Genomic DNA, 70,128 nt, shown 5'->3' with positions numbered 1-70,128 from the left:
AAATTGTTTTCCATGTTTTGATCTCCTCTACTCATGGAAACAAACTACTGACTCAAGTTAGAGCCAAGCTCGGGAATCACATGACATCTTCAGTTTGTTTTAAGTGTGATCTCATCTGATTTACAAACTGTACGTGCCTCTCAAATTTTCTCATCTTCTTTGGATCAATGAGAGTTTTCTGTACAAGTTCATCAAGTTCAGCTCTCGTTTGGTTTGTTAACCTCCTGTTTTTCCATCACAGACCATCTTTCCAGAGTTTATTCAATTCATATTTAGGCTCTCAGAATTACACCCATACATTCATTTGACATTGTTATCAATATTTATTGCATTTATCACACAAACATACAGGATTTCACTGGTCAGTTACAGAGACAATAAGACTGCAGACCAAGAACTCATAATATTTTGGTTCCAATTACTATTGATTTTACAATTGGTTTGCAGCAGGATGTTGTTTTATTACTAATATATTTAATGTGTAAATCAATAAGAACACTTGCTCGGCTCATTCATAGGAAGGCCGTAAAATCAAAGATGTGGACTTCAAACAGCTGCTTTCTGATCTTTCCAGTAAATGACACAGCAGATGCTTTAATGCAGTGGAATCATTTAACCATTACGTTACCACATTAGCAAACTAATATCTTTACAATATTCACACAGTGGGTAAAATATGTGCATTTGGCTTTGGGGTTGATATGTTGACACACGTTTAAGTGCATTGTGACTCTATTGGCTTGTAGCTGGGGCTAACAGAGCCAGCTGTGGGGTTTTATCTCAACAAAAGACCGTCAAATGTAAGTGCAATTACTGCCACAAGCAATAAAACAGCCACTGCATTCCATAGCAACGGTGAGAGGGAGCCGAGGAACCTGAGCGCTCCGCCGGCCTTCCCGTGTGGGCCTCACTTTGAGTGATGACGGCACGACATGATGGAGTAAGGCACAGAGAACCAGACCATGTGGAGTACATTTATAATCAGTAATTGATAATGTAATAAAGGCTGTGAATAGGCTCAGAGTGACTTCTCTCCGTTTGCAGTCACTGTCATGGCAGACTTGTGTTTTTCATGCCTGGATTGCGGTTGCTTGGCAGTGTGGGTTTGTTCTTCCAAAATTGCCAGCGTTTCTCGCTGCCTATCGCTCTGCTTTCTGTCAGCTGGCTCTTTATCACGGACCACCTCTACCTCTTTTTTCGCTCCGTGGACTGTGTGACATGGAATTGACATGTAGGTTCGCAGGCAACATGATGCTATTGAGCTGTGATGTAATGGTAGCTACGAGGCTTCCTAAATACATCCATGCTAGAGCGGGCATGGAGCAGGCAAGCAGGCCTCACCGCTGGGTTTAGCTCAGCTGTAGGCCTGTTAGATCAAATGAAGCGCTCCATGTTTCTACACCAGCAAGGTCAGGCTGGGGATCTGTAGTGGAGGAGGTCACGTGACCGTGTGGGATTTGAGGCTGCTGAGATGGAAGTCAACATTTATGAAAGCTGACAATGATTAACCACGCAGGGCCGTTGTCACATGAAAACTGAAAATATAGACTTTGAAAGGGTCCATTGGAGTGACACAATACATGGCACTGTTATGTAATTGCAGACATTTGGTTAAGATGCCTGGGACATATAAATGATCATTAAAAAGGAGCGGTGCACAGCTGTGTGAGTGAGCGGCACACATTGCCAATGGACTCTTCAGAGGCTGCTTGCTACTTGACAGTGTGTCTCGCTAAAGTGTCGAGGTTGGGGGGTGTTGGTTGTAGGGCTCTAAAGTGAGATGGAGGTGCACACTGGTCAAATCGAAGGGTAAAGTGGTAGCTTTGGCTGCACTCCTTCCTAATGCCCTACGGCACCTCCACCATTAGCATTCCCCACTGCGACTTGAGTTCATAAGACTAATGGAGTTGCTACCTGGGGACATTAATTGTGCGTGACACCACTCGGGGGCTTTTGTGCACTCACACTAATATCACTGCGCCTGCCTGACAAAGCGCCCGAAAAGATTACAAACAAACCCCAAATAACTGCCAGTGTTGTGTTGCTGTTTGACAGCAGAGTATGTGTGAGTTTGGAACGTGTTTGTGTCTGTGGGACTTTGGGGGTCGAGGAGGCTCAGGTTCACTTAAAGGATGTTGTACAACCTGAGGAGCCAATATGTTAAAAAATAAATAAATGGCCCGCTCACCTAAGTGTAAGGATGACGTCATCATCGCAGGACAACTACCTGTCAGTGTTACGGCTCACATCAAACTTCTGCTTTCGCTGTGACACATGTAGGACATCATCCAATAAAAATGCAGGCATGGCCGTAAGCAGAGGCTGCATGTAAAGCCCCCCAGAGTGTCTTCAAGCCACGGGGCACTGCAGGCCGGGGTGTACTGCAGGGGATGTGCAGAGGTTTGCTTCTGTGTCTGGTAAAGTTAATGCATAATAATGTATACTGAGCCATCAGTTTATTAGCACCACCTGTACACTCTAATGCAATCCATTCAATAGATCTTACTGTCTACCCTTTTATTCTTGTTATGCATTTATGCTCTTTGAATTTGACCGCCTTACACTAACATGTCCTATGGTTTGTTCCCTTATATTTACATTTGGATGTAGGCTATTAGTATTGCTTTAGATTGTACATATGCACCTAAACTGTTTATAAACTGTTTACAATTAAGTACTTGCTATTGTTAAATAGGATAAACAGATGAATACATAAAAAGATTTGATTTTCTTTGCATTCACAATCTGCCGCATAAACGTGTTTGTGCTTTGACAACATTGGTTTCAGTATTTGTGCAGTTAGGTGTAGTATAGTAAAATGATATATATATATATATATATATATATATATATATATATATATATATATATATATATATATATATACATATATATATATATATATATATATATATATATATATATATATATATATATATATATATATATATATATATGTTTAGCTATATTATCAGTCACCATGGCAGTTTATATTGTGCAATTTACATTTTTATAAGTACTAAGTACTATTATTTACCATAAATACCGCTCATGCATAATTAGGGAAATCTTATTTCAAACTTTTTTTACTTGATAGCATTCAAATGAAATATTAATAATATGTTATGCTAAAAGAAAGTATTATATACACAAGGAAGATACAAATTGAACATGGGGGTCTGCTTCCCTGCAGAGTATTTCATACTGCTGCACTATTTATCTAAAAATGCAGTTTAAACAGATTAAGTTCCAGTATTGTATTCAGAAGTTAAATATGACTGGGACAGTCCAGTGTTTGGACAACATTTAGTCTTCAAGAGCAAAGTGGTTATACTGTTTATTTAGAAATATAACCACCTTTCCTCTGATCTGTCGGAAGAGGATTGTTGAATCTATCCTAACTATACGAGCAATTTTGGATTATGGGGGTTTAATTTACAGACACACTGCTGCCTCCACACACATAGGCCCCTAGATTATGTTCACCGCTGAGCCCTGAGGTTTATTACCGGGGATAGCTGCAATACTCACCACTGCATCCTCTGTGATAAGGTCGGTTGAGCTTCTCTGACTGAGAGACGCAATATTCACGAGTATCTGTATATCTTAAAGCCCCTATTGGAAAAGCAGCAGCGTACCGCTTTTACTATTAGTGTGACGAACTCATGGAATCTCTTGCAACCCGACCGAAAGCAAAATAGTTCTTACTTGATGAGCGTCTGCTATCGCCCTACAACTACTTTAACTATATAGTTGTTTTGTATGATTGTATTTCTATTTTAACTGGTTTCCTGACAGATTGTTTGTTTGTGGTCTTTTTAATGCTCAAGTCTAAATGATTGGAAATATGGGACTCCCTCAATAGATTCCCTGAGTTGGGGAAAGGTTTAAAAGAATGTACAAATAAAAAAGTGTTTTTAAAAGACCCTTGCCAAAGAATGCCATCATGGTGTTTAACTATCTGTGCATCTTTCAACACAAACTTCAAGTAACAAAACACTTAAACAATTTTAAAAAATCACATGTCCTGTGAATTACTTGTGAAGAAAGAGCTAAAGGGCAGTGGCCTCTCTCCAGAGAGTCAAACCAATTTTCACTTCCATAATTACATTTGTATTTACATTAGGACGCTGAAAGTTGATTTGTCATTTCTGATCCTTTTTTTTTCATGTCCATTTTCTTCATGGCTGGCACGAAAATCATTATCCCCTTTTGTCACAGCATGTACTATCAAGCCACAATAAAGCAAGAGTCATGTAATGAATGTCAAAACTATTTCCATCAGATATTGTTAAATATGGGTTCAGAAGACCCATTCAAAGAGATAATATGATAATTTGATTTCTCAGATAGGCTGAACGGAAATGCCTTGTCTGGACATTTTGAAAAGCAGAATCCATTACTTATTCTTAATTCGCCCTGGCATAAATTAAAGGATTTCTGCAGGCCATTAACTCATCCATTAATACCCAGGGTCAAGATTATTGAAGCCCAGGGTAAGGCAATATGAAGGGCTATTTCTTCAAGATGTGTCATCTAATGATTGCAGTAGGGTTCTGAATCCTCTGCCATTAATTGTAAAATGATCCCCTCCTTTTTCTCCAGATAAACAGCAGGGGAAGATAATAGTCACACGGGTAGCTAATCCTGTTGCAAAAAAATAATTTCCATTTCATTTGTGTTATGTTTCAGGCAATTTCAGGGCTACGGTTGATTGTTTCAGAGGATATGAAGTGTAAGAACAGAGGAAACTACTGAAAGGAAGTGTAAAATTAGGTTTGTGTCAGCACAAAATTGAAACCTGCTGCGCTATTTTTAATTTGGAGGGTTGGAGTGGATGATGAAGGTGGCGCAAAATGCAGAGGGGTATGAAGAGATTAAAAAAAACAGGGTACACTGGCGCCACGTGTGCACAAATTGCTGTCCCGCTTGCCACCACATAATATATACTCATCCTAATTTGTTTCATGTGTCCCCGCAGGGAAACACAATTGTCACACAATGTGCTTCTCACTCCAGTTTACTGAGAGCTGTAGATGCCAGAATAAATCCACTCGGAGGATAAAGCTTCAGTAAAAGAAAAAAGAAAACTGTAGAATATACTCAGGTGCTCAGCAGCCCTCCACCGATTTGGGACCTGTGTAAAAGAAGATGAAATTAAGGCAAATAAAAATCATATTAAAGAATATTACAGCCTAACAGTCATTAGTCTCCAGCTTCCTGTCAGCTTTTGATGGATTCCTCACTTAGTTCAATGAATGGTCTAATGACATTGATAAAATCACATTCAACCAAACAGAAAGCCAGCGTAATCCACTGATGCACGCATGATACAGGGAGCAAATTCACTTAAAATGTTTACAATTATTCATGCTTTCCAAATTTTTTGATACAATATTTACATCTCGAGAGGAAATATAATGCATCCTCCACAGAAGCAGAAATCCTGTGCATTAAAGCAGCTTATATCTCACCCTCTAACTCCTAAGATCTGCAGCCACACTCTGACATACTAAGGGGAATTAATTTTACAAGCAGGGAGTTCCTCCTTATTGCTTCCTGGTAGTGCCGAGGTGTCTGGCTTCAGAAATGATCCTGACATACACATGCACAATAGATGAGCTGTACGGATGCTCACAGCCCATGAATACAAAGCCGGACCTGCAGCCAGTCGAGTTGAGAGGAGTGGAAATCCTTCAGTATTCACTGACCTCTTTGCTATTTCATCCTCTCGCAACTATTTTTCTAGTTTGGGGAAAACACTTTCTATCACTGTCAGGTTGGGCAAGGAAAAAAACTCTACGAGAGGATTAGATGTCTGCCTGCTCACGCTGCTGTACTGCAGCAATAAAACAAAGGCTCACACAACTCCCTTACCTTTAGTTTGAAAGCTGAATTGGGAATCGGATTTATTTTATTTTATAATTTTAAGCAGACAATGACTCCCAATGTGATGGAGTATCACATTGTGATCCAGCAGGTTAGACACCGAGAGGATTTTCAATAGTAGTTTGGAAATGATTGGCCAAAAGTAGGACTTTTCTTTGTGAGGAGAAGCTTTAAAGACAGCAGGCTTATAACCTTCCCTTCCATTTTATTACACACATTATCTGTGAATGTGTTCTCTTGGCTTGTTTGTCTTAAAAAAAAGTTGTACTAAAATGTGCAAATAAGACGGCATATTTCTTCTGCACCCTGCAACGTGACACTGCAAAAAGATATGAAACCGTTCAATCTATTTAATTAAGACAGCTTAGTAGTGGCACCCGGTTGCAGGGTGTTTAAGCTAATTACAGTATTAATTACAACATTAATTAAATGACATAATTGCCTTTCAAAACAATGACTCCTGTATCCCTGGTAAGGTAAAGGGTTAATTTACTGTGGAAGCAGGCATGCATTATTTACATGCTTGGATGAATAATACATTTAAGAAGTGGGCTTATAAATTTACTGGCACAAAGAAAAGCAAAGCTTAGTAGCTAAGAAAGGTTGATTTAAATATCATGTCTTAAATGAATATTTCTTTGAGTTATGGTCACACCACAGTGGGGTAAATCTGTTTGGTTGCTATCTCTGGGGGCTCAGGGGAATACACTTCACTGTGTGAAGAAATCAAATGTATTATTTCATTATTCCCAACGCATTCAGTGCTGTATGATAAATTAAAATATTATTTACAAAGATTAGAAATAACTTCTGTAATTCTGTAGAAATGCACAGTATTTGGCTAAAGTGTGGTGAGGCATTCACTTTGCCTTAGCTATATCTTATGTATTCATGTATAATTGCATAATTACATTCAAATTCCAGCCTGTTTGTGTTTCATGGACTTTTATATCTGGTGTATTTGAGATCTACAGTGTAATAATCAGCAAATATTTGTGTACAGGCTTCCCAGAGATGCAAGAGTTAAACACACACACACACACACACACACACACACACACACACACACACACACACGCACGCACGCACATATACAAGAGAAATGAGTAAAAGATGTGAGCTGAGAAGGTACCACGCTGAGCCAAAAACACTTTCAATTTCCATGGACGAGACATATGAAGAAAAAAAATTACATCTCAGTCTGACGAGTGACTAATCAAGGCGAGCGAAATGGTGCTGCAATAAATTACTCCACTGTGAAATAAACCACACAAACAGACTGATGATAATAAATGTAAATTATTTCTGGGGAGAAATTTCCCTGGTACATGAGTAATATGAACCATCAGGAAGGAGTCTTCCTTAACATTAATTACAGAAAATGACAAGTGAGCTGACAAGTAGGAAGGCTCATTATCTGAAAACATATTCACAACTTCGCAATTTGCGCAAGATGGACTCCAGCTAAATTAATCTCCTTTCTTTGCATGAGCCCCTTCTAATTTTCATGTTATTAACAGGTTTGCAGTATCACTCAGTGCTTGTCACCCTAATCAGGTTTTTCGGCGTGTTCGGGAAACCGTGGTGTCATTTGAAAAGGATCAGGCCTCATAATGTGCTCTCCATCACGCGTCTGAATCTACAAGGTTGCTTTTAATAAGGTTCCTTAATCATTTCTCCTTTTTGCTCAACTTTTGGCCCGGTTGGCTTCTATTATCACTCTTTTCATGGAGAAGCACCATTAAAAGAAGAGCTGGCTTATCTGTGAACAGGAAGCATGGAAAAGAAATTCATTGGGTCATTATGTGACAGAAGACCTCCCATAACCGACATGCAAATGTGATACCATATTGTTTTCTTATTTTAACTGCCACATATGTGTGTCAGTGACTGTCTCTTAATCCTTAGCCAGACTCCAGTGATTTCTTTAAGGCATTTCGTCATGAATTATTTGGGCTTTTACCTTAAAATGATCAGCCGCAAAAAGAAAAAAGAAAATTGTATTTGTGTCGCCATGTACGGTGTCCCATATAGCTCATGAGAGGTGGGGCTAACTGCTAAGTGTGCTCATTTGTAGTAGATATCTCTGCAACACAACACATAGACGTTTTGTGTAACCGCTTTACATTCTTTTGATAAGGTTTGATTTTGGACTTCACTGTAAAACTTTTGCTGGCAACAAATTTCAGAAGTATTTCTACTCTTGAAATACAATATCAGCTTGTTGGTTATACAACGACATAAAATATATTTAACGTTAGGAAAGGTTTGTGGCTTCTATTAAATAGTGGAGAAGTGACAATTGACTTGAAGCACAATACATTATATTTTTACTTGATTATCCTCCAGCTAAAATCACAAGCGCAGACCTAAACCAAAGTGTTGTTTCTTCTGCCTCACGACATGCAGGACTCAAGATGTGAAGTTCTGACTCTGGTGTCAAAGTCCAGAGTGTCTTCGCTCACCACCTCCAAAGAACTTGTGCACTTACATCAGGGAACAAAATCCATGCAGCAGTCACGTTTCCTGACAAAAAAGCAACTGGCAAAACACATAAGTAGTATATACATGAGTTAATGCTAATTAACAACAACGTGTACTCCTCATACGTCTACTGCGGACTGACATGTGACCTCATGACTTGTGTTCAGTGCTTGCAGGTCTTTCCCATCAAGTGTGGTATTTTATTGTCTTCTGTTTGCATTGGAGTGGATTTTAAAACTCCTTTTGGAGTTGAACAAGACATTCAATTTAACTCAGCTGTTACTAAGATGAAATCCATTTACAATGAGCTTTTTCCATTTAAGATGTCTGTCCACTTTGACACCATAACAAGCCGAAACATTCTATCGCTCTGCCGTTCCAACACAAATTAAAGCTTTAAATAAAAAAAAAATTGTTTTCAATAAATTTGCATTTCTTTCCATCGTTTCCATGTTCCCTTATGAAGTCGAGCAATGTATGTATCCATCATCCCAACTCTTCTTCCACTTCTATATCCATCTCAGATCGTACAAATAAACACGCAGAGAGCATACAACAGCAATAACAGTTGTAAGTAATGTTGTGAGTTTTGTCGGGCTTGAATTAATAAATCATAGCAAATATGAGATATCTGCATGTCCAAAATGTGATCTGGAAATTTGCTGCATTGCAAACCCAGTTTAATTCACAGGTAGCCTCATGATAGCTGAAGCAGAAATGCAATATGTCATGCAGAATTAGTTCAGAGAGAATAAGTTTCAGGGGGATGCAAAATGTTATGAGGGAGTCCATAATGGCAGAGGCAGCTTTATCTGCGCTGCTCTCTCACACACACTCTAATTACATTTCACAGATTGTACTACAATAGCTGCTGGTAACCTTTAGTGGATGGGCTTTTCAATAATGCAAAGTACACATTTTCATATCTATTTTTCCCACTGTGCTTCCCATTTATTAATTTGCTGAACACAATAAAACAAAGACTCAACATAATGTGCTCCTTTGCTCAAACGGCACCCAACATGATAAACACACAAAGCCATCTCTCTGTTGTGAAAAATGGCCTTGCATGCAAACCAGCAGCATAATGTCTGACGTTTCCAATCTGAAAGGCCATTTGGTTCGCAAACTGTAAAACGGATGCAACGTTCTATTGTTTTTGAAACTTTGAGGTTGTATTTGTCTCCCAGTTCAAAATAATGAATATTATCTGCCACAATTTAGCCTGCTACCCTGTAAAAAAACACTGCATCATATTACAGATAATTGTCCAGCATTCTACACATCATAGACATTTTAAAATACATATATTTTACTTAAAGTACAACTATAATGTGTTGCCTCTTTGGAGGAAAGCCAACTGTCCGGAGGCAACTAAACACATCTCACTATTAAGCTGGCGATGAGGTGGGGGAGGGGAGGTCGTGGTTATTCACAGTTTGTCCACTGATAGCCACCAATAGCTTACAACAGCATTCAACAGAATATACAATGACTGTACCTGTTACATTTAACTTAAGGAAATTCAACATTTAATAATTAACCTACTTCCTTAAAAAACTTTTTTAATAATCTTCCATTGAAATTCTGCGATTGTCTGTTCATTTTCAAAGCATGAACAACAGTTTTATAGTCATAGGCTAAAACATGTTCAGGGAGACAACACATAATCATGTTGGTTGTTAATGTGGTACCAACATAAATCACTGTGCTTCATCCTCCTCTTTATGTGTCCTTACATAAGGCTCAGCTTTTATAATGAGATGTTCAATGTTCCGTCTATTCAAGGATTCTTTGTCAACGTAAATTGTGAGCTGGCAAATGAGACAAATGTTGGTTGTAACCACCAACCACTAGTGAGGTTCAGCAGCGGCCTTCTGATCTTCTCTATATGATAAAGGAGACTGAATGACGGTCAAAGAACAAATAGATACAATGTACATATATCTTTACAAAAACACAGTTAAACATAATGTTGGCTCAACAATTGACAGACTGCTTCTCATATATTTTATAACTAAGAATCAAAGCAGATAATCAGTGTGAGCATGTTGTCAAGTGATGCAGTCTGCAGGTGAAATTCTCTCTGCAGAAAGACCAGATTGTGGCCCTCGGTTAAACAGTTTGCTTCATACCACAAATAACATGTTCCTTTGATCCAAATCAACTATGGCAGCTGCTACAAGGGATTTTTAATTGAATGATTATTGTATTAAATAGTTGCTTTTAATGGAGCGTGCACCTCTGCAATTATTTCCGCTTTAAGAACCTGAACCCTGGGCAGGTCTTTACAGCCACGGGCGTTTGGTTCGCTTCCAAATGAGTGGTCACTGTTGGTGTGAAGGCGGTCTTTTTATTTGTAACGGAAGACCAGATAGACCATATATATATATATATATATATATATATATATATATATATATATATATATATATATATATATATATATATACCAACACACACCCATTTATGCACACATATTTTACACAACATCTACAAAAACAGTTTGTCCACAAGAACTTGGCTGGGACTTCGGCCTGGCAGCAACAACACTGAACAGATTCACAGCCCAGAAGGTCCTTTCAAGTATATGCCTTGTCTTGTCTTATCCTTTTTACAAGTATAAAAAAAGAATTCAAATAACTACTAATAGAACGAATCTGAGAAACTTCCATAATCCTGTGATATTTTCCCAGATAGGATCAATATTTGCCAGAACTGTCTTCTTATCTACGCAGCCTGATGAATTATTGAATATATGAAAGAAATGATAGTGTTAGCAGTGGTCTTTTCTAAATCCAAGCACGATCCCAGGTTATGGGATCATTTATGAAAGATTCTGCTGTTGTGTGGGATGATATTTTCTATGACATCAGAAAGAAGAAAAGTTCACATAATCAAACATCAGAAAGAAAGCCTCCAACACGTTTGCAAAGACTCTAAATGAAGCTACGGTGCTGAATTTGTCTTCATGACAACCGCTACCTTTACATATACAAACTAAGACACATAAACGTGACATACAGATGGATGCTGCACTGCTGCAATTTGGCAGCATTAGCACAGCGTATTTTCCAAGTTTGCAATTAAAGTGTATCTTGTGAAAGTACCAAAATGAAATTGTATTGCTCGTTACAAACAATACTTGTTCAGTGACCATTAAACTTCAAACTGTTACGTCCAGGTGCCGATTCGGTATCAGTGATGGAAATTTCAAGGACACCATTTTGTTTTTCACTCGTTTCATAGTGTCGTTTCAACATAAACTCTGCCTTCACAGGAAGTTTACATATATAAAACCACTTAGTAAGGTTGAGGAAAATAACTTGGTTGATATTAACATGACTGAATGGCCAGGTTTCATTTAATTGTTGCATAAACAAACAGTTGTCTCCTGGACCAAAGTCCTGTGTTGTTTGACCCGTTCTTCATCTTCCACCCGGCCTGTGTGGATAATCCCTCGCTTGATACCATGTCAGGTACTCTGAGCGTCTAATAATGATACAGACAGGTTTAAGTTGGCATTTGTTGAAAGTGCTTCATCAGACACATTAAATAGCTGAGACTTAGTCGTCATTTAACGTGATAGCAGTTTCTAATTCTGTGTATATGCTTTAATACGTTTGTATATATTTGGCTTGTGCTTTGTAGTTTGTTGAGTTGTATTATGTTACTCCTGTACTGCTACAAACTAGGCTCATGTGTTGTAAACTAACTCCGCTTAAATCTGCAAATACAGTACGTTTCCACCACTGAAGTCTTATTCATTTGTATTTTATTATGAAATACTGTGTAATCTTTTCTAAGTGAAAGGTTAGCGCTAAATGGCTTTCCACCTTTGTCTCGTGCCCTACATGAAATAAAGCCCTCCTAAAAACTTCCTTTATAACCAATGCATGTGTCTACTAGGCTGAGCTAGATATTTGTGCCACTGACTTTGGTTGTACAGACTTGGACCATACTGCAACTGTTTATTTGGCCCACTTCTCCGCTGAAAAAAAATCACTGAATAGTTTTTCATAAACACACAATGGCCGTCTCATGGATTACAATGCATTTCACAGGTATTGCCAGGAGACAGCCTGTACAATCTGAATTGGCAAACTGTTATTTTTACACAGCCAAAGAGTTCATATTGCACTTTTTCCTACAATACATCAAAGTGTTCACACTCGACAATCACCAATTGTTCCCAGGCTCAAACAAAGAAGAAACACAAGACTATGAAGGGGAATGAATGGGCTTCACATTCCACTGATCTGCTCAGTGTTCTCTACAAAGAGTAATACTACCAATACTTTCATGACTGACTTCATGGATGCTGCAGAGCAAAAAGTATGCACAGCGTATATGTGTAGCACACTTCTTAAATAAAACGTCACTACTCTTGTACAACGGTAGAAGTACATTTTTCGAAACACATTTAATGCAATTGATATGCATGTATCCAAATTAATGATTTTCATTGCACAAGAAAGCAAAACATTTATAACATGCCTGTAAGACCTTACACCTCTGCAAGAATACACATGTATGTGCCACACTGCAAAAATTCAGCTTCCAAAAACAAGAAAAAAAAGTAATAAAATGAGGGAAATATTACTTGAAATAAGACAAATTATCTGCCAACAGAACAGGAAAATGTGACTTGCCAAGACTTCTCGAAACAAGTGAAATGCTCTAAAATAAAAACAGCCTGATAAGAAGAAATATCTTGTCAATCAAAAAGCAAGCGTATAATACCTTGATTTAAGATATTTCATCTTACTTAGATGTAAATATTTGCAGTGCATGACCACAGGGCATGGGCTTCTGAAGGGGCTGGGCAGAAGCTAGGATCCATGCTTAAGAGTCAACACAGCATCATATCACCACAAAGGCCAGTGCAAGATTACCACACGGTTTATAAATACAGATATAACATTCAAAATGTCGAGATAAATGTCTTTAAATAAATCTGATCTACGTCTTTGGGTCACAATGTTTGAATTTAGTGGCCAAGTGGCTAGGTTTGGTCGAGTGGCAGTTGGTAGACCAGGGGTAACATTACGCACAGACAATATTATTTCCCTCTTACATATCTTAGGGTCAGACAGGACCCATTTCTCATTTCACTGTCTTTGATTTAATAATGCACCCATACTCTGGAAAATGAGGAGCACGACTGATCGCTTTTTTACTTTTCTCTGAAGTTAGCTTGTCATCGCTCCCTGCCCTCTTTAACAGCCCTACCCAAACTTAAGTCCACCCTCTTCCCCCAGCCACTCTAAAATCCATCACCACACATCTCTGTCAGTGCCGGAGAGACTCTGAGTCGGGTGCACTGAGTTGTCCACGCTCACCCAAGCACCAGTGGACCTCCGATGGGGAAATGCATGGCTGCAGAGAAACCTGCACGAAATTAAATTCTCCACTTGGCTGAGTAGGGTGACTCGTCCTGGTCTGCCGGCCTGGTCCTTCATTATTCCTGGGCTGATAACTGACTGAACGGGATGTCTTGTCTGTTTAATGCCAGCTCAGCTGCTTCATGGGAGGAACGGGCTTGTCACTCTCCGCTATAACACACTGTATTACCATCTCCACTTCATTTATTTGGCTCAGATTTCCTGCGCCCGTCAAGCCACCCCGTTCCCCCCAAAGACACTTGCAATTCACCACTGCTCAACCTTCTGCATCTTTTAGGAAAGTATTCAAAATAACCTGTCTAAAATTTTCATTAAAATGTCATTTAGATGTCACACCGGCGATTCAGATTGGAAACAATAAAGGTGACCTTAATTGTAGTTTTTCATACCCCATCTAGTGTTCTGTGGATTGCATTGGTGAGGATGTTCTCCAATGTGTACATTTTATCGGCAGATGTAAAAAAAAAAAGAAAAAATCTATCTTCTTGCATTAAGCACGAATACGAAACAATGACAAATACGCACTGACCACAAAGAAATACTAGCACAGAGGTTGCCGGTGCTGGAGCAGACAGTAGGCTTTGCTTCCCTGCATTTATGAGCATTGAGTTAAAGGTTTCTGCATGAAGGCACTGCATGATTGAATGTTGTGATATGGAAACACAGGCAGGCAGCCACTGTCAAAGACACGGCTTGCACTTGACCCCGCAAGCACTCAGCCCCTGGCCCCCGCCCACTTTAGCAACCCGAGAAATGGCTTTCTCTTCTTAGCTTTCTTTGTGGAATTTGCGGAATTAGAGTGAATCTATATTTTTGTAATGCACTGGCATATAGTGTGCTTATCATACCTCATACCCTTAATGCAGGCTTTTAGGTGCACATGTGGTGTTGAGCCTTCGGTGCTCATTAAGGCTAATCAATGGCAAATGCTATTGTCTTATTGGCACACGGTCACTTAACATTGAACATCAAACATAATCGAATGCTTGCTTTAGAGCAAAACCTCTGTGAGAATAATAATAAGTGTTTGAAAAAAAAGAGAGAGGGGGAACAATATTTGGAAGTCATTAAACATCCAACGCCCACTCCTTCTTTGTAACCACAAAGCCAATAGCATTGTTGGACAAAATGCTTTCCAATGTGACAATTGATTGCTGTTTGAGGTAGTTGTTGGTTGATTTAATAATTGGTATAATTTTTCACAAGTACATGAGTGTCATGCCATGATGGGCTTTAGAATCCTAGTAATGCAGTGGCCCGTAGTTCAACCTTAAGATCAATAATGTATTAAAACCAAGAGCTTATTGAAATAATAGAAGGGATTTCTTTCGCCTGGGAAAAAAAGGCAAGGAAAAGAAAAATGCACCAACGAGAAGCGTTTGATTTTACGCCAGGCCTTCACTGTGAAGTGCATTGTTTTCATGCCAGTGCTTTTACTCCAAGAAATAAAAGGACAGAGAAAGTCTTGGTGATGTGAAAACTCTGGACTCTGTGTTATTGTCATATAGTACATTGTGCATCATAAAGCAACACTTGATAAGTCCAAATGAACTGTGACCACAAACTGTAATTTTTTTCTTATTTGGATAGCAGACAGCGAGTTGATGAAATAAATGATCCCAGACGGTTTTTGCCTACACAGGTCATTATTTTCAGCGCCTGATCATTGTATAACATTTGGCAATTTGTGGCTCCCTGCTGCTATCTCTTCCTGTTGGATCTCCCTGTTTTGACAGTGTTTGAGAGAGGAACGCTCTGTGAGGTGTCAGGTGAAGACTATATGTGACAGATTTGGAGGGGAAATCAAGAGAAGACAAACAGGCAGCTAAATGCCTGGGAAATGTCTCAGCACTCAGACAAAAGGCGATAAGTGCTGTTGACGTGGACATGACAAGCTAGCAACAGTAAACCTCAGGACACGCAGTCCCACCGGAGGCCCAGGACTGGACACAATTCTCGATGACTGCTGAATGTGCTTAACAGCTCTTATGAAGTGAATTAACAAGAAGCTGGAAGTCTCCCCCCACCTCCCTCCCACACACAAACACACTACCACCACCACACACCCAACTTCAACCACCCCTGCCTTTCTACTGTAAGCGCTTTGATGTTTCCTTGTTTCTCCTCGACAGTCAGCTTTGGTTTTGATCAAGGTTTGATTTCCCGTGACATATTTGATACATTTTATGAAAGTACCACATGCCCTCATAGAGAGGCATGGCGTCTCTAAACTTTTAACTGTTGCAGGGCGGTATGCCGAACAGGGCAATGACAGAAGTACATCTCCTTTCCACGTTGGCTGCAAAGAAAATGCAAAGAAAAAAAAAAGAAGATAAATCCGTACCTAAGAAGTCATACAAGTGTGTAAAGTTTCCTCACACTGGTGTTGATTTCTTTTCAAAGTGCTTATGGCTGTACACTGGCATGATAGTCAGAGAAAAGGGAATATTGTGCTTTCATTTCAAGAACATCAGAAGACCTGGCTCTTCTATTCTAAACACTCAGGGGTACAATGCAGAACCTGTATCATATACAAGATATAAAGATGAGCCTTTAAGTTGCTCACATCAATGTAATATCAATAAAAAGCTTATATTATCAAAGTTAAAGTAAATATAGTATGCCTACAGTGCTTTTCAGTGGCTGAAAGTGAGCCACTATGTTTACTTAAGTACTGTACTTTTGTATATTTTTGAGGTATTTTAGTATTTCCATTTAATGTTTCTTTACAATTCATATTATATTATTTGTTGTTTTATTTTCCTACATTTCCGCCTTCTTTTTTGTTGTTGTCGTTTTATAACCCGACAGTTAAAAAAGGTTCAAATTTGTTCTATCTCAACCAGCTCCAAAATTTAATTCCTGACAGGTTCAGTGATGATGCTCTAAATGGTATAATGTTCAATTTAACTATGCGACTGGAATTTCTGCTGTATAATAAGTATTTTTACTTTTGATTATTCAAGTACATTTTATGATACTATGTAAGTGCATTTTATACGTAGAATAGAGTATTATATTATTGGTATTCACATAATTGCAGCAGAAACAAATTACAAACACGGCATTGTCACATTTTAAGTTGTTATGTCTCATAACAGAAAATGTACTTTATCACTTACAGGTCAGACTTAGCTTTATTTCATGGTGACCTAAGGTCAAACATTCACTTTATTCTAGCTCTGTTGTGGTCTCCACCAACTCCTGAAGCAAATACTTGGCTCATTAGCTGCTGAATACTCTACCATGTCTACTAGCTAGTAGTTGCTCACTGTGTCTGCTGGTTGCTGCCAATGTAAGTCCGATTTTAGAGCTTTTCTGTAGCCAAAAAACATTGCTGTGAAAGTAGTGAGAGTGAACAAAAACAGGAATTTGTGGGCCAGGAAACCCAAACAATGAACTGCAATAAGATATAATGCTCCATGTGGCTAAGAGGAACTGATAATCCTCATTTGTTTAATGACGACAAACTACTTCTGTCACATTCAAGTATTCATTTAAGCATTCGCCAAAAGAAATAGTGATTATAGCTATATGGCTAATGCCAGACCCAGCTTGCCCAATATGTGAGCATCCCAGTGTCTTTTCAATAACATCCACATCATACAATATTCGCCTCAGATGCCACCGCTCCATCCAGTTGTATAACACCTACAAAAAAAAAATGGATGCACATCCGAGTTTCAAATGTCTGCCCAGAAATGTTTGCCGGATCAAAATTGGGATAAAACATTTGAATTACAGAACACAACTGTGATGTCTGCCCTCCTGGACTGCCAGATCATGAATATATATTGCATTATGAAGATGTGATGACATTTGGAGCAATCACATTTAACCCTCTCCTCTTGTGCCTCTGTTTCTCCTCTCTCCGCTAATGCATTTTGCAGCAAGGGATGCATCTTAAAAGAGTCAGGGAGAAATGTCAGCCAAAGCAGACACTGCTTGAAAGCTGGGGTCATTTCAGACTGGTTTCTGAATTCTGGAGAGCACACACACACACACACACACACACACACACACACACACACACACACACAAAGGTGCTCTATCTTCATGCCCCCACCAACTCCCTTTTGTTCCTGCTCCATTCTGCCTCAGCCTCTTTCCACTCTAAATATTTCGGTGGGTTTACCATTGTCCATGTGCTGCGTTGTAGGTAGCAAAGACACACTACCGCGAGAGAGAGGCTTGACCAGTTGGGCACTGTCTCCTACCTCATTACCAGATGCAAATGAAACGAGTACACATGTTTAATATTTAGTGGCAGCAGAAATGTCAGTCTGGCACAAGATGGAATTAAACAGCACTGTCAGCGCAAGTGAACTCGAGGCTTTCTCAGCTATTTCACTTCATATTGAGTTACTGTCACAATTTATTTCACAGCGGTGGGACGACTAGTGTGAAAATGTTCTGTGATGCCTTTAAGGATGGAAGGGGAATCAAGAAAGAAGTGTGAAGGGTATTGTTCAGATGGGGCTTTGTATTTATTTCTGAGCTCTGTGACAAAGCTTTATTGTCTCAACAAAGCCCTATATTCATCAGGACTTTTTTTTATTATAGTTTATTATAGCTATTTTATTGGATACAAAACACAAAAAGTGAGACCTGACAAACTCTTGATGTTGTTAATATGCACGTTGAACTACTGAGCTACAGACCTCCCAAGAGAAGGCTTTGGTTTAACTAATCCCGATGATCCTTACCCATATCAAATGTGTCATCCAGGCCACACCAAGAAGGCTAGAAGGATTTAAAGCAATGTGGCTTTGCCTGCTGCTAGCATGAAAGTCATATTTCTAATAGCTCAAAGAATCATCATATCCTCAAAAACAGTGGAGTATGTTGTCAACAAGAAAAAAAAAGTCACATTTTATTTTGCATTCTTGTCAGCACACACCGATGCATATTATCAGATTCAGGGCTAAAGCAAGTTAATGTTCATTCTAATCAGCATGGCAGATAACACTGGGACCCACAGGGACCTAATTACAGATACTGTACATGAGAGGTTTATCTTCGCAGCTCTGGTAAAAGTCCCCACATCGGTTTATCACGGCAAAGAGACGGGAAGTAGAGTCAGGTGTATGTTCAGTTGTTATTTCATGTTAGAGCAATGTTTTTTACTGATGCATTTTAAAGTGATTATTATTATATTATAGGGCTTAGTGAGAGGTGAGGTGGGATGAGGGTTAGCATGGTCAGATCAAAGAGAAAAGGGACCTTGGAAAAAGTTGTATTTTTAATTAATTGAGCATTATCATATAATATTGTGTGAGTGAATGGCAAATTAAAAAAAGTTTTACTGTGGACAGGCAGTCAATGAACTCCCACCGCCTTCTAAAAAAATAGAAACGTTTCATTATTCCAAGGTGAGGGCTTTAAAACAGCATTTTAAATGTTACCCCGCTGTTCAAGATCATGAAAACCTTTAATTTCATGCAAATGAACCGCAAGGAGCATGGAGCTTAATGTAAACGAATGCTTCTTTTGTACTGCTGTAGAAGTGAACTGGAGAGAGAGGCCTGGATGAAAATTCCCAAGGATTCTTTAATTGCTATCTGAAATTATGTAAATCCCTCTGCTAGGCTGAGTGCAATTATCCAGCGCCTCTCGCTGCCAGCTTTACTAATGTCTAACAAAATATCGGTGGCTGACATTTAGACGTGGTAATGCAAATGAGAATTAATTTTTCTTCCAAGACAAAGGGCAGTGGAAAGATCACACCATTTTATACAATAAAGGCTGGAAAAAGTAGGGTTTTCAAGATGACAAAAAATGTTGATCAAGAAATAAGCCAAGCATTGAAGCCCATTTTATATGTGCAGCATGCTACCGAATAAGATTATTTTCCCCATTCTGCACTATTAATCTATTTCTATTGCCACAGAGAGGCATGCTGCAAGCAGTAGACATTCATTTAGGGTTTGAATTAATTGCAGTGGGCCTCATTTCTTAGTAATGATATCGGGAACCCTCCCTGCTCCCCATTGTTAGAACACGCTCCTGCCATGGCTGTGATGTTGGACTGTTTGGGTCACATTTTTCCATTTATCTCCCCAGGTACAGAGATGGATGTAGGCCAGGCACTGCTTCCTGGTGAGACTCCCCCGTGTGCAGCTCAGAACACCTGTCCTGCTGTGCGTCGGCACCCCCAATCTTTACCAGGCCAAGGAGGAGCACCATCTCTCTCCATAACACTTTCCCCAACCCGTTGTCTCTCGGGACACCCAAAAGAGCAAGATGAGGAGGAACCAAGGGACCGATGTTAACGGGTAGATCTGATGCCCAAAACTGCATTTCTTTAAACCAGAAATGAAATTACAACCTGCTGACGTGGAGAAAAAACTGGCTATTAATATTTCAGTATGGAAACTGAGTGCAAAACACCCCCAGCTGTGGGAGGATTCTCAGATTCACCAACAAGTGCCAGTCGACAGCACTTCGACCACACCAGCTCGTTCTCACAAAGCCACTTATGTGCTCCCAAACACAAAAGCAGACAAATGACGCACACTTGGAGTGAGTGACCAGGTTACGTATTGTGAGGCTGCTGTGGGATAAGCAGTCTTTTATAATCTCCACTGTAGCTATTCAAAGAAAACCACACTGACTGTGGGTTATGAACCACACGTTCACAGCTAAGACGCCTGCAATTCTGCTTATTGGTTGTTAGTTAAGTTAAGATAATGCTACTATTTATTTCATTCCCAAATTGTATATCAGCTAACAGACGTAATTATTTGTTGTTTCCTGTGAGGTCGAGGATATATTTTTGTGGCATTGCATAATGTGTCAAACTTTGACGTACACACATTGCGATTTCCTCAATTATATTGAATCTGTAATCTGTAGTCTGTTTCATATAGAGAAGAAATCATTACAGGTCAAAAGTAATAGACTTTAAAAATTCACCACACAGGGCCTTTATTTTGTTTCAGAGACAGCCTGTCGAATTGAAAGCTTTATCGTGCATGCTTATGTTATCTGGCGTTCTCCACCTACTGCTAATGCCCTGCATTTGTAGGTATTTACTATTGTATATAACCCCCACAGCACCTCATATCACCCTCCTTCTTCTCCTCATCTCCAGCTCTCTAACCTCCATCTTCCCTTGCCCCTCCACCACCTGTACATCCATCAGAGGGCTGTCATGGTAGAGGGGCTTCAATGCTCCTTCCTGATGCGGCCATCAAGGGCCCTCCATCTAACACAAGCCGACACATCATAATAACAGTAAGAGGCCTTTCCTGTCCAGTGTCATGCTTGGAGAGATTAGTTCCCCTCCACAAAACCCAGGTAATTTGCTTTTGCTGAAACACATTTGTAGATCGTATTCTTTCAGGTTAACTAGTTCATGAGAGGAGATGAGACACTTGCTGCACAGGGTTTGCTTCTGCATGCCATTATTCCCCTCAGCTGTTTTAAGTACAAACCGAGCAGCTTTTCTTGCATCTCCAGGGTGTGAGCCTGTGCTGACAGGAATGCATATGTATTGCTTTAGCCGTTTGAAAGTTAAGAATTCTATCCATTGTAACTTGACACGCATATTATACCTTGGTGCATCAGCATTGAGCAGTCCATACATGTGCACTCACTTTTCCAAACATCCCCAGGATAAAAAAAATGATGATACCCAAATATTGTGAATGTGTTTACTTGATGAACTTAATACCTGATACCTGTTTAACAACTTTGTCGAGTAGACGTTATGACTACTGAGGGTTAAGTCAATAAAGCATATGTCTTTATTTTTATACGGAATCACTGCGTCGGTGAGTTTGAATACGTCACTCACTTATTAGGGTATTAATACATCTTTAACGATGATTAAAACATTTTTTTATTTTTTTTACTGATAATAATAACACATAAGCTTCTAAATAAGCAGAGAGAAAAACAAAAAAAAGTATTTAAGCAGGAGTTAATTTAGTTCTTTATTAATCACAGAGGGCTGCTCTAAATCCTCTCTGTGTATGAATGGGCTGTGCTCTGTGTCTTCTCACATTTGCTGCATGATCATATTTCATAAACACTGCATTTGAATTTTTATGTACAGAGTATGCAATATTCATGATAAACTGAATATGTAAATAGGTAACCTTTATTTATGAGTCCCTGCCAGACTCGTACTCTTAAGTATTACTTTATATGATAAGATGGATGGACAAAAAATGTTAGTTAGGGAAATACTTGTGTGGCCATGGAATGATTGATAATTAACAGCTTAATATATAGAGGTTGGAGGTCATAATTCTCCTGCTTTACTCTCAATTTTTTTATAAGGCTAAGAGAAGAAATGATCATATTTGTAATTCTAAATAATGGCCAAAAGAAATCTACTTCCACTGAAATCCACTAAAAGAGAGACAAAAGGATGTGCTTTTTTGCTGCTGGCTGACTTCTATTAGGATGCATCGTACTGCTGTTCAGAGCTGAGAATATCTACAAATTTATTTGAATGAATCACCCATGAAAAGGCCCAAAACTAGTCAAGTCTGTATCTTTTAGTCACACATTTAATCCTAATGCTGCATTCCATTCCATTTCCAGCCTGTAAGTGCCTTGGAATTACCCATCCCATCCTGAAGGAGTCCTTTTTCTTATTGTTTAGAGAGTGGTTAGCATGCCGGGGATGCTCCAAATACGATTTTACATCCACTTATGGAAATCCATTGTTCCTTGAACATTTCCACATACAAACCAATATATGCTTTTCTAAGAGGTCTAAGACCTCAATTACATCAAAGGCAGTTTGTCCTGCTGCTGGGCTGCCTGCTAAAGGGCTTAAACAACTGTGTCAATGCTACCCCCTTGTGACCGCACTGCAGCAGAAGCATTTCCTAACAGCCATCTTTTATTGTAAGAAATAGTGGAGAAATGGTTCACTTAAAAAACAACAGCATTCAGCATTTCAACGTGTGTGAAATATCAAAAAAGAAATATAAAAAGCAAACATTTTTTAACATTTCAATGTTACAGTATTGCCCATTGTTCTGCATGTGTTTCTGTGTAACACACCTTTATCACAATAGAGTCGGTGTGGTACGACTTGTTTTGAAGGGCAATTGTCTTACGTCCTCGCTGTAGTTTGAACTATAGAGCAGTGAATAATAAAGATTAAAAGAAAGTCTGAGGGATTCTATTTGCACAATGGAATTGAAATGTGTCATCACAGCACCGATTGCATTTGTAGCTCCCAGATCCCTTTCATTAAAACCAAAGACGTCTAAGAAAGTTGCTACGCTGACGTTCAGACAGATGTGCATGTCAGAGGCATGAGAGAGAATATTTTGGAGGGCACTCCTTCTGCTGTCCTCGCACAGGCAAAAAAAAAAGCATGCAGTCTTTTATTGTATGGACTTGAAAAGAAATAATTAGACACACAGCTATATAATTCTGCAAAGCTGCATGGCTCACTTGTCACATGTGGCAGGAAGAGAAAAGGGGGTTGAATTCTCTGAAGTGCAGTTTGCCATAGGCCGCCACTTTTATTTCCCCAAGTTTGCTCTACCTTCAAAGACACAGGGAAGTTGTAGTGCTCCGGTTTTCATTCTTTGTTATTGCAGTGGAGTCTCGGGAAGTAGGGAAATATTCAAAAAATATCAATATTTTATTTGAAAATTAGGTATATTACATAAATGTGTTAAATTATAACCTGTGACAATATAGTTTAGCAGATAGCTAGATAATAGGCTAAATATGTTCCTTATAATAAACTATATAGGGTATTTAACAATGTTTTACCAGCATGGTTTAAAATATAACTATCTTGTTAAGATTAATTTTTTCTTTATGACAAAGTAAAATCCTTGTTGAGGACATTTTACATCAACTTCACCAAAAAGTGTAAGTAGATCATCAATCAGAATGGATATGCCGATACTAATAAGCATTGATAAGCATCGACACGAGCCTGCTGAGACGTAAATGATCTAAAAGCGGGACTGGAAAGACATTGGTATGTATTCTTACCATGTAACTCCTAATTCAGAAATTATTATAATTAATATGTTTTTACAATTTCAGAATAGTGAGGAAAAACAGCATGCAAAAAAAAAACAAAAACCCACACCATTTAAATGAAAGCATATGCCTGTAAAACTACATCGTCAAAGAGATGCAGCGCGGGTCACATAACCTCCAGTTTTCGCCCATAACTCACTGTGCTCCTTTGAGGCCAAATCAGGGAGCTGCACTTTGTCGACATCTCACACAGCCCCCCAGGTTAGGCCGTGTCAGTTACAGGACATGTGATTGCAGGAGTCCCCGCCTGCCCTCTCATTGACACCTCCCATTGACTTTCCTTCGTGCAGATCAGTGAGCCTAAACCATTTCATTCAGGGCGAAACCCCCCCCCTACCCCCGCCCCCCCTTTCCACACACCCACACATACACGCAAGCACGCACACACACACACAAATACACGCACACGCTGGACAGGTTGATTTGTGTCTCGCTGGCAGGCTTCAACACAGCTATGACTTTTATCCACTTAAGTATGTATATTTTACCTGACTGCATGGTTCCATCTCTCATTAATAGTCTGTGCACACGAGACAGCATGGCTCCTAGCACCACGAATGTACAGTACGCTATCAAAACAATGTTCACTTCAAAAGAAGAGAAATAGTGTTTGAATTATTTTCCTCCCTGACCTTAGGTCCATGGATGTAAACATGTGACCTAATATCACGCTACAGCGCTGTTATTTATGTCATATAATCATTTCAACTCCCTCAGGATGCAGTCGGCACACAAACATGACCAAAATACATATTTAGATTTATTTGTCTGCAACTGTCCAATAAAACATATCCTTTGCATTTCCATCTCTGGGCTTTAGTCCCAGTGGGAGTTGCTGGCTGAGAAATGTTGTGCTTTCAAGCTTCAGGGAACAGCGATGTGAGCAATGTTCAGGGTGGAAAAAAAAGTGGTACGCTGCCTAAGTGTTGTACTATAAAGAGAGAAGAAGTAGGTTTTCACATTCCCAAAGCCTCCGAGGGTTTTAACTCTGCAGTGGAATGTGGGTGCAATCATCATACTCATCTCAGGAGAGACTAGAGCAGGCTCTCCACCACTCACTCAATCTTTTTGTCTCATTTTTCTTTTATTTCTCTGTCTGTCGCATCGTTTTCTGGCTTCTATTAGTTTGTCCATCCTCTAATGCGCTCCCTCACTGAAACGACACGTCTGAACGGCATGTTTTCTATCAAGGGGAAGCGTTATGAAATACCCAAATGAGCCTTGCTTGTGTTATTCCTATTTGAGGAAATAAAGTGTACAACTTTGTGATGAAGCAAGTCGACAGTAAAAGAGGAATGAAATATTTTATGATGTGCTTATGAAGAAAAGACAGAATGTCTTGATGAAAGCTGTGCCCTTCAGTGCATTGTGGATTTCATCCTCATGCCATCCACACATGTTTTAGGGTGTTTGTGGCAGGAGAGGCATCCCCTCTGTAACCAGAGTCATAAATGAATCACTATAAAAAGGGTTACTCAAGGGCTACATGGCTTTTACGTAATTGTGCGGTGGTGAAAGGGGGTAGGGGTCTTTCCATAAAAATTCAATAAATTCTGCATTTTCTCAATGACTTGTTGCCCCTGTGAACAGTACAGTGAGAATACTCGATTGGAAATAGAGTGCAAAAGCTGGCAGAGGCGATGCAATTTTGAAATGTGAACTGTTAAAAAGGTAGCAATATGCTTTTATAGTATGTGCATATTTAGGCTTATTTAAAATGTCATTAGAGGTCTTCTACATTTATCTGTGTAAAAATGAACTGCTTAGTGCGCTTGAAATTCACAGAGCGTTTCAGAGCTAAATGAAATTCACGACCAGACGGCCAGTCCCCTCTGAGTAAATCAAAAGTCTTTCTTATTTAACACAATTTTAAGTATAACACCACGTTAAATGTGTTACAATGTAATACATGTGTAGGTTAAATTATTTAATTTACCAAAGTAAACCCAACTGAAGCAAATTGAATATACAGCACACTGGTGCTGACACAGGTCGGCGAACATTATAGTACTCTTTAAAGCCCCTTGGCTTGAAGAATTTGTCTAGTATTTGTCTAAGATGTGCCCACTTCAAAGCTGAAACGAAAAAAACAAAATAGAGATCCCTCATGTTACAAACTATTCAAACTTTGGCTGACAATTTAAAGTTCATTTAGGACCCCAAGCTTTACAAAACTGATATAAGTGTTTAAGGCCTTAAAGTAATGTCTAAAAGGAAGTCATTTTTCAAACTATGTGATATCAAAACGTATCGTGCCTCTCTGAAATAGTTGGCAGCTGCTCTCTGGGTATCTGGAATATTGGTTTCTCCCACTTTCTGTAATTAGCAATGATCAAGAGGGATTATAAGCTGCGGTTAACAACATTGGACTCCTCAATGACCCTGATAGATGGTCAATTATAGTGATCAGGTTGTGGCGTTTATTGGATTTAAAGTGGCAGTGATGGGCCCTTTTGGCCTAGTGTGGGTAATTATCACATTTATGCATGATTTAAGGAGACACTGTAGAACGAGAAAGACTTGACTTAAATTTAATCATTTTCTTATCTATGTATTTATGCAAGAGTTAACAATGGATGGTCATGAGTGGAATAATGCGATGAGCCTGGGATTAGTGTGATATCCACATACTGTACAGCCGCTCTGCAGGACATGTCACTTCTAAGGATGGAGCTAAATCTACTGTTTCAGACAACTCGTGCCAGAACTGAAAATGTCTTTTTTTGTTCATTTTTTGGACTTGAGATGTGTCTGTTTATAATTCACATCAGTGTAAAAGAATGTGTGTGTTTTTTTTAAAATACACTTTAACTTTGGTTCAGTTTTGTTCTGTATGTTATTGTGACCTCCACAAGGTGCTACATTTTTAAAGAATGCTGAGACTAAAAACATTTCATGGTCAACAGCCTCTCGTTTTGCTAGCAAGAGGATTATGCCGATAGCGAGTGAATGCTATACACCAATCACAGTTGTCAATAAATTCTTCTCTTCCTCCCCATCATCCATTATTCTCTTCCTGTTCCCCAGAAAAAAGGCATCACGCCACTCTTGCTTCAGCAGCCAGAGACAGATTTCTGAATCCAGACACCTGAATACGATCAACTGAAAAGCCGCTGCTCAGCTCCTCTGGTAACCGAGGAAATACATCAGTGCCTTGTTTATTTACTTTTCCCACATGGCAGAAAAGGTCAGAGTCAGAGGATTACACTGCGCGGACCAAGTGGAACTCAATAAAAGCCCAGCAATGAAAACAATATCATCCATATTTTAAACAGCTGGCACCAAACAGAGGGAGCCCTACACTAGGGTGCCAATTATTCTACTTCTCAGGGTTTTCACAGAACCCACAGCAGCTCAGGTGTACTTCACAAATAAAAACATTATTTCATAAAGTTGGTGAAAGATATACCATATATATTCGCTATCATTTACAGTACATTTAGGCATATTTCAATCATGACTAACGAATACTTAACTGAGGGGGAAAATGCAGATTTATTGGTGTTTAAATGTCGATGTTTTTCAGAAAGTGTGGTTGTTTTCAAAGTCTGGGTTTGTTTTCTCTCCGTGGACTTATTAAAGTCAGTGCAGCACAGTCTGTGCTCTATAATCCTGATGTATTATTAATCATGTCTTCCTGTGGAACTCAAAAAAACTTCCCTATTTGATTTTTTTTAAACACAAAAGTGCAGTGAATTTGAAACGGAGCCAAGTCCAAGGTGACAGGATGCTTTATTTTCTTCCTGTAGCAGAATCCAAAAGCAAAGTAAATACAATGGCGCCATTGTTTGCTGTTGGAAATATTTTCTGTCACAGTGTACACCTTGTCCATGTAACATGTGCGTGGAACATGGTGTTCGTACACTATTTTAAGTGCACATGCGCTGTCATGCTATAGAGAGAGCTGTTGACAGGTCTGAGAATAGGTGTATAAACAAGAGATTTTATAGCTGATCCTTCTGCTTGTGTCAAGACTTTAGTATTGTATTAAATTGTCATGTAAACAAAAGTTAGCTTCTAATAAGGCCTTTAGCCCTCATTGATTTAGAGGACTTGTTTTGTTCGTATCTTGTCACATTTTTCTCATGGGAACTTTTCTAAATGGCAACAGCTGAAAGCCTGTATTTTGCTCGCACAATACCCAAAAGCATATATCTATCATGAAAACTGAGGGACACTGGGTTTGTTTCAAGAGTCAATCTTTGTCAAAATAAAGCAAAAAAGCAATTGTATTTTATTTTAAACACTCAAAAATCTCTGTGACATTTGATGAAGGAAAATGTGCTTCTTTTTTTTTACTACTTTACACATAAATGTCAAAGCCATCTTTCTTTGTCATAGTTTGGTAAAACATTTGAAGAAAAAGTGTTAAGTGTCCTTTATGTTTGGCATAACTTTGTGATTATGAATGGACATGAGACAGAACAGTATGCAAAGTGATCAACAGTCTCAATGTACAACTCTGAAACAATGCAGGAGTCATGCTCAAATATACCACCCTGTCATCGTGGCAGGTGCTCATGGCGTTCTTTCTCCCTTTTTTGCTTCGCTTGGGTAAGATGATAATCCAAGCCTAGTCCACTGACAGACTGCAACATGATTCACTTGGACAGTGACTGACTGCACATCCAATTTGTTTCAACTCCAGAGCAGCAGCTTATTATCTGAAATGCATGAGATGTCTGTGCATGAGAGGCGTGATCAGCTGGGGCATGCGCCGGGGCTGCTGGGAAAGTAATCAATAAGGGATTGTCTCTTGTAGTTTGGGCCGACACATTATGACTGAGCTGAAAATTAAACAGGCAGATATTAATAATAATGGAAATCAGAGGCTCATGGGTGAGATCGGGGGGAGGGATGAAACTCAAAATATGTATCACGTTCGGCAGTGGGTGTATGTGTGTGTGACGGGGGGGAGGAGGGAGGAGTTTACTTGGTGTTTTAGTTTTTTTGTGAAACATGAGATGTGGATGTAACAATGATGGCAAAGTATGCCTGACTTTGAATATCAGCAACGGTAAATAGTACAGTGCTCCTCTTTGACTTTTTAGAAACCTTCACTGAATGCAATGATTAAAGGAGGTTTACATATGTACCAGTTGTATGGCATTCAGGTCACAACAATAAACTTTTTGGCAGATGATTTAAGCCCCTTGTGGGTTTAGTGTATATAATTGATCAATAAAAGTAAATCTAAGATTAACGCTCATAATAAGCAACAGCTGAAATGACACAATATAAATCAGATGAACTCAGTCTGACTGTAGTGCATGCATACGTTATTATTTAATATGGACTTAATTACCTTTTTCAATCGCCCGCTCCGTGCACACATGTCTATTTGTCTCATACACGTGGCTCACGACGTAAGATGTCTAACAAAACAAGAAGGTATCTTTCTTCATGATATAAGAGGCGTCATGGGCAGTAAGAGTAACGTGAAGAGACAGACGGACAGCGAGAGACAGATTCCCCTAACTCGTCAATTAGCAGAAGCAATCCGTTCCTATTGTTTGAGCAACAAACGCACCGCTCTGGGTTGGTGGGGGGGGTGGGTAAAGTGTATGTGTGTGTGTGTGTCTGTGGAGGGGGGGGGGGCTAGGTTAGGAGGGTTAACAAACTGCATTACAGGCCATTACTGATGCAGTGTCATTGATTATTTATACCCTTATAAAATGCCTAGCTCCCTGGTGGGCCGGGCTTGCTTGGCTAGCTCTGATCAAATGTTCCCTCTAAATCACCACAGCAGGGCAAACAACACATTGAAATACATAAGAGATTTGAGTGACAAAGTCCTGCGTGTATAATCGCTGTATCAAGAACAAGAAAGACACTTTTGTGATCACTAAAGCCTATCACTACATCTTATTAAACTAATAACTCTTTTTGGTCTCTGTTTTTTTGACGTCTGACGTATGTGCGATATGATTGACTTTGGATGAAAGAAGCTCCTTCTTGGGAGAAAATTGGAGTGTAGATCACTTTTCTCCTGGAGATTTGTCCATGGTGGATATTTTGCATTAGTTAGCTGGGGAGCAGATGGCAGCTACTTGTCGAGCTTACGCTCAGCACTTTTTTTGAACTTTGGTGGTGTAGGTGTTTGCTCCGGAGCAGGACCTTTTCCAACTAGTCACCTCGCCATGGGAATATTCTCTCTAAGATATTAATGGTCGCCCTTGCCGAGTCGACCACCTCAGCATAAAGCCCACCGGGACGAAGAACAGCAAATGCCACACCTTGCTCCTTAATGACACTACACTGACATTGTTCAAAACTCCCTAAATAACATATATCAAGCGCTTAGTCAACTAAAATGCCTGTGTAGTAATTTGACACGCTGCCCTCTAAATATTTGTTATTAGTAAGATATATTGCTGCTGGTGAAATGCATCCTTTATCATCTAGGTTAAAGGTCCAAATGCCAGATGTCCCATAACACAGCTAGTTGAAAAACATGCAAGAAATACACAGTGTGTTGAGATAGTGACAAACGCATGCCAACTGAATTGCAAAGAGGTAAAGTAAGTCCATATTGGACACACTTCCCAGAGCACGGAAAGTATGAAAGAGAGGACAACATCTTGCATCATCTATCTTCCTTAAATGCTGAAGCCGTGACAAAGTGGATGGAGAAATTATGATAAATGATAAGACGTATTTAGTCAATATCTGTAATTCTCTTTCTTCACCCTGCTGTGTTTTTCCCCCCTCACATTGTTTAGTTGAAAAGACACCCGTTCATTTAAATAACACTTTGAAGGCCAGATTGTGATCAAATTGAAATGGGCATTGTACATGTTAATATCAATATCTTCACCCAGGAGATAAATTGTCAAGGTGGCTTGTTTTGAATGTATATCTTATTTACACAGGGAGAGACGTGTATCTGGGTGTGGTAAACTATCTGTGTTCTTTTAACCCGGCTTTCTAGAAAACACAAATGTGGACCACAGGTTTAGAGAGCACTTTTTAGATTAAAGGCTCTATGTTGTCATTATTTAACCCCATCGTGAACACAGTTTGAGAATGAGAAAATATCCACCATTTACATCAATTAAAAGAAAAACTACATTGTACACATTGGCCAATTGAACACAGAGACAAATATCAGCAAAAGGACACATTTCAGTATTGATTTAGGATTAATGTCATTAGATAATCTTATAATGGATTGTGAGAGGAGGGTCATGGATTCAAATCTACATCAGCATATGGGTTTGTCTATCTGTGATATGTAACGCATGACAATGTTAGACATTTTAAAGAAACATAAAGACATTATTTTTACCTACATTTTGCCAACTGAACGTCGGGTTTTGTTATTTCTGGCATAAAGAGCTCCAGAAGTAAAAGGCACATTTGTATTCTTTGGAGCACTTCCCAAATTCAGATGAGCATAAAACTTTCTGAGTTAAATCATGTCAGCAACTGCTGCGAACTACATTGAAATAAATTGTGTTCTTTGAAAAAAAAGACAAAGGTAGGAGCAAACAATTAACCACATCTACGAGACATCTTGTCAGAATCATTGCAGTGGGAAGAATTGCATTTTTTAGGTGAAAATACTCCACTGATGGCAAACTGAAGATAAAGAGTGTGCTTTGCACAAGCCTGTTAATTCATTCATAAGATTACATCTATTCACTATCACATTCATATCAGAATAGTTTAATTGAGAGCAAACATCTGCTATTCATCAGCACCTTCATGACAAACATGTGAACCCTAAATTGCAGGTATATCAATGTTTATTCTGAAGGGGAGCAGTAGCCAGGGCACTTCAAAAGGTGATGTTTCCACACTCTGTTCTGAGGATGTAGTTGGCATTGCAGTTGCAAATGTCTGTGTTTCTATTCTTCATAGTTCACAGTGTAAATTGCAATATACTTTCTCACTGCAGATATTGTTTTCATAACAAGAGTAGCACAAGTGTATTCATTAACATTAACAAAGGCTGCATACAATTTAGTTCAGTTTCAGTACTGTGCTATTATGCATGCTGAACCACCTATTAGTGTCATTACCTGTGCTTCTCCTGCTTTAACGAGCCAAGATGTTTTATATAAAAGATGTCTATTGGCATTACTTGAATTACAATTGGAGTTACTGTTTATATCCTAGTCGACCACTGGTGTATCCATCCAGCCAGTGGGTAAGAGGAAGGGCTCTGAGCTGGCAAAGAACTGCGTGAGATGTGTGTCAGTGTGAGCCATCGTAGGAAGGAAGAACATGACAGGAAGATGAGTGAAAAGTGCCATGCAACACAATGTAACATCCCCTCGAAGGAGAAGGACATGATGGTGGCTCATCAAGTGTAATGCCCTCTTACCCTGCACTCACACACCTAACCCAACTATTCAGAGTCCATAAAGATTTAAAATTTGCAGCACAAGATACCTGAGAAGAAACATCTAATTACACAACTGAGCAATGACTGAAGGGTGTAGTAATGGACTGAAAGGTGACGCTGTGAAACACCTTGTTACAAACGGTTTCCTGGATGCCATCAGTCACACTGCAGCAGGGAAATAGTCCAGCAACAGGTAGTTGACTATACCGTCAATGGTCTCCAACCTCTCTGTGTGCTTCAGCACACAAAGTCAGAGGGTCCAAAGGAAAAGGACGAGGACGAGCGTGGGAGCAACAGACAAGGGGATCATACCGCCCAAAAAATGTTTGCAGAGTCGATATTGAACACCGTTGTTGAGGTTACTATTTATCTCATGCCGGCCAAGTTGGCACGCACATCTGGCGCCGGGTACTTAGTGCAATTATTTATGATTTCCTCCAAGATTTAAAAGCTCTTCGCCCGGCCTTGTAATGCAGTAACTGATTGCACTGCTAATGTAATTAAGGGGAGATTATGATGTCCACGTGGCACACCAGATGGTGGCATTCACAGCGATGGGGGAAGGCACAACTGGCACACCACTGCACAAGGGCAGTGAGGCGCAGTCAGTCGGAGCAGTCCAGACTCCCCACCAGACGGAGGAAAGTATATGTGTGTATATATGGGTATGTGTGTGGTGTGCATGCGCAGATGCTTTTAAGTGTATGGGTGTGTGTATGATGATAAGTTGAGTATTAAAGTGGAAGCTGGTAAGAGAAGAGTGTATGTAAAATGTACCAAATAAATTACTTACAACAGACTGACTGTACATGTGCAAAGTATTGGCTTACTCTCTCAAAAATGCACCATAAAGGTCAAATAATGACTGTTTGATCTTGGAAAGTTTTATTCTACCTATACAGTCTATGTTTCTCTACAAATGTCAAGGATTACAAACTGAATTTGACACTTCCTACATTTTTACGTGTGCAATTCTGTGCTTAGGCCAGGAAAACAGATGGCATAAATGGAAAATTAAATCACATTTGGCAAAGCCATCATGTTTCAGGAGATTTTTTAGCCAAGGCAACAATGAGAATGGACCAAACTGACCTTTAATTAGAAAAAAAAAGCATGATATTATAGCGCCTTGCAGGGCCATATCCTGTGGGGGCACTAAGGGAAGGCTTCTTAAAGCTCGTTATTATAAGCTATTCAGGAGACACAGGGATTTTTTTTTTATGTGTAGACAGAAAGAGGGGGGATAAGGGGGGTGGGGGTCATATATGAAATGAGACCTGCAGATTTCTACACAGCCCATAATAGGTTCGTACGGGTGACGGGGACATTGGGGCACAGTAGATTTCCCAGGTTGAGATAGGGATATTATTACTCTCGGGGTGGCAACACAGAAATCTCCATCTTCAGTCCCCAGACTAGTGTCAGCAAATTACAAAACACAGTGAATGACCTTTACACAAAAATGGAAACCTTTGCTGTTTTTTTTTTTTTTTCATATCATTTGGGTACAAAGTCATTCACTGAGGTATCATTTTGGTGCAGGAGCTCTTCTGTCATCCACTGATTACCGCTCACAACTTTGACATTGTTAAGACTCACCAAAATATGTGTATGATATTTTGTACATGATAGGATGATCAACTGTTTATGGGGTCGACTTGAACCGAGATGTGCAATAAAGCATATTTGAAACAAAGCGTGAACAAAGAAATCACAGTTTTAATGAACCTTTTCAAAATGCCAGCTGTAATGCTGTGCATCCTACACTGGCTGCTCCCCCACAGAAATCTGCCACAGCCATCATTCATCTTACCCCACAATCCTCAGCATGCGATGTGCCGCACATTAAAACACTGTAATTGCTGATGGCTTTCACAGTTAGCATGTGTTGCTGATATCTCCAGACTCTCGTCAAGTGTTTCATCACCTATTCCATAATTAGACCATTACTTTAGCAGGTGTACCTCTTCTCAGCCGGAGCATGTGTTGGTGTTGTTTCCTTTTTTTCCCCACTGACACCTGAGATTTTATCTTATCAACTTCAGCACTGCCTCAATTTCTACATAAAACGAGCATTCCTGTTTCAGTCGGTTGTCAACACCTTGATCTGAAAGCATGTGTTTGTGGGATTGTGTGTGTGAGGTGGGTGGTTGTGATCATGAGGGAGGACAGGGGGTGGGGGGGGTGTTAAATCTTACAAATTAAGTCTATTATAGAGAGAAAGTCTTTCTCATACATTTTTCATGTCTCATCTTTCGATGGCCATCTGCATCACTTTCTTATTGGCATACAGGAGCACATATGCTATGATATGATATGTCATGCATATCGTATCACTATATGTTATAGCATCATGTTTCACTCACACTTACAAACATATCTCTGGACTCAAGGCTCCACCGTCATGGAGACTTCTGGAGCGGGTACACATACACAACAAGGCTCAAGAAATGCTTAGCCTTGATGGGATCCCACTTTTGCAGACATAAGAGAGCCCTATATCCCAAATATATTCTCACTTCACTTTATTAAATCAAATACTGAAAAGTTAAATAGGTAGCGACAAGTTTAATAGACTTTTACAATGTTGATTACAACACACAATTTGATAAGACAATATTATTTACTTTCTTGTTGAGAATTAGGTAAGAGGAACTTTTCCACTCTCATGTCTGTACAGTAAACATGAAGCTGCAGTCAACAGCCGATTAGCTTAGCATAAAGACTCCAAACAAAGGGAAACAGCTAGCCTGGCTCTGTTCAAAGGTAACACAATTCAACTTCTAAAGCTTAATATAATACAAGTGAATGAATGGATCAAACGCAGAGAGCAAATTTCATGTATGTATGTAATATGATGATGTAATAAAGTTTAAGTTATTGCGCCCGGCCATGGCACATAACCCGTGTAAAACCTCAACGAACAAGCTGTACCACAGAAAGCTTAAGATCGATTGGAGGATTTTGTTATATTTTGACAGAGTATTAGTATTAGTATTTGAAAGTATTTGCCAACATGTATACGCTACTAAGGAGTGGAAGAAAGTGCAATGAGGTTTTGCAAAGGATAATAATTATGTTGTTTTCGTATTGCATCTAAATATAGCCAACTGTAGTGGTGAGAAATCTATGATCAGAATATAAAATATAACATATCCAAAGACTGTAAAAGAAGGCCATGCCATGTTTGCCTATTGAGAAGTCCTCAATTAAATTTAGAAACTAACACTTGTCTACAAACAGGCAAAATGTTGCCTCTTTAATTAACATTAACAGTAAGTGAGGAGGTGGTGAAAGTTGCTGGTCATATGAGTTGGCAATTTTCCTCTGAGTGTCTCCTCTTTAATTAATAGAAGCGTTAAAAACATGGAGAAATGGAAAACTGATCACACCATGTACAGCCATGTAAGCCCATAAATACATTTCACAGTGTGTGGCCCCCAATGAAGACACCATACTGGCATATGGCACCATGTCACAAAACAAAGCAACAAGTCTGTGATTTGAATAAATTAGGATAATAGTTGCACAATTAAATAATTTATTTGAACAACATGATGGGGGTAGAAATAATAAACTTGACGATGTGAAAGCATCTGTCGCCCCCTCAGTTTTTTGGACAGTCGACAAAGAAGCTTTCAAACTTTGTACTCTGGGAGATGTACATCCTAATGTTACAGCTAAGCTAATACATTTCTCTTTATCTTACTTTTATCTGATTACAGTAATGCCATGTGATGATCAGAGACAATCAGCTGTCAGAAGGCGTGACCTGCAGATACATCCACGTAATGATAGTCATTTGGTGAAGCACAACCTTAATTTAGTTACCATAGGCAAATTGGATCTCAAAAGTTATTGCAAAGAAATACACCCACGAGTCAATGTGGCATTGTTGTCCTAGGCCTTTATTCTCTTTGTACAGACAATTCACTCGTACAATGTAAATTGGCACATTTAGCATTTGCATAGCTCTCCGATGGTGTTTTCATATGTTCTCTGTTTAATTCTGTTCTGTGCTGCACTCACTGACTGAGCAGTCAGAGAGTGCAGCCACAACGAGATTCTGACTAGAAACTGGTTTTGGTTCACTATTTGTTGTTATCAGTGGCATCCGGAAGGTTGGCGCGGGTCAAAGTCCGAAGTTGAAAAGGTGACAGCCCTCAGGAAGAGACACCCACCTTTCTGCTTACAGGTACACAACACACAAGCGACACGCTGTTTTGGATTTTAGTTTTATTCCTGAATGGCTCAGACAATTTCAGGTTAGTTTACAGCGTAATTCATTTGTTTTAAGTAAAATATTAAGTTGTAGCTGCTGGTATTTTTCACGTGGACCTTGGTACAACGTGACGTTATTACACGGTAAGTTCATGTCAAGTTAGCGTCAGTGACAGCAACGAGTCAGGAACACACGAGGAGTGCTGCGTATTAATGAAGAACATAAGTAACCTTATATATATATATATATATATATATATATATATATATATATATATATATATATATATATATATAGTAATCACAGCATACGTACAATATTTTCATAATATTCATCATGTCAATATGTGTATTAAGCGGCCATATTGAATGTTAGCTACTTAGTAAACTTATTGTGACAATGTAGAGATCCAATACTCACAAATGACATATTACCTCCCACACTTTCACCAAGTTATTCCATGTTTTCAACACTGTGGTGATCACAATTATACCACTTATTCTCAGGTACATATTTTTGCAATAGTTAATTACTTTTATAATTAGCAAGACTAAACAAACCTCACACCATACCATCATAGACAATGTCAAACACACATGTTCTACTTAGGTGTTTATGTTTACTATAGTTACCATGAACCCAGTATTGAATATTACATACACATGTAGGAACAAACAGTTTTACATTGGAGCAGGAAATAAGTTTGGATGGATTTTTTTTCTTTGGTTTAGCATGGATGAGTCTCTGAGCCTTGATGTTGTGCTGGAAAACAAAGCTCATTTTGAACAAATTAATGTTACAAAGAGATCCTTCATTCTATTAGCTAATTTGCTATCCTGTTTCATTTGAATAAGTACGGCTATCTAACATTTGTTAAAGAGACAGCTGTTTCTGGAGTAAATCCCCTAATTGGATCAGTTTAATTGCAATAGATTCCGTAAACATCAAGATTGAATGCAGCAACTTTGTCAGTTAGTACAAGAATGCTTTAAAGTTAATTTAATAAAATTGCGTAAGGGAACCATTGCAAAGCCACTTACCCCGTAAAAAGGCTTGCATACCCATTAGGGAAAAATTCCCTTGGACAGAAATAGATAGCAATTGATTGGGACTTCCTTGAAAATATGTGATCACTCCACCTAATTTGTGATTTGGTGAAGTCATTGGGTGGTGTCCAAATGCTGTTTTGTCATTGGTCTCACTTGTCATTTGTTCCTGGATTAAGGGGGCACTTTTTCTTCTAGATCCTAATAAGCCTCATCAAGAAGTCAATAATGTGGTCATTTTAGCCAAGAAAAACCTTGTCCATTCTCCCCTCAAGGACCGTGGAGGGAGAAATCTTTATTTGGATTTCACTAGCTGCATTTTGCATAATTTCCTTCAAATTGTCTCCCTTTTTTTTAACTGGACCATATTTGTCAAAGTAGAGGTTTTTATCTGTTAACACATTTTTTTGCAATATTTATATTCATTGAATTTCATGTTGCATTTAAAGTTCTTTCTCGAGGTAAAAACGGTGAATCATTGTCGTATGTTTTCTTTGGTGAAATGCCAAAAGATGTGATAAAGGTCGTTTGTTTTTCTAATACAGCTTTGACATGTCTGAAGTGAGCAACCAGCTGCCAGCAGACCCCGTCTCTGCAGTTGGAGTTATCACTTCACTCAACAAAGCCCCTGATGGCTACTATGTTGTGAGTATTCATTTTGAAATCTTTTAGAACACATAGTTTAATTTCATACACATGGGAAGCCTGTTAAGTTGTTTGCATCTCCTTTAAAGTAAAGGCAAATAATAATACATTTTTAAAAAAAATTAAAACTATTTTTATTTGTATTATTATACATAATTGCCAGCCTTATCAAAGGTAAAACATGTCACTGATCAAAAGTCTGTCTTGAATTTTAATCCTTTTTTTGTTTTGCTCACTGCTGTTAGCTGAACATGTAATTGTTGTAACTGCCTGTATAGCATAATTTACAGCCAGGATATTGGCAGCCTTCCAATAGGATTTTTTTTAGAGCTGTTAGATTACTTATTCATCAAGTTTGCTTTGATGATCAGGAAGATTCCCTTCCTGACATTGTTGCTGGTTGCCACTCGTATCACAGACACACCAGAGGCAAAGATTTAACGATGTTTGGTTGTTGCCTACAGAGAGTCATTTAAATTTAGTCCATGTCTTCTCTAAATCCCAGAACCACAACTTTAACAACGATGGAAATGTTTAAGGACGTAGTGTTGGATTGGTCGGTTTGTATTAACCTTGGTTATGAAACAGTTGGAGAGGTTTAAAAAGAGAAGATCGTGAGTAAGTTAAAACAAAGCACAAAACAAGCTCAAGGGCACATCTTTCTTCCTCTCTCTCGCTTCCTATTCAGACTTCTTCTTCTTGCTTTCACCCGACACCCCCAAACCCTCCCTCTTCCTCCTGGTTTTATCTCTTCCTGCTCCACCCTACACGCCCAGCTTGTTCTAATCTCTGGCAGATGATAGTGGGTTGGCATCAGAACGAAGCCACTGGCAGGGAAACTGCATTCACACCACACGGTAGTGACAAACACAGAGAAGCCCCATCAGACTTCCTCCTCTGCTGCTCCAGTGCGCCAACGCATTTCAGCTGATGTGCAAATACTGTGCATATTCTGTGGGGCTTAAAGCTAGTCACTGACACTGGTTCAGCTCAGTGATAGAAACACAGTAACTTGTAAATACTTATTTTTTTAGCCCCAGGCAGTACAGCAGCAGTTTAACATGTGTAAATAGTTTGGACTTAACGTATCGTAGACCAGCTGTTACAAGTTATCTTTGTGTCTTCTGTTTCACTCCATACTTTGGGTATGAAATGAGTCTTCTTGGATCATGATTTGGATTATGAAAACAAGCTGCCACAAAAACAAAGGAGTGCAAAGTTTTGACAAGTCGGTTTGATAACCACTAAAACATCTTTCAAGGTTGTTACCTCAATGATTTTGTTATATTATTACATATAAAAATCATACCTATGAATAAAAAGTCAATTACAAATTAGCCTCCATAGTGAAATTAAAGGCCTTTCAGAAGCCATCCATTCATTATCCAAACCGCTTATCCTGTTTTAGGGTCGCGGGGCGCTGGAGCGATCCCAGCTGTCAATGGGCAAAGGCAGGGTTCACTTTACATGCGTTTGTCACATCTTCAAGAACATATTTTAAACTTGGCTATGTGGTCCTTTATCTGCAGACTTGAAGTACAAACAAAAATATTATTGCTTGGCATCAGTGTGCTAATACAGCACTCAGAAGGGGAGGTCACAAGATATTATGCTGTATTGATTTTTTGTTTTTACCCATTCACACTAGACTTCTTTTAGAAATCCTCCTTAATACAGACTGCTTACCGTACTTACCATACTTTTTATACAACAGATCAAAGGGCTGATTAACTCTTTTGCTCTCTGATACGATACGCTCACATCTCTGAACTTAAGCAGGTTGTTCCAACACTCGCGAGCACAGGCCCTGATCAAACACTGCTCCACTGGGATCAGGAGCCTTGCTGAAGCACCAGCAGCCACCCAACATCAAACATCACGAGCAGACAGACTCATGCACACTGCACTCTGTGCATGTGTTACAAAGTGGGAAACTGTGTATTGCAGACTCACCAGCCCATTTGACACATTTCCCTCATAAACTCATCACTGTAAAGTTTGTTTAAAGAAACGTAGTACGGTACTATGATTAGCGAGCATGCCCATACTAAGCCAATGGCCGCTTGTCCGTTTTTGAATGAGCATCTGTACTTCAAATTAGTAGTTTGAAAGTAAAGGAAATAAGCTCATTTGCTATCTTGCCAAGAGTTAGAAGAATAGGACTATATCCCTCTAATGCCTGTGTGCAGGCCAAAGCCATTTCCAGAAGGACCTGAGCTTAGCTGAAGAGTGGGAGCAGAGGGAAACCGCTGGCAAGCTCTGTTTCAAACTCAAAACACTCCTCCCAGTACCTCTGAGGCTCACTAACTAACTAAAATGTTGTACCTTGTGACTGCTTTGGCCTCCCCACATTCAAATCAGAAATCAAAACTCACCTCTTTAGAACTGCTTTTAATGTATGTCTGTGTGCTCTCTTACTGCTTTTATTTATTTTTATTTGTTTCATTGTTTATCTTTTAGGATATTTTAGGTTATTAAAAGTGACTTTGAGTACTTAGAAAAGCACTATATAAATGAAATGTATTATTATTATTATCTTGTTTGTTTAATATGTACTAAGGTGTCACATTTTACTGGTAATGCCGATAAGGCGATATGTAAACATGCCATTTTTATATCATATTAATGATACAAGGAAGATAATGTGGTGTAAATAAGCCAGAACCTCTTAAATCTCTTCATATATGCAATTATGGTTATAGACTCCACCTCCAAACTCCTGTTCTGAGTGTAGTTAATTTGCCAAAAAAGAAACAAAACCACAATAAACATTGAAGGAATTGTTATGATAGCATTATTTTTTTTTCTTCAAAATTTCTATAGATATTACGATAATTTTGTTATCATTAATTATTTTATCCACAACAATATTGTAGTGAAAATCTGATATTGTGACAGGCCTCATTTGCTCACAAACAGTAATGCCAAAATGTCTTGTCGTTGAATGAATGGTCTTGTTATTGACAGGATTAAAACAACTAGATACAATGGGTCAATAGGTGAGCTTTAAAGTTGCTGGTTTCTGTATTTTTTTACTTTGTGAGAGCCACTTTAGCCGTGTCCCCCCGCTTCCAGTCTTCAGCTAAGCTAAGCCAATCACCCCGCAGGTTTAACGTTAGCTTCGTACTTAATGCACAGACTGGAGCGTTGTCAGTCTGTTGTGTCAGTCAAAGCCCATTTCCCAAAATGTCAAACTATTACTGAAAGTAAAACTACTTTTCAAAGTAACTGCAGCTGTGGTTCTTTTAATCTATTAAACGGTTAAGGATCTAAAACATTCGTCTCTGTTCAGTTTTTCTGTTCTTCTTTGAAAGGACTGGTTTGGTTTCCTGTACCTCATATGTCTTTTTCCACCTGGTTTCACTCCCCAGAGGTTTTTGATTGTCTGCCTTTTGCATCTTTTTATTCACAGTTGTGCCTCTCAGCGCTTCATAGTAACTTGTCGGTCTCCAGAGATCCTTCATAGGAGTACTCCTCACCCACGAAATACTTTTTTTCATATGTGGGCTTTCAGATCACTGTAAGCTTTGGATTTGAAGAAGTGGCAGTTGAATCTGTCATTGCATTTAAATCAAATGATACCACCGTATTTCAATATCAGAGCCATGATGTTTCTTATCAGACGTGTGTTATTCTTCTCATTGAAGTCTGTGTCATGATGGAGCCATGCTGTGCCAGACTTGAAAGTATCAGAGAGGAGCCATTGCAACTTTACACATGCCGTTTCTGCCGTGGCTCAGCAAGTGGCGTTTCACATTCAGGCTGCGTCGCATCCTTGCTGCCGGCAGCTGTGGCAGGATGATGCCTGAGGTGCCTCCGAGGTGGATCGTGCCCTCGTTACTCCTCAACTTGACTTTGGGTTTCACAAAGCGAGCCCTTTGTTTACGCTGACAGGATGCGCTGGCTACTGACCTGGAAAAAGTGGCCAAGACGGGTTGTCTTGTAAGGAAGAGGGAGGCTGGTGATGTATAGGCTCCTTCTGGGACCTTTCATGGTACTGCTGTTGGAGACGCCCCGCAATCCCTCTCTCCCCTCATCTTCTGCTCTTTTTCTTTCTCTCATCCCACTATCTATCTCTGTTCCCTACTCTAGTCTCCGCTCTCATCCCAGCTAGTCACTGGTGGTTTTTCATGAATCTCCCCCATGCCATGTTTCCCCCAGCCAGTCACCGAGGTCATTCATCATTATTGTCAAGGGGGTAATGTGTGTGGGTGGGTGCAGAGATCTATGACTTCTTCATTTGAATGAACCTCATTAGATTGACTCTTCTTTGTAAAGGATCTCTTTAGAAAATAACTCTGGCAGTTCTTTAGGTGATTCTCACATTACAGCCAATGGAACATGACGCTTGAGCCGAGCATATTTACTGGAACGATAGAAGAGTCTCTGAGATGCAGTCTATTTTCTGATATCATTCTGCCCTGCATAACTACATTTACATAGCAATGTGATGTTGGACCTTGAGTTTGACTTGTCTATCCTGTCAATATGGTGCAATCATTTTTTTCTTTTACTTACTCTGCTGATCATTTACAGCTGTGACTGAACCTTATACAAGGACGAGCTGCGCATGTCTTTGGATTTTGAGTTATTTAGGCATACAGATGAAATAGCTTTAAATCCTTAGTAATGTATTCTTAGAAGTCATATTGCATTAAATCGTAGAGAGAATCCATACAGGGAGAAGAGCTATTTCAGGTGTATGTGAAGTCTACCTGTGTGTTGCTCAAGGGGTACTACGGTAGGTTTAAAAAATATATATTCATCCCAAATATAATCCCTGCTCTTTCACGAAAGCACATTGAAATTTGCTTTCCTTATTAGAGCAGATCCTTGTCAAGGCATCTTTAATCAGCCTGGTCCCTCGGGATGATATTTTTAGCCACCTTTTTTGGAGGCTAAAACTCCTTTACCCATGCAGAGCACTAATGAGATGGAGCGCTAGTGTAGGCAAGCGTTAATTAAGGCTAGTATGCAAGGGAAGAGGCAAAAGCAACACGCTCATGGCATACATACATTAACTTTATCCCACCTCCTGCATGTTTTTTTCCTCCTTGTTTTTTTTTTCTTTTTCTTTTTTTTACGTAGGTTGCACAAACAACAGATGGCTCTGATGCCGACCTGTGGAAGGACGGCTTATTCAAATCCAAGGTCACACGCTACCTCTGTTTCACCAGAAAAACTGTAAGTGTGAATATAAACTTCTCCCTATGCATTCTGCACTAACACCTCGTCTGGTACACCATTTTGTTCGCCAGCAGTTATTGGCTCAGTTCTCTGCTGCCAGAATATTTTAATGCTCTTTGATCAGTGAAAGACCCATTTAAAAAGTGTTGGCAGTGTAGTTTTGAACTTTTACATATAATGGATTTGCCTGCATATTCTAGATGAATAATACCTCAGTGAGATATGTTTCTTGCTGTACATCCTCCTGAGGATATTATTTATTATTCATACATGGAACAACAATGAGCTTCATTTTAACTATTCCAATGTATTCAATCAACAGCGTCCCTGTAGAGAATCTGGTTTGCAATCAGTGAGTCTTGAAAGCTGATGCACATATAATTGTCATTATAAAAATAGTCATTTTTATGTCAGAAATTACTCTTCAGTCGGGTTGTGCTATAAATAGATCTCCCTAATCGAGCAGCATTGACTCTTCAGTGGCTGAAATGATCTTTTAATGTTCCTCATAATGCTGTTTTTGAATCATCTCCTGTCTGCAGCCTACAGCTGATGTGTTGATGTGTGGCTGTCAGCTGCTCTGGCCATGAAAACACCATTCTAACTTCAGTGTATACAGCTTACTTTTGGCTGCCTTCTAATTTGTTTCCATGGCTTGCAGGTATATATTGCGGACATTGAGAACAAAACCTGCATTTGTGTTATCATTTTGTATCAGCTCAATCTTAGGACTTAATCAATTTTATTTTAGTGTGTCCTCTAAAAGCCAGGCAACTTGGCAGCGGCTGCCTTGTGCCTGAGCCCAATCTGGTCCTTAGTTTAGTATATAGCATACAAATAGCCCTCCCGAGCTCCTGTATTTTATCTTAAAATGTGTGTCCACACTGTTTTAAAGACTTTGACACAAATAGAACATGACAGAGCCATCAACAAAGGCTATTTTGTCTGCCACTCAAAGGAGCTCCCACTGTAATTGTCTATGACAAAAACAGATTCTGTAAAATTAGCCCCTGAATTATGTGGGGGGAAGTAAATAGTTTGTGATTTATCATACTCTAGGTTGGAGGTAGAAAGATCCTTTTGTCAGGCCCTGATGGAAGAAATCTCCCCAGAAAAAGGGGTAAACACACAAAAAAATGTTCCATGCATAGTAATAACATTCATCCATATTCCTCCTTAAGTCAGTATAAAAACTATGAATAAAAAATGTATCTAATGGTAATGACTGTCGGGCAGCAGTAGCAGAGAAATCCAGCCTTTTCGGACGCATCAAGTCACGCCTGGCTCGCCCCACTCTCTGCCGCCGCTGTGTATTATTGCAATTTATTATGGCAAAAAATGAAAATGTAATGGGAGGCAGGGAAGAGTCATGCTTGAAAATGTCAACTACACAGTCCCTGATTGTTTTTAACCAGTCCCATTTTGTTGATTAGACTGCCTGCTCTGTCTCCCATCATCCCGCAGCTTCTCGCCAAAAGGTTGAGAATGATTACAAGATGCATTCTGTCTTTGCAAAAAAAAAAGCTATTAGAGAGTAATTACTTCAGCTATTTTGTCAACCCTTCTCTTTAGAGACTTCCCGAGCTTTTAGTAAATCATTGACTCTATTATCTCTACATTTTCTTAACTGAGCCCTGCAAAAAAAAAAAAAAGACTAACCCTTTCTTCTTCTTGCTCTGTCCTTTTAAAAGTTGAATTTGCATACATGACTTTAAATGTTCTTCCTGCACTCTATCTGTTAGGGGACTGACGTTGTTGTGGACATGAAGCTGATTGACATTAAAGACGCATTGCCAGAGGGATTCACACCTGTGGAAGAAACATTGGACACAAGTAAGTAAACAGTCAGAAGCGACCACCCGTCCCTCCCACCCTCTTGTTGTTTTTTTTCCCTCTCCGACCAGCTTATGCAGAGGTCCTCGGGGGCAGCTTTGCTTGAGATAGTGAATGTTTTATGGGTGCAGGTTAGCTTAATTTATGGCAGACTATGGGAATAAAATAAACATTTTGCCCAGGAGGTACAAGAGAAGAGAATCATGAGTCATTGTTTATCTCAGCTGGAGCTGTGCTTTTCTTTATGAGGGGCTTATTTATTTATGTATTTATTTGGGGAGAGGACGAGTGGATGGGGGTTATCTAATATTAATGAAATGCATTCCCCAATGCTTTAGTGCTTTTTGAGTGCTATGTATTTCCCCCTCACTATCCATGCCTTGGAAATGTAATAATATTTTGGTGTGGGGAGTGAGGACAGCTTGTTTATTATTTTTATTATCATTGCATTTACACTGCACTTTCCAGTGTTGCAGGGGAAATAAATGAGTGAGGCACAGATGCAATATAGAGAAGCATGGCAATGATTTTTTCTTTTTGCCAGAAAGAAGAAAAGAGATTACGCTTTGTTTGGCTATGGTGTAATTTAATGTTTTATTACTTTATGTGAATCCATGTTTAATGTATACACAGGACATTATGTATGAGTTTCTGAATATCAGTTTAAATCTCTGTTGTGCACTAAAGCTGATGGAGGATTCTCTTGCTTCTGTCAAAATTATAATAACGCATGTGGATATTGTGGCTTTTCAATGTCCAGTTATTTTTCTTTGAGCACAGCAAGTTATTCAGAAGCTGATATAAGCTCATCGCCGATTCTCAGACTGGTAATGACTAAATAGCAAATCATAAGATTGATATATATATATATATATATATATATATATATATATATATATATATATATATATATATATATATATATATATATATATATATACATATATATATATATATATCTATACATATATATATATATACATATATATATAATGTATATAGATATGAATATAGATATTGATATTAATATATATATATATATATATGTATATATATATATATATATATATATATATATATATATATAGATATATATATAGATATAGATATAGATATATAGATATATAGATATATATAGATATAGATATATTTATGGGTATTATCTTTTCCCTAGAGGTTCAAAATATCTTTAGATGTTTTTTAATCTTGAAACTCTGAGATGACAGAATTGGATTCTGCCAACTCCTGTCTGACACCCTCTTGTGCACCTGACTCATCAGAGGAAACTGCCATGAGGAAGAAGAGGCTCTGCGTTAAAATCAGCCCGTGCGCCACTGCTGTGACGGCTGTGTACGACATCCAGGTCGTTGCGAAGTCCAAGTACCATCTTGTTAACTACACCTGCGTAGGGTGAGCTGCTTGGCACTGGAAATACATTTAAGAATTGTGTTTTGTATCTTCTATCATTCACCACATTTGTTAATTTGCATGAAGGATTAGTAGCTGTTGAAAACTAAGTGAAGCACTCGTTGTATGCCTCCTGGTCATCTTTCCACAGGGAGATAAACAGTATGGGGATATGGTACCGAATGGGAGATGTTTCTCAGCCTCGGTCATCCCTGGAATCGCCCGAGACAGCTAACGGTGACGCTCCAGCCAACACTGCAAGGTAACATCATGCCACTTTATTCAGCAGCGCCTTTTGAAGTTTAACTTTCCTCCTTGCTTCCTTTTTTATTTCACGCTTGGCGTGCTCTTGAGCTGTTGTTACGCTCTGTACCACATGTACGGCAATGAAGAGCCAAGCAATTGATCACTCTCGGGCAATCTGCAGTAAAGGTTGTAGCCGGACAACAAGGTAGCGAGGGTGAACCGGAGAGACAGGCTAACTAGACAGGATCCCCCCAACAAGAACATGAGTTCAATGAGGGCTAAACTCCTGCTATTTGTGGGTTGTCCCGCGAGGCAGAGCCAGGTCGCTCCTCTGACTGCGGTGACGGGAGTGTTGTACTGTGCAGACAAAGAGGAGGAGATGTAGATGTAGCCCCGAGAGCGAGCGACAGCTGCAGAGGAAGGGAGGAGAGCTTCAAGATCTCCGCCACGCTGGAGCGTGCGTGTCCCTTCCTCTGCTCATACTGCTCAGGCTTCCTCTGCCTCGGGCCTCAGAGTGAACGGAGCAACCCTTTGTACTGTGTCCAGATCAAACAGCTCAATTATTTATCGCAATGAAGAACTGGGGATTTCCACAGCAAATTGTAAATAAACAAGTGAGACTCCTTCGGTGTGGCGCCGCTGTGGAGAAGGGAAGCTTGGCACGTGCCGCTGGTCGGTTTGCCAGCTTGAAGTGCTTTGCTTTGCCACCCTGTGCTGGGCTGAGTAAAAGCCACTTAAAGACCACAACAGGCCGGAGCAGTGGATGCCAGCAGGCTTATTCAAAACAGAGCTTCTGTTCACATGGCCACTCAGTGGGCCGAGAACCATTTTAAAGGGACGGCCATTAATTCAAAACCCAAGTTCAAACTGGGTAGAGTTTTGTGAATTGTCCATATTTGGGAAATCGATGGTCAATAATCCTTGAAGTGTTGAAGCATTGGTGCGCTCTCAGGCTCTTGTGTCGGTCTTAGTGACTCTTACCGGTAATCTTCAGTTCTTTTGAAGCCCACTTTCAAGTTGGTGAGGCTCAGAGGTTGGAATAAATTGTACCTCGAAGCGACTCACCCCCCCTCCTGATGCCTGCTGAGATCACAGGCTGCTGTTTTTCTATTAACATTAAAATTCATTTCACAGTCAGAGTCTCCTTTTGAGAGTATTTCCATCCATAATGCACTGACACATAAGGACGGGACTGTGGGCAATTTAGACAGCGGCAGTTCTTTGACTATTTATTTGGCATCCCCTCTGTGTAGTTACATGCACTTTAGACAACCATACTTAAAGCCATAAATATTTCTGCAAGTCACAGATTAGATAGTTTGACACAGTGATTTACAAACGGCTCTTCAACCCTTACTGATAGCTTAAGTAAGTACAGTGCTCCAGTGCAACTGTCTGTGTAGTATCACCCCACTATACTTTATTCATATTCCGTAAGAGAAGATTCTCTCTTCCATGCCTCCTTCAGGCTATCTATAACAACTTTATGGCCTTTGGAGAATAGCACCTCTTAAATTTAAGTGCTCTTTACAGTCAGTGGAAAAGATGTTTTTAAATACAGTCAATAATGTGTAAATTTTTAATGACCCTTATAATTTTGAAAGCTGCAGTGATCCCTCTCAAATGTTAAGTTGCCTCAGGCAGCGGGAGCTTGTTAGAGTTGTGTACAATCGTACACTGCAAATCAGGGTCTTTTTTTCAGCAGCGCAGAACTGCAGTACAGAGTCACTGCAGGGTGTTGCATCATTATGGGATGCACGGAGTGATCGCATCAAGGTAAGGTGTTGTATTTTAATTGTATTTGTATCTTTTTGTTCACTGAAAACAGGGTATCTGCAGGTCTTTGTTGCTGAATGTGTTGCCTAGAAAAGGCCTTTTCGAAGAGAACCTAAGAATTAATTTGCAAAAGAAATATTTTCTCATTCTGTATCAGCCCTAGTTTACGATCATATATGGCAAATAACGATTGATCCTTTCAATTTTGAGAAGCTAAAACTTGAATTTGTTTTGGCATATTTGCTTAAAAAATAAATTATTATTCAAACATCAAAATGTACTTTACTTTCTTTCAATCAAATAATTGATTAGCAGCTCTAAAACATATAGAACTGTTTTGAATTGGCTAATCCATCCATTGTTTGCATGTTGATTGTGTCACCTTTATTGAATGAGTTCTATCATGAAGACTTATTGTCATTTACTCCTGGGAAGTACTGGAAATAAATATGACACAATAATAATGAATTCCAGGTCGTACCATACCAACTGGTTTTCCATCATAATATAATGATTTGGCCAGCATTATTGTAAAAAAAGATATTAAACTGAATTCTATGTGGTATGAACAAAGTCAGGGCATCTATAACTTGGTGGATCCTTTAGCAACCCTGTGAGAGGAAATCTCAGGAGTTAATAAAGGAATGATTATTTCCACGGTTTAAGGATGTCTTATCAGTTCAAGGATAAACACTTAACCTACAATACTTATGTGTTATTGGCTCAGGCTGTGGCACCATATTGAGCCACTAAAGCTGTTGGGGTAAAGGCCTGTGAAGCAGTCTGCCGTTGCAAATGCGTTTGAACCTTGAGTGTTTAACGTCTCTTTATCAAGTTTGTCTAAAGCGTCTCAACCAGCGGCCGTGTTCTGTTTTGATTCATAGCTGCTGCTCCATGTCAACCGCTTTGGCTTGTTCTCTGTCAAGACCGACCATATCAGCCGCTTCCTGACTTCATAATGTGGAAAACCTGAGCCATCCGGTCAGCCTTTTAATGTGTCCAGTAAAATATCCCCCTCCTTCATTCTCCTGGCCAACGCTGCCATTTGTTCTCCTGATAAAACTGTCATTGCTGAGGCTCATATCTGACCTCTACAGTGACTGCTAGCATAAATTAGCCTTGTCCTAATATTGCAATTTCTTTCACTTCACTCAGAATCAAGGTTTTTGACATTTCTCTTAGAATAGTGGGCTATTGTACACACAGACACTTTTTAAATCAAACTGTACTGCGATAAAAATGTCAAGGCTGGGCATCTATTTTTCCTCTTTCATTGCATAGTGTAGTTGCTATTTTCTTGAACACATGAAGTAGGGAGTCATCAGTGTCAGAATTGGCGTGCACATCAATATGTTTTGGATAGCACTGTCTTCTACCTGTGACACCCCACACATTTCTGCAGCTCTGCAGGAGTATTGTATCAGCTTTCATTGCTCGCTGGTTAACCAAGACGTCCCACTGCACACGACTCTTGAGGAGAAAGACACACCGGGACTGTCAGTGTGTCGCCTGACAGATCTCCCATCTGAAGTGTTGAAGAACAATCATTCCCGGCTCGATCTTCTTACTCATTACTTTATTGTTTTCAAAGAAAGTTGCAAAAAGTAGCGGAGATCAAGCACAGTGATGCAGAGTGGTGTCAGGAATGATCGAATGATCAGCCGAGATCTGATGAGCTCAGACTGTTCAGTGATTTGCCACCAAATTCAGAGAGATCCTCTTTTCAACACCTGACACCGAGCTTAAAGGAGGATAATGATGGGTGAGAAAGCGGCTCTCACAAAGCAGCACTGTCGGCACCGCACATAGAGGAAGGTGTTCGAGATGTTGTCACGGGGAAGGCTGGATGTGTGTCAAAACAAGAGCTTCCAGCTTTCTGTATCGCAGCTCTGGCTCTTCAGCGATATTACTCTCATCCTCATCTTACCTCTCCACTGACTACCACTTGTCGGTCCCCACTGTCTCTCCCACTTTCTCTTCGTCTTCTCCTTTTTTAACACAGACAACTCTTTTCCTTATTCCATGTGGAACAACTTAAAGTACACCACACAAAACAATCTGTTGAACTGTAATTCAAGTTGTCAAGTAATCCTTAGTGTCGTGGTTTCCTTTGCCGCACTAATGTGATTTTAACTCTGGCAGATTTCGTGGGAACATAAGACTCTTGATCTGCGTTTAATTGCGTAAATCTTTCAGGCCGTGTTCCCAGTTTTACTATAATTTGATGAGGAACTACACTATAATTGAATATTCAAATTACGAATATGTGTCAATATGGCTCTCCTTGCCTGAAATGAGGATTAATTGTTGTCAAAACTCCAGTGGCCGACATAATACGAGCCGCAACACTGCTGTTGATTAACAAACGCATTTGCCATGTTTTTGTTTTAAGAATTAGTTGTCTAATTGATTTGCCATATGTTACCCTCTCCAATGCACCTAAAATTGTATTTAGAAATCACCAATTTGGATTGAGACAGTTTTGTGTTTCAGACAGATGGGAAAAGCAACCCTGGAGGTTGCCTGTAGAAAAGCTTTTCATGAGCAGCACATTTCCCTGGTTTCACGGCGAGTCTTCGGGGTTTTTAAGTACCACTTACTTTTTTAGATACAGAGATAAATAGCAAGATTTCACACTTCCTCCATTCTTTGTTTATTCTGAGTACTAATTCAACTAGTGTAGTTTAAACCCCCCCTCCCTCTCCTCTTCCTCCCTCCTTCCCCGGCCTACGTCCATGGGATGTCTCTGTGCTTTGAAAGATGTGTACCTTTCTTCCTCGGCAGTGGAATCAACCTTTTGAAAGGTAAAAGAAGTCTGCATTGGATATGGCAATCGTTCCCACAAGATTGATGCCAACCTTTTAAAAATTCACCATTGGCCTGGATTTAACATGGCCAAATGCTGATGTAAATGAGGAGGAGAAAAGTCGACCCTTTCATTGCAAATAAATCTGAGTTGCAGCCTTCAGCTCATAAATACCACAGCCTGTCAGAAATCTTGTTTTATTGCTCTTGATGGAAATTATTGCATTTATTTATCTCATTCGGAGAGATAAGGCTTTGAAAGCCACAACTCATGCGCAGCTCTCACGTAATATGCAGATCTGCCTTTAGTCTTAAATTTCAAGGTTTTTGGTTTTACACCCCCACATAATAATTATTATGTTTTCCATAAACAGGCCAAATACAGAACATAATACAAAGAACACACTTTATTATTTGCAACTTCACACCTGCTCGCTTCCCAAATCTGTTCATAAATTATCACTGTTATTCTTGTGATCTACCTTGTTCTTTGTCTTTAACAACAAACTCTCATGCCGGCATGTCCTCCAAACAAAGCGATTCCTTTTTTAATGATATCGCCAACTGCTCTGCATTATCATTATAAGATCATTTGTTTTATAATGCAATCCCGCAGCTCATTTTACCTTCAGAGCATGTCATGTTATGCAGCTCTCTCCAAGCTGTGAATTATTTTTTTTCCTCTGCTTGCTGTGGATTTATCGATCCGTAGGGGTGAGTCACAGGGTGTAATTCATGATAGCTTGATTGATGAGGATTTCAATCTTATATGGTTTGTTAACTTCAACTGCCCACAAAGTGCATTCTGTGCTGTTTTCTGTAATACAAGGCCATGAAACGGTAAAAAAAACAAGACTTCCCTTGAATAATGGAATCTTTCAGTTCCTCCAGAATTTACAAGATCCTGCACCAATCCCCCAGTAAAGGTCTGTTCAAGCCCCTGGGCAGCTGAGGCACAGTTTAACTTTTACCATATTTCACCGCTTATATTCATCCTGGTATTTCAGTGCTCGGTCATGTTTTTAAATAAAAATGCCTTTGTGCAAGGACGGAGTTTCCATGCCTCCATGCTAAATAAATTATCTTGCATTATATTTTAATGTCCGAGCAACATGTCTCGGAACATAATTATTCCCATCAAATACAAAGTGTGTATGCATGTTGTATGTTTTTTCCATGGTGATCAATAGTAGTGCTAATCCTTTCTTTCTGCCAGCAGGAGAACCACGAGCAGGCCGGACTATGAGCACCAGAGCAGTGGGAACTACACCATGACAGGTAAATGATCCCACATTTTAAATGTATGCAATTCAGTATCGTTTATGACTTCACTTTGGACAATTAAAGGAATTTAATAGTTTGCCTAAGATGCACAAGGTTGTAAAACTGCTTGCTTTTATCATCACACTGGGTAGAAAAGCTCCAAGTATTTGGAGAAGAGATTCAATACTTGAACTTGTGCTCTCTACGTACATTGAAAGTCGTCTCCACGTGTACATAAAGGCATCACCTCTGCTACTTGAGCTACAAACGCTCGATGTCTAGACTTCTCCTTCAGTGATGGATACTGTACAGAGCTTTGCTTATCTGAGCAAACGTGACTTCTCAGAGGAGCTCGGCATTACACTCAAGAGAACATTTAACAGCTGTCAAAAATGATCCGTCACATGCCATACTTACATATGTGTACCGTGCATTGCACTGGACGGATTCCCTTCTCTTTGTCAAGGAGAGAAACTCAGCAACAGTACAATGCTCCAGGACTAAAACAGAAGAGAGGCTAATTCGTTAGGAAGCAGGGCTTAGCTATGACAGCTTCAGAGCCACGGAGTCAGAGTCGACTGAGGCGCTCTCGCCTTAAAGAGCGTGCGATCCACACGAGGTGAACGAGGCAGGGAGGTTTTTATCCAGCTGGAGAGAGACACCATGTGGTGAGGATTCCTCCTGCTGCTCATGCGGAGGCACACCCAGGCTCTGGCCATGTAAGCCCGGCCTTTTTATACAAGTCTGGGTATTAAACAATTGCCGAAGTGCACATGATTGAACGAAATAAGGATATGTTTAAATATAAAAAATATTTACAATTTTATAGTTTAAAAAGTTAAAAATGATCAGCATTTGTTTTATATTTTTCGATCTTTTCATGCCGACATTAAAAAAAGCATGTAATTGACAATAAATGAACACATAATTTTGTTGCAATGACTGTCATATTATAAGTTAGTCAAGACAAGTGTGGCCCTGAAGGAGCAGACATTAACACACAGCTGAGTGGTTTATGGCATTGGGTGTTGATTCCTCCACCGGGACGGGGTTTGAGTGACAGTGAAGAACATGCACATACTGTACAGTACGTTGCCAGCAATCAGCCTTTATCTCCAGAAAACTGTCCTTTGCAGCTGTGCAGTCTCCCTCTTTCCTTTACCTTCATGTGTCCCTGCGTGATTTTAAAGAAGAGAGGATAATGGAGTTAGCCTGAGATGGTTCTTGGCTTTATATCTTGAGACTCGTCAGCCTTTACAGCATCACACTGCGAATGTGAGAGAACACAACTCGCCTTCATTAACAATGTGATAGCCTGTGGACCAAGTGTGAGGTCGTAGCCGACAGCCTATTTGTGTTAATTGTTAGCGGCGGTAGCTTTGGTGTGTGTGTGTGTGTGTGTGTGTGGCAAGCCGTGTGGGTGTCTGCGTGTGCGCGCGTTTGTGTGGGCTGACAGCTGGCCAGGTTCGAGTTGGTCTAAAACCATGTGCGCTCTGTCAGGGTTGTACAGGCGCCTTCTTTAGGATTGATGAATTGCCTGCTTTCTTGATTAAACCCTCCGTCACTTCCCAACAAAACAAAAACCCGAGCAGAAAAAAAGTGAGTTGAGGGGAGGAGAGGTAACATGTCTGGGAAATCTGTCATTTGCAGTCACATCATGTACATATTTGATGTGCAGGAGCTTTGACATTTATTACCAGAATATTAAAAACTAATTCACATTTATTTTGCAGCTCTTTTTTTTCACCTGACAGTTCAAGCTCATTTGAAAAGTTATCAAGTTTTCATAGCAGCTTCAACCTTTTGCTTTTCCTCACCACGTTGCTTTGATCCATGCCAAGTCCCTTTGCCAATTAGGTCTGTTATTCATACATTGACAGAAAAGCAGGATAGTTTAAAGGTAATTAAATGTACATTCATGAAATGTGTCTAAAAAGCATATGTTTGATAAAAAATAAATGTCATGGCGTTGAAGAAAGTCTGAAGCCCTAAAATAAACCTATATGACGTGTTGCATAGCAGTCTCTCTCCATTACCTACAGAACAACATAGTTTTCAGCAGACATCCACCTGATCAGAAGGTAAACATAATAAAAAGTAATACATTTACATATCTGGTGCATTAATCAAAAATAAATCCTGACATTGGCCCTGATCTCACGTAATATGGAGAGCAATTATTTCCCTATCTATTAGAGGAACTTCAATTAACAGACACGAGACAGTTCATCCTTCAGAGGAGTAGGAGGAGGAGGAGGAAAAAATAGGAGGCTCAAAATTAACTTGGGTTTGCAAAATATCTTGGCAGAATGACAGTGATTTTTGATTTTCAGGAAACAATATTGGAATTCTTATTAAACTATGTGCATCTGCTTTTAATTTGCTGCAAATAATTGGAAAATGCAATGGAGCTTTCCAATTAAAGCTCCACTTTATGCTGTTTAATAATACCCTCATAATATTATAGCTTATGAAATGACAGGTGAGTTGGTGTATGAATAAAACATAAAGCGCTGTAATAAGAGACAGAAAAAAAAACGGGACAGTTGTTGGGGGGCTTTTAAATGCTCGACATAATTTGCATATATTAATCTCCTCTTTTCAGCCTTATCAAGTATTCCACTGTATTTGAAGTTAAAATAGTCGTGACAGGCAGGGGTACGCTTCGTTTTTCCAAGGATTTATTACTTGTATAATTCTGGATCTTTAATAAGCCAATATGACTGATCCTCTGAGTTCTGTGGAATTTGGTTAATTGTTCCAGATGGTGCTCACTGATTATGCAAAATTACTTTATTTCTCCTCTTTTTCCCCCAGCTACACCATTTCTTGATTGACTAACATGGAGAAAAAAGATTATTTTTGGCGCCGCACTTTCATTAAGAGGGTTCTCATCAGGTTTCAAACAAAAGTTCCATCTTATCTCCGTGTGTAGTTCTAGGCGAGGCTGTGCAGAGGGAGGCGATCAGCCGACTCTTATCTCAAACCGTGATAGATCTCAACTGCTTCTGCACCGCTGGGGTTATATTTTAGAATAACACAATTCTTTAGGCTGAGGGATTAAAAAACACGACCTCTGGATAGTGACACAAAAGTTATTATGGTGTACGCCGTTCTCTTCTTTCTCTTTTCTCCTCTCTTTCTCTTCCACAGATTGATGAAATTACTAAGCAGCGAGGTTGGTCCTCCACTTCCAGCTCAGCTCAGGCTCCATGCACAACTCACTAACATTCTGTTTTGCATCAGCTAAACCGAGCTGAATGAATCATTTATGGAAGTGTTATGGGGGAGTATCGGCAGATTTACTGCCGAGCTTTTACTTTAGATGGAATGGGATTTCTATGAAACCGATCTTGATGTCTGAAGTAATGCCAAAGCTTACATCAAGACATGAAAGGAACGCTCTTAAAACCCTCGTTTTGCTTCTTAATTCCCCTGGTCAGCAAAAGGCGAAACCGAGAGGGAGGGAGGGGGGTTGTTTCAGCAGGAGAATAGTATTTACACCTCATGGAGACTCACGCACACGTCCTCAAACTGTTTACTACTCTCAGCAACTAATGATATGAAGGACTGCCACATTTCTTCTTACTATTAGATGACTTGTGAATTACATTGTTTAAAATGAAGGTTTAATTAATGAATTACTGTTTCAGCTGTTCATGCATTTTCCTTATTTAAATAGGAGCATAGATTTTTTTTAAAGAAAAGAAGATATTTTATGAGAGTTGTTGTTGGTGTCATTAAGTGCAAGTCAGTCAGAACTAAAAAAGAACTAAAAACTAAACAAAAAAAAGCTCATCATTGTTTTCTGATCTTATCAAAAGCTTTGTTTCCTTGCAAAGAAAATCTGGGGTTCAGACAAATTGATTATGAAATTTGTGTGTATTTTTAGGAATATAAAAATAATTACTACATTCGAACTGCAACCAGAGCCGAACACAATGTAAAAATCAAAGGTTTTGCTTTTTATGTGGATTCTGTTTGTCTCCTCGGTTTGGATTTTAACAGGTTAAACACTCTTTAAAGAAACTTCTGTTGGCGTTCATTGTATTAAATCAAAAATCTGATTGGACTATCCAGGTTTTTTTGGAAACATGATCGATCTCAGTGTGATGGTGCCATTACGTATTTGGGGATCAATCCGGAAGGAATCGTAATGGAATTTTTGACTAGACCCTCGAAGCCCTCAGGATCTCTGGGCCTTTATTGCAGTCAAATAAGAGACTTTAAATGGCCCTTGCATTTGCAGGCCAGACTGGACTCTGGAGTCTCATCCCTCATTGCTTTCTATCCATCCCTGAGATAGTAGCAGTGCTCCATTAGTTTCACTGTCCAGACGTGGACAGCCTCAATGGATGGGCCTGTCACGGCTTCCTCGTTTGCCCCATGTACAGCAGGGTTTGTTATCACACATCTAATTAGAACTTGATAAAAAATATTTCACAAAAATCCAGTCATTAAATATAGTTTAAGGAGATTTATGGTCAAATATGCCTTAAAGATCTTTTAATGGCTCTGCTGACTTGTTAAGTTTATAATTAATGATCTTCTAATACATACTGTGGTGTGATTTAGAAAGCACAATGAGATTCTGGGAATGAAGTCGTTTTGGAAAAGGGCATCTGGGGCTCCCAGAAGCTCTATTAAATAGTTCTGCTCAGACTGGTTTGCTTAAAGCCATGAAGTCTGCTGTGAAAAAGTTCACACACATCAGCATCTTCTCATATAGATGGAGCCATTTTTATGTTATGATGCGAGGAATAGTGCATGATTATGAAACCGCTGCTTTGTCATTTCATAATAGTCAGTGTGTTCAGTTTGTACAGAAAAGTCTTGGGCTCCTCTGTAGTGTTACTTTCACTTGTAGTTTTAAGTGCACAATTTTATTTAAGTGTTAGAATATGTCTTTGATCAGTTTACACTAATCTACACACAGTACAACTAATCAGCAAATACATATGTATCAAACTGTAAATGCATTATACTAATAACGGTTGCCTGTTTTGGCTGGAGAGTAATGGTGTCCTTATTAGCATAATTAATGACAAATGGCAGCGCAGCATTGGTGGATTGGTTGTAGGGGATGATAAATTGGTGGATGCCCAGGTTAGTGGCTGCCAAGGAGGCCTCTTTGGCTGTCATCCCTCCTGCTTCCACTCTGGCACAGTTCATTACTCACCGTGTGAGATGCCACTTTACATTGCCTGGTACTGTGAGCATTGAGAACTTAATAATGCCACCACAACCACACAGGGCCTGCTGCTTTACCCACAGTCCAGAGGGCAAGTAGCTCAGCGAAGGCGAGGGGTTGTGGGGAGCAGGGCGACGCGGGAATCGTCTCCTGCAGCTGCACTGATCAAAACAGATCACGAGTCAGTCGCTACTTGAGGGGAACCGGGGCCATATGACCCAGTCTCCTGTGCTGGTGAGTGTTTCTTGTTAGGATTTCTGGGGCTCGCCACATCCCTCGCATCATTACGGGTTAGTTTGCCCACAGAACCGCTAATTAAGAGGGGATTTGTGTAATTGTGCCTTCTGCTGTGTCCCATCCGGCACTTGCAATTTACTGTCAGCCCTCTGCCAGCTTTTACACTTGTCCAGAGAGGCGTACCCCATTTATACACACATTCTGCTGCACATTTACCAGCAGCCACAGCTGGGGATCAATGCCAGTGCCATGGCAATGTCTTAAAAGACACTGTGCTGCTGATTAAAGTCTGATTGTCCATTTAATTTCATGAGAGCTTTCAATACCTAGCCAGAGAGAAGGGCTCTTCTAGTGCTTCTCTAGCACAGACTGCCTTTAGAACCTGTTAATACAGCTTTTGTAATTATACCAGAATACTGAAGACTTTTTGTACTTTAATTAGCTCATACATATATATTTGCAAAACATATATATATATATATACATATATATATATATATATATATATATATATATATATATATATATATATATATATATATATATATATATATATATATATATATATATATATATACTGTCCATATTGGAGAAGTTCTCACAGATACACACACACCTCCTTATAGCATTCTGTGTTATGCAGCAGTGTTTGTGGCCAACTCACCATAGGTGTTGCTGGCTCTGCCCACTTTCTGGAAGACTGATGGACCAGCGCCCGACTGGGGCTGCCTCCTGGCTCCCTACCCACAACCAGATTTCAAGGACTGCTTGTCACAGATGGAAAAGTAAGTGGGTCATTCTACATAAGCTTGCTTTTTTGCATCCCTCTGGTAAGAAAAAAGAAGAAAAAAAAGCAGAATTTTAATATTGGATTTTTTTTTTTGGGTGTAAATGTCATTTTAGTCAACTGTTTTTTTGTATTTTTATTTTATTTTAGTATTTGTCATGTAGATTAAACTGTTCAACGAGAGTTAAAACAGGCCATTTTCTACAGTTATTGTTTTTAGCTATATGTTTATACCCTTTTCATGAACTTTACATTCATATTTTGAATTGTTTCTTTTGAAAAATATTCATAAAAGTGGATAAACCGAAAGCTTATGTAAAATGATCCACTTCTTTCCACTCCCTTGGTGCTGCTGTTTTCTCTCCACAGTCTCTCGTGTGGAGCAGCCCCAGCCACGTTCATCCACTGGGTGTCTTGCATACCACTCATAGCATTAGAAACATTCAGATTGATTTACATTTGGATGATATTAAATTAATATTTGAATATAAACTAACTGACTTGGTGTCAGGAGAATATAGCAACAGCAGTGTGTACACAGCACAGAATGGGAAAACAAGCTGCACACAGCCGGCAGAAACAAATAACAACAGATAATCAAAAACCCTCAACATCATTTCAGTACGTGATCTTTTTTTAGTATCAATGTTGTACATATTTCAAATGTTAATTAACTTGTCAGTAAACATTGAAATAATTTAAAAGTTATGCTTCCACTTTTGCAAGTGACATTTTTAATACAATGAAATTTTGTTTCACTCGTCTGACTATAGGGCTTAAAAAAGATAAAAGAAAAAGAATGGGTTTCATAGAGCCATAGTCATTAAAAGAATCTGAAAATAGCAACTCGCTATCATCTGTTCTCATAGCACGGGTCAGGAGCTCTGACACCTCCAAAATTCCTCCTGTCAGGGTAGGGGGCCATTTGTATTCTCTCTCATTAGGCAATTTGACTAATGACCTGCCGTGGCTGCAGAGCTACTGAGGGACCCGGAGCCTCGCGCCCTCTCTCTTGCAGCAGCCTGAACACACACCCTCTATTGGAATGGCACAGATGGCATGCCCGGGCGACAAAATAAACTACAATATGTCTCCGAGATGCTGTCAGGCCTGGGCACTATTGCTCATGTCAGAGAGGGGCTAAGGGCTGTGAGTGGGCAGAGGGGGTCCTCCTCCAGCTCTCTGTTCATCTACTCACCATTATCTGCAGAGGTGACAGAGAGCGGGTCTGCAACTAGAATAGCATTTCCATGGTCTGCATAAAGAATCCGCCTCAAATTGAGAGTCACACCGACAGGAAAAGTATTGCAATGTCTAGCCTGGCTACACAAAGAGAAAAGGCAACATCCAATTGTTTGGAATATGAAATGCAGCAGGATCCAGATAAAGCTCTAACTTGTATTTGAGCGGCTTTTCTTATTATATCTCATCATTTTATGGTACTAACCAATAGAAATCAGCTCAACCATGAGTAAAAAGTGGTCGTAGATTGTCATTTGCACTTGCAGATTATTGCCCTGACTGTGACTTTCTCACTTAATTCAGGTGTGAGACAGATTCAACCCAAGTAATCGTACTAGACAGAGATCAATGCAATTCTGCTGAATTAGTGAAGTGTAAAATAAAAGTTCATCAACATTCCTAAAGTGTTACTCTTGAGTTGTGGTTCAGGTAATATGAGGTATGCTCGATCACCCCCGCATATTTTTTCATCAGTCATTGTCGGAGCGCAACTCGGTGTGGTTTATGTGTGTGTATGTACGCCTGTGTGCACGGCCATGTCTGTTAGAACCCTGGAAATGCAATGTATGGCGCTGCTGAAGTCCTGGGTGACAGTGCATCCAACAATGGAAGAGTGAGGGATTAGTGCTCAGCCCAGCGTACGAGGAAGCCCTTCCCGCCCTGAAACAGCCATTCATCTGTGCCCAGGGGCTGCAGATGACAATGCAGCCATTGCTCATCGCACCTGACGGAGTCATTAATAAGGCAATGATCCACACGGGGCCTGTGCTGACTCCGTTCTTTACACTACAATCACTCAAGCCACAGGGTCCTCCTTACTTAACGCCACCTCTGCGTTCACCGCCACCACCACCATCATCATCATCATCATCATGATAGTCATTGTACCAAAATTCCTGCCAGATGTTTTCATATTGACTGCACTCACATACTCCAAAAGCCAAATAACTACCCAATTCCCCACACTGCAATACAATCATGAGTTAATGGACTGTAGCCTTGCCATTTGAGCAGCTAGAACATGCTTCATAGTGGGATTCCTGGTCAGAAGATTGGATTTACATTATTTTTGCCCTTTGCACCTTCGGGTTTCTCCGTGGTATCCATTTCTTACCACCAAGTCATCTCCCACACGTCTCCATTTATCTGGATGTAAGATAGCCTCTCTAGTATAGATGGTGGTGGAATACAAAGTGAGATCTGGTTTTAAATGTAATCCTTGAGCAATAAAGAAACTCTGTGGCCTTCAGCTCTGCATTCATCTGTCCACGCCACGCATATCCATCAGCAGCTACAATCTTGGCTTCCCATTGCTGGCTATTGATTCAAACCTATTCTTCCTGCCTGCCTGCCTCTGCCTGACGATGGTGCTCCCAGCGACGCAGTAGTGCATGTTTGTTCACTTGTTTTTATGAGCTAAAACAAGTCATTGGACCTACCCAGTCCCCTTGGTTTGTTTGCTGCTTCATATAGCCACATACCCACAGGCTCTAGGGAGGTGGGTGTTGAGGCTGGGCATTGAAGAGCCCTTGGGGGAGTGGAAAAGGAGGAACTTTGCACTTTCTGAGCCATGCAAGTGGCAAAGCCCATAGCTTTTCCTCAGTTGGCCCACCACTTTGACCCATACCTAAATACCTCAACAGTTGGATTCTCATATCGTTTTGTATCATCAATGGTTCCCAGACACAATCCTAATGATTTTGGTGACTCTGTGACTTTACCTGAAGAGCCACCATTAGGTTGATATGTGTAGTTTTGAGTGAAATATTTCAACTAATGGAGGACTAGTAATAACCTTGGGGGTCACTTAAATGTTCACCGAGGTCTTCATCATCAGGTCAATATTTCAATTATTTCAATTATTTGGTTCATGACTAAATATGGGCAATATTTGTAATTTGTGGTGCTAGTTATTTAGAGATGACATGTCAAGGTAACTTGGTGCACATTTAACCTGCTTATCATTAGACTGTTAGCTTTGCTATTGTTGTTATTGTCGGTAGCTTAAAGAAAGCACTGCTGTGCCCACGTACAGCCTCACGGAGCGGCTAGCGAGGCTGTAGACTCTTGTTATGACTAACGCTACATTTTTACTGAGGGATGTGATTGGAAGCCAAGAAACTAAATAAGCTTCCCTGTGGTCATGGGTGTGAAGGTCAGGCTTTGATTACAAAGATCACATTCTACTTCACTTGTGTGGAAAGTGCCAAACCGTGGATCTGTGTAATAACCAAGAAAGGAAAGCAAGTCACATAAGTGTCAAAGTGAGGTATATTTTAGAACGTCATACTTTATAATATTGCTGTGAACAGGAAAGGCCGAAAGGAGTGCCCGCTCTAAAACGATGACTCATGAACAGCTCCGGCTCACATTTATGAGTTCCTTTTCTTGCGCCAGAGGCCTGATGGACTGTGGGTAAAAGGACGCTAGTTAGAAGCTTGGCCTCTTGATATTTGGGGGCTCCTGTCAAAGCCAACGGCAGCAAGTTTTGCGTCTCCAGATTTGGGAGTTTTATAATGAAGCCAAGCAGCTGCAGTTTTCCCTTCAGTCTGGAAATGAGAGGCTTTGTGTCTCTTGTCACCCTGTGTTAATTTGGGCCCTAATGTATTTTATAAACAAAGAGCTGCTCTCTAGCCTGACAGTCGTGACACCTTGATTCCAGTGCAGGATGCATGCAGTACGGGGTTACACCATTAATAATCAACTGGCAGCCATCACACCATTTTAACCACGATCATTATGATAAAGGGCATACACTTAATTATAGGCCTGCTTAATTATAGCTCTGTTGAAGCTCGTTTGTTTGGTCAAATGCTAATTATACCACCACGCTCTTGGCAAGTCCTCATTTCAATCCACTTTTTGCAGACTGAACAGTGTGGCTTATTTTCATGCAAATTTGATATCTGGTGAATGTTTTGTTTCTCTTCTTTACGCTTTTCTGTGCCTTGTGTGAGCGTGTCTTTGTTTCCGAGGTGAACATCTCTCAGACAAGACGGAATCGGGAACAATCAAGAGTAATTAAACTGGAAGAGGGTTGAGAAATTGCTGGGCTGGAGGAGAGAGTGGAGGTGCTCAAATATGGCGCAGAATAAAAAAGCCTTTCATCTTCTCTCCATAGACGGAAGGAGGGGAGGTGCCGGGGTGGCTGGGGATGTTGATAGCTTTGCTGTTTTATAAACCCACGCTTAGTCTTGTGAAATGCTCAGGATCGCGGATAGGGAGTAATATTTATCTGTCAACCTTAAACTTTGTTTTTTCTTACTTTTTTGCAGCTCTGGACGATGTTCCCTTTGTGATCCCTGGGAAGTTTTGTGAAAACCACAAAGAGGTAAAACGTCTTTGACAAACTTGTGACCAAATAAAAAATGATTGCTTTGTAACAAATAATGGGAGAGTGGTCATGAAAGTTACTGTACAGCTACTTGTCCTACAACTTGTGTAGAGTGGGCCACGATATTTAGTCCTTTTTCACAGTACGCAGCCATTCGTTCTTCCTCCTTTCCTTTCTTCTTCTTTCCTTTCCTTTGCGCTCCTTTTCTTTCCTTTCCTTTCTTCCAGACTGAGTGATGAATGCGTGCAGTCAGGCAAAGCTGGCTCAATGCAGTCCATTTGGCGGGCTGGCAGCGGTTGTCACTATAGCCCCGGTTGTATTGACACTGAGAGGGGGAGGATTAAAGATTTTAAGCATGCTTACTTAGCCATGAGCCTAACCGCCATGTTTCTTGTGTGTGTTTTTTTTTCTTCTTCTTCTTCTTCCTCTCCCTCCTCCTCTCCTGCTTTTGATTTCAGATGCAGCAAGTCAATTTAATGGGCATTACGATCAAATCCCTGGCAGAGATCGAGGAGGAAGTGAGTAGAGGCTGCAACGCTCGGCTGCCACTGACGCCGCTGGCCCAGAATGCAAAGCAAACGGTCTTGGGGTTGTAATTAAGTGTCTGAGACAGCGAGGCCCTGTTGGCTCCACTAAGCCCCAATTGAATAAAAGCATGGCCACGCTAGGCAGCCATTCTCTCTTGAAAGCTGTTCCAAAAAACACTTGACTTTTATTCCCAGTTCTTCTCTCAAACAGCTCAATCTAGCACCTTGCAGTGCTGTAGATCTCCTGGAGCCTTTTCTGGTCAGATTCTACACATTCAACTTTTTCAATCAACTTCATCTCCAGTAGCCAAAAAAAGTTAGAGTTCATGCAGAGCAAATAAAAGCACGACAAAGTCCTCCCCATTTCTGATGAAACACTGTAGCCTGCAGGCATTCTCAGGTGGAAAATCATCTGTGTGCAGCCCATGTGTTTGTGTGAGCGAGAGAAAGAAAGAGTTGGTTTGTGTGTGTGCGCTTTAAAGAGAGTGACAACCCCCCTTCTCTCTCATTAGCACGGTATCTTGGTATCAGAACTGCCAGGAAGTGACAGACCACTGTAAAAGAACAGGTGCTGTTGGGTTTGAGATGTGTTACAGAGCAAACACTCCCTCATCAAACCGGGTGTCTGTTCTGCACTCTGCCTCTGTCTTCTGTCACATACTATCCAAATCACACAGAGTCGCCATCTTGTCATATGGTCATCTGAATGAAGCTCATTGTCAGCGAAGGTATTAATGGCGTGCATGTGTATGTGTGTCTTTTCCAGGGTGGAGACAGGCTGGCTGCTCATCCTATATGCTCTTGTCTTTTTTTTCCCTTCCTCCTCTCCTCTCCTTCTTAGAGAGTGTGATTAGCAGGAGGACACATGGTGAGCTGAGCTGGGGAAGGGAAGGGAAGGGACATGAGAAATCATTAATTACAGCCGCGCTGGAGCTGATGAAGTAAATGTGAGATAGTGTAACACACAGGATTTAGTGAAGTGGACGACAGCACAAGATTAATGGTGGGGCCAGGCTGATGAGGATGAAGTCACAGCTTAGCTTGATAATTAGTTTCCAAGTGGAAACATCCCTCACCATTGTGTTATTTTTACTTCTCTCCTGTTATTATTATCCCACACTGCTATCTGCAGAACAAGGGGGGAAATATAGTCAGTGAAATTCTCGCAAACATGCTGGACAGCGGAGGTGTTTCTTTAGAAAGTGATGCCTGTCAGAATTATTGTATTTTCTTTTCTTTGTCTAGTTTTGCTTGTTTTTCTCTATCAATGTTTCACTATGAATCTAATGACCACCATGTTGTCTGTAGTCAAGGCCTCTGCAGAGGTAGCAGCTCATTCTTGGTAATATAAAACTAAACGAGTACCAATATAGAATTTCAGAAAAAAAGCTCTTTTGAGAATGAGTTTTCTGACTATTGCTAAGCATTTCCTTCTTCTGTCGTCCAGAAGAGGTCACTGTCCGTGCTTAACTGTGGAGCTTTCTTTAAACCCTCTTCGGAAACTGGAGGCGCTTTCAGCACTGAAACCTAATTGCCTCTTTCTAAACCCATTTAAAAAAATATAGATTCATGAAAGAGATGTAATATCAAGAATTCTACATATGCACATGTAATTGAGGAAAACTGTTGTAATCACAGCCACAGTTGTAGATAAGGCCATTTCCTAACAGGCATCACTTAAGCCATGTCTCGGATGATGTTGGTTCCAGCAATTAGGCATTCTTTTCATTTCCCAAATGACTCACAAAACTTGCGGATATTATAATTGCTTTTAGCCACGCATATCTAATTTGTGTCTTTTTAAGTGTTAATTAGTACGCGATTTAAAGTGACATCTTTATGTAGTTTGCTCTGCTGAAAAATGTTGTTGGCGGCTGGCTAATGATTTTCAGAGGGAGTATGCTAGGCTGGATATGCACACATGACAAGATTTTCATTAGCACCTATGTATGATGGGCTTCTAGTGTTTGGAGGGAGTTATCAGTGTGCATGTGTATTTCTGTGCCTGTGTATTGCTTGTGTGTGTTGCCATGTGAATGTATGGAGGGACAGTAGTGTACAGGGGGTATGTGAGAGGTGTGAGAGGGAGAGCTCCAAATAGAGGTGGAATTAATGAAGACAACATGTCACATATTTTTGGCAGTGGAGCAGGGACAGGAAATGAAGCTCTGCTCGTCTGGGTGACTGCCGCCCATGTTCTAGTGTGTCACTGTCCTGTCAGCCTGTGTATAAAACTGGCAGACATTGATACATGCTCTCCCTGATAACACCCCATTCCCCCATCCATCATCCACACACACACACACACACACACACACACACACACACACACACGTGTGCACACAGGATTATTTATTTACTGTGCCAGATGTTGAGACTGAATTTTTGTGTGGTGGGGGGCTGAATTTCCTCACAACTAACAGGCTGGTAATATGTGACAGGTTCTGGGTAACTTGCAGCTTCCCCTCAAGTAGATGAGAATCAGAGAAGGTGGTGTTTTGATCGAGAACCCGGTCTGAGCCGCCGCGGCTCCGTGGCTTCTGTTGGAGATTTGGAAACTTATTTCAGTGATCATAGAGCATCACCTAGTGCTGTGCTGCAGTAATACAACTGTCTAACTTGGGAAAGTGAGCACCACTTTGTCACAAAACTGCTCCCAACACAAAATAATTATGTGTTGTTATTGTGTGACAATGTTGACGATTGTCTAATCAGACATTATGCTTTTTATTATTGTCAATCATTCAATTGCCATATGTACTTTACTTATGGACTTTCTTTATTTTTCACATGTATAAAATGGATTTTTTGTAATCGATTTTTTAAAGTGGATTGTATTAAGTTATATGTTCCAGAAGTACTCATTGTGTTTGGGTAATGTCAATCCAACTTTTTATCTTCTGATACCGATTCCAGTACCGCAGCTGATACCATCTTTTCTATCCTCTTTCACATATCTATACCTCTCGAAGAGAAACTTAGAAGTCATTGTGTGAAGTAACTTGAGGCCAGAGTTAGCTGTGGACCCAATGTGAATGTAACTGGGAGCGCTGAATGGTGTAACATTAAAGAAATAGATATTGGTGTGGATCGGTTGCATTATGGCCTGTAGGTCTGTATCAAGGCCAAAAGCAATCTTCCGTTTCCTTTGAACCCAGAATGGTGTGCCCTCCTTTTTTTTGTTATATTTGGGTTTGTGCCAAAAAAGGAGAAAACACTTCAGACACCAAAATCTAAAAGGTTCTTCTCAATATGGTACCACATGTTTTTCTTTCATAATTCATTTTTTTCATACAATAGAAGGAGTTTAAATCATCATGTATGTAACGGCAAAAATTACACACTTTCCTGCCTTTGAGCCAAGAACGTTGTCCATGTGTCATATCCATGCCATGCCAGAAGAGGGCAGTGTTCGTTTGTATTTTCTTACTCTTGCTTTCAAAGTAGGGGAATAACATTCAATCAATCATTTTTCATCTATTAGTCAATTTAACATCACATAATAACATTCAGATAGTTGCTTTAATCCCTGTGGTGGTTTCTTGGTTTCATTCTAGTATTTTCTTAATTCCTTTGGTATTAATTGTTAAGATGATACAAGTTAATTATGATTTTGTTCTGCTTTTATGATTTTTTTTAGTATTTATTAACGCATACTTTTTTTCTCCTCATCCTTCTCCTGCAGTTTTACTACAACTTCACCACAGAGCGAAGTATTGCTGTGTGACTTTCCACCCAGCGTTCACACCCCGGCAGACAGCCACGTCGACTGAAACACTACAGATGCATTACTTGTGAAATAATATAGTATTAAAATAAAGAAAAAGTTTGGGATGTAATGCAATTGTAAATTTAAAATAATAAACATTTTCTAACAATGATTTATTAGTTGAATTATGTTTTGATAATGTACAACTGTGCACATTGAATTTTAGAAGATTTTCAACTTATTAATCCTGACTTTTCTAAACGTGTGTTCTGTGTTATCTTACTCAGATAGTATCACAATAAATGTCCCGCCCAAAATAAACCAAGCTAATTAATATCCCGTAACAGATGAATTAATAAAAGTCTGTTTGCTGTGACTCACGTTCTGCTCATCAGAGTTACGGGGCCGTGCTGACACTGAGTAGTCAGGGAGGACAAAGGGGAGAGAAGCAGCCTCATCACATGCAAACAGGCTCCGCTGATGTTCATTTTCCAGCGGAAGCATCTATCCATCACAAAGTTCATCATGAGCAGCGTGCAGCAACAGCGAGCAGAGCTTTGAGACACAGGAGCCTTTTACTTTACCACAGACGCCCACCCACGTCAGCAGTGACTCCTCTCCTGAGTCAGGCCTTTAAGAGGAGAAGAGCACACACTTCAGCTCTGGGGATATCATATTAAATGTGTTGTTCTGTCTGCAGAATTATTATTTTTTAATAGGAATTTATATCTACAAATGTATATTTTCCAAATTTCCAAAGCACAAGAAAATATGTAATTGTGAAACTGAATATTCTTTTGGTTCAGAAGACAAACTTACACTTTGATACTAAAACATCACTATCTTCTTACTTTTGGTCACATGTCATTTGTAATTATTTAAGTTGTCAGAAATCATGTGCACATTTTTGCAGGCGTAATTAATATTATAAACTCATTAATGGATTAATGCTCCTGTCGTTAATTTGAGTTTGTGAACTTATTGATTCCGATAACAATGCAGAATTTGTTTTCCTGGATTTTGGTTTTCACAGGTGATTGCTGAAGCGTACAGCAGGTGACAACGATCCTTAAGCATTTGTGTTAACTCCTCTGTTCTGCTGCTGAAACCAGACCGACGTCTGAAGAATCCTCTGTAGAGGAAACCGCTTTCACGCTCCTTCATGAAGGTGACACTCATGTCGGTGAAGCCCTAGAGCGCAGTGACAGGCTGCGACAGCCCGCCTCCCTGCTGTGCTTAGAATGATGCACATGCACAGTATGCCATTTGTATCCAGTTTCACACACAGGTTGTACAAGCAAAACTCTCCATTTTCCACAATAACTCTATTGATACGCGTGAGGACGATAATGTGACTATTATACCAACCACTAAATCCATTTCCCATTGTTCAGACTGGATGTAATTCATATCAGATTGTGTGTAATGCACAGCTGACTCAAAAATAAATGTAATTCATATTCTATATTTTTTTGTATTATTAAAAAAAATTGTGAAAAAAAACAAAACCAACAATGGAGATTGTTACTAACTTGCATTATTTGCGTAGCCAAAATCTGATATACAGTAGCTTATTGCTCTGCACCAAAGAGCTCTTGTTGTCCAGAAACTATTAAAATCAGTGAGCCGCCCCGTTGCTTTGGGTCGAGTTTGTTTTGAGTCCATTCCACAAACCCGGTCCCGCTGCTGTAAATGCACAGTAGCCCACCAAATCTACAGCACAAGTTTAATAACCTGGCTGGCTGCCTAAGGAAATCAAAAAGGAAGGTATATATTCTTGATACATTCTTCTTTATGTTTCCTTAAGTTGGTAGGTGAGATGCTACCACCTGTGTTACCTGCTGGTCAAAGTATTAAAATAGAGGCGACTAGTCATTAAATGAGATGTGTTGACCATTACAAAACTATGTATATTTTTGCCGGCCTCCATTTTCGTACTGTGCGCAATGTGAGCAGCATTCAAGATGTTGCTGTTATCGGCAGGTAGAGTCTGACGGTAGCTCTGCAAGTCAGATGTGGTAGATGAAGCTATCCCTATCGGTCTGTGTTCTTGGTATGAGAAGCGATGAAGCCAGACTCTCCAGATGGGCACAGAGCTTTCAGAACCACAACTCCCTCATGAGCCCTGCCCAGCATCACCCATCAAAAAGCTGCCTCACATGGTTTTACTTTTCCTTTCACTTCACTTTATGATATGGAAAATAATAATGATTTTCAGAGACCGCATTTTAAAATTAAAATGGAAACAATCTTTTTCTGTCTTTAAGCTGTGCAGCAGTTTGAAGGCTAAAGGAGTAGTTAAAGGCTGTTGTGTGTCTCTACGCATTTCACATGTGGCCAATCTGTTTCAAGGTATCTTTTAAAGTCCCTATCTCTGACCTCCAAGGCCCACTTTGCGCTCCTCGCGTTGCTCAGTTGAAGTCGAGTTGCACTGCAGAGTAACACATCAAAGCCCCACCCTCTGTGAGTCAGCCAGATGTCCCGTGGTCATTTTTAAACTCACACCCTGGTGCATGA

At 39.8% G+C, this 70,128-nt stretch overlaps 1 protein-coding gene across 1 annotated transcript; it reads left to right on the top strand.

Annotated features, from left to right (window-relative positions):
- Positions 1–37,974: 37,974 nt before the first annotated feature.
- LOC137779185 (multivesicular body subunit 12B-like) lies at positions 37,975–67,682 on the top strand. The gene is made up of 9 exons (XM_068566739.1): positions 37,975–38,067; positions 43,156–43,251; positions 44,997–45,087; positions 46,368–46,497; positions 46,646–46,756; positions 52,538–52,599; positions 63,317–63,372; positions 63,834–63,893; positions 67,588–67,682. The coding sequence occupies exons 1-9, from the start codon at positions 37,975–37,977 to the stop codon at positions 67,627–67,629; spliced, it is 741 nt and encodes a 246-aa protein (XP_068422840.1). The 3' UTR covers positions 67,630–67,682.
- Positions 67,683–70,128: the final 2,446 nt, after the last annotated feature.

Source organism: Clinocottus analis, unplaced genomic scaffold (assembly GCF_023055335.1).
Source record: "Clinocottus analis isolate CAN_PGR_092001 unplaced genomic scaffold, fCliAna1.0.p SCAF_7, whole genome shotgun sequence".
NCBI classification, from domain to species: Eukaryota; Metazoa; Chordata; class Actinopteri; order Perciformes; family Cottidae; genus Clinocottus; species Clinocottus analis.
This window is presented reverse-complemented; position numbering and strand designations above follow the sequence as displayed.

Coding starts and splice junctions, on each gene's coding strand:
- LOC137779185 (XM_068566739.1), top strand. CDS start 37,975: ATGTCTGAAGTGAGCAACCAGCTGCCAGCAGACCCCGTCTCTGCAGTT. Junction 38,068..43,155: donor CCCCTGATGGCTACTATGTT/GTGAGTATTCAT, acceptor TTTTTTACGTAG/GTTGCACAAACAACAGATGG. Junction 45,088..46,367: donor GGAAGAAACATTGGACACAA/GTAAGTAAACAG, acceptor CTGACTCATCAG/AGGAAACTGCCATGAGGAAG.